Below are 55,270 nucleotides of genomic sequence, written 5' to 3' on the forward strand. Positions count from 1 at the left end.
GTGTTAGATGTAAATAAAAACGGAATACAATGATTTGCAAATAATTTTCAACCCTTATTCAATTGAATGCACTACAAAGACAATATATTTGATGTTCTAACTCATAAACTTAATTTTTTTTTTGCAAATATTATTCAACTTAGAATTTCTTGGCTGCAACACGTGCCAAAGTAGTTGGGAAAGGGCATGTTCACCACTGTGTTACATCACCTTTTCTTTTGAAAACACTCAATAAACGTTTTGGGAACTGAGGAAACTAATTGTTGAAGCTTTGAAAGTGGAATTCTTTTTTAATCTTGTTTTATGTAGAGCTTTAGTCGTTCAACAGTCCGGGGTCTTTGCTGTCAGATTTTACGCTTCATAATGAGCCACACATTTTCGATGGGAGACAGGTGTGGATTGCAGGCTGTTGTAACACGTGGCTTGGCATTGTCTTGCTGAAATAAGCAGGGGCGTCCATGATAACGTTGCTTGGATGACAACATTTGTTGCTCCGAAACCTGTATGGACCTTTCAGCATTAATGGTGCCTTCACAGATGTGTAAGTTACCCATGCCTTGGGCACTAATACACCCCCATACCATCACAGATGCTGGCTTTTGAACTTTGCGCCTATAACAATCCGAATGGTTATTTTCCTCTTTGTTTCGGAGGACACTACATCCACAGTTTCCAAGTATAATTAGAAATGTGGACTCGTCAGACCACAGAACACTTTTCCACTTTGCATCAGTCCATCTTAGATGAGCTCGGGCCCAGTGAAGCCAGCAGCGTTCCTTGGTGTTGTTGATAAATGGGTTTTGCTTTGCATAGCAGTTTTAAACTTGCACTTACAGATGTAGCGACCAACTGTAGTTACTGACATTGGTTTTATGAAGTGTTCCTGAGCCCATTTGGTATTATCCTTTACACACTGATGTCGGTTTTTGATGCAGTACCGCCTGAGGGGTCAGAAGTCCGTAATATCATGGCTTACGTGCAGTGATTTCTCCAGATTCTCTGACCCTTTTCATGATTTTACGAACCGTAGATGGTAAAATCCCTAAATTCCTTGCAATAGCTCGTTGAGAAATATTGTAAAACTGTTCGACAATTTGCTTACAAATTGATGACCCTCGCCCCATCCTTGGTTGTAAATTACTTAGCATTTCATGGAAGCTGTTTTTATACCCTATCATGGCACCCACCTGTTCCCAATTAGCCTGCACACCTGTGGGATGTTCCAAATAAGTGTTTGATGAGTATATCTCAACTTTATCAGTATTTATTGCCACATTTCCCAACTTCTTTGTTACGTGTTGCTGGCATCAAATTCTAAAGTTAATGATTATTTGCAAAAAAAAATGTTTATCAATTTGAACATCAAATATGTTGTCTTTGTAGCATATTCAACTAAATATGGGTTGAAAATTATTTGCAAATCGTTTATATTTACATCTAACACAATTTCCCAACTCATATGGAAACAGGGTTTGTAAATAATTGACAATGCGAACCAGCGGGTAAGTATTTTTAATTTAGTTTTTTATTGATTTCCTCATCCCAGTTACATGAATGACCCATCACATAATTATACAAGAGAGTGCATTTGGCACATTTGGAAAAAAAAAGTTTGCCACATTTGGTACAAAAAGGTGATTCAAATCGAAATGCAAAAACAACCTATTCCATTCCTTAAATGACAAGAACTTGTTGAAATTGTGAGATTTTTCTGCAGCATTTTCATTTCTGATGAGCTTCAGTTAATTAGGAAAAACACAAACAAAATCTACATTTCAAATTCAGGAGGGAGTGGCTTAAATCAGACAAATATATTTATCGGTTTTATCATTACTCTATACTTGTGTTAAGAATTTCCATGTAAAGTAAGACACAACAAAAAATTAAAAAAATATATTTGAAAAAACCTGTAGGGATAATCATATAACAAGCAGTTTAATAGCATAATGCTGTCAGTATGGGTGCACACCTGTTATGCACTTCAGCTATTTTTGATGGGATAACATACAATCCAGTCAGGTGTTTTCAAATAAAACTGAAGCCCAAAGCCAATAACCCAAAAACACCTTTGCGCCATCTTCAATATTTACTTCCACGGTTACACATTAACATTCAGTTAATAAAGCTCATCGTTCAGGGTAAACGGATGCCGCCGTTTTTCCACGCTCAAGACAGGAGAAAGGGCAAAAACAAACAGTGACAATTCGGGCGCTACCACAGGTCCAGCAGGTTCTTCTTGTCATGAGTCAGTGTGTCACCGTAACTATTCCAGTTCAATGGAAAACATGAATTATAAAAAACGATCAAAACGCCCTGTGAATTCCTAATACCATAAAAGAAAGTGCTCTTTGGCATCCTGAGAAGCTGGGTGTCGTAAAATGCAGTAAAATCTGAGAGCCAAGCAACCCTCACGTTGGCATCAAATGATAAAGACGCCATAAAGCCATAAATGCTTATCAAACTGTCTGGGGGAGAAATAACTGACCCAGGTTAGTTACGTGGGGCGGTATAGCTCAATTGATAGAAGCGGCCGTGCCAGCAACTTGAGGGTTCCAGGTTCGATCCCCGCTTCCGCCATCCTAGTTACTGCCGATGTGTCCTTGGGCAAGACACTTTACCCACCTGCTCCCAGTGACACCCACACTGGTTTAAATGGAACTTAGATGTTGGGTTTCACTATGTAAAGCGCCTTGAGACACTAGAGAAAAAGCGCTATATAAATATAATTATCTTCTCTTCTCTCACTACGTAAAAGGACACAACTTACATTGAATGTGTTTTGGTGTGACTTTTTGGCCTACACAGTATAACCCCTGACTCATGTCGTCATAAGCGGTTGTCGACCTAACCGAAACAGTCAATAGTCTTTGCTTACACATTTACTTGTGACTTTGGATGTTGACAGGAGGACGATACTCTAAGATTTTTTTAACCTACTGCAGTTTTTTTGTGGTTGTTATAAACGTTCTTCATTTTTGCATATTTTGGTTTGGCTTCTTCTTCCTTACCATCCAGATTATCAATGACACACTTTTATTTTGAATCACATACTTTGCACTGAACCCTGTGCATATTTTAATGGAGTCTAGCAAAGTAGTCATGTCGCTTTTATCATATAACACTGCTTAGTGATAATGATACTACAACACGTGTAAATAAACAGACTCATAGAAAAGACCCCTTTGGCTGTCACATGTCATGTTGACTTCAGGTGGGGCGAGAGTTAGTTGTCAACACAAACAGGTTTGACTGTACTGTATATGGAGAAAAGGCATTTCACTTTAAAACCAAATATCCCTTTGTGCTTCCCCTTTTTTGGTGTCGTGCAATTTGTGATGTTGGCTCCAGTGCGCTGCTTTTTTGCAACAGTACACTTGAAGTTAGTTCCGCGGAGCTCAGCTGTTAATATTCAAAGCCTGCTTGTAAGCTTCAGTCACATTATCGCAGTCTGTAATGGAGAAGGCGCTGTCGGCTATTCCGGACTCGTAGCAGCTCCACGGCCTCTGCTCTCCCAGTACACGGTCTTCTTGGATTCCCAGCAGGTCGTCGGCAGACACGCATGCTCTCATTAAGGGCCTGCCTGCTTTCTCCGTGCGTGCCGGAGGTCCGACGCGGTCTGGAAGATCCAGCTGGTCGAAAGACTCGGAGGACAGAATGCTGTCCTTGCTGATGGCCTCACCTGGCCTCATCCTGGAGCCCCGGTGCGGTAAAGAAACCGCCAGCTGATCCAAGGAGCCAAACTCCTGCAGACCCCCTGAGGAGTACTTCCCGTTCCGTTTAAGGATGCCTTTCCGATGGGTTGGCGCTGAGGGGCACGCTTTAAAGCCGGAGTCACTATTCTCAGGAGAGGAGGAGTAGTATCCTGACTCCTGCTCTGTGGGCTTCTTTAGGATACCTTTCCGAGGTTGCGTCGCAGTACAGGCTGCGCTGGCTGTGGGGGACAAACCCAAAATACTCTGATGTTCCAGTGTCGCGACCGTGGGAGCCTCGCTCGTGACTTTTTGTTTGATACTATTTCTTCTTTTCAAAATACCCTTGGAAGGCCGAGTGTCCGCGCATGCTTCTTGCGCAGGCTGGGAGACGTTGTTCTCCTTCTGCGACCTCCGCAGAGAGCGTTGGCGCACCACGTCGCCGCCGCTGCCGTGTGGGCGGAGGAGCAGGCAACGCATCTTGGAGCCGTTCTCCAGCAAAGGTCTGGACGTACGCCGCAGCCAACTGGCAACGCTGGCCAGCCCGGCCGGGTGGGACATCGACTTTGTGGACGTCGTCTCCTCCACTTTCGTCTCACCCAAGAGGGACTTCTGGTAGCCCCAGTTCAGCCACCAGTGTCCCGCTATCTCCTCCATGGTAGCTCTGCGGTCTGGGTTTACCATCAGCATCCAGCGAATGAGGCCACAAGCATCTGGTCGGGGGAAAGAGGTGTAAACACATTTAAATGCTAAGACTTAGAGACTTGGGCAGCACGTTGCAACAGTGGTTAGTGCATCTGCCTCACAATACGAAGGTCCTGAGTTCAATCCCAGGCTCGGGATCTTTCTGTGTGGAGTTTGCATGTTCTCCCCGTGACTGCGTGGTTTCTTTCCGGGTACTCCGGCTTCCTCCCACTTCCAAAGACATGCACCTGGGGATAGGTTGATTGGCAACACTAAATTGGCCCTAGTGTGTGAATGTTGTCTGTCTATCTGTGTTGGCCCTGCCATGAGGTGATGACTTGTCCAGGGTGTACACCGCCTTCCGCCTGATTGTAGCCAAGATAAGCTCCAGCTACCCCGAACGGGACAAGCGGTAGAAAATGGATGGATGGATGGACTTAGACTTCCTTTTATTGTCATTCAAATTTGAACTTTACAGTACAGATTAGAATGAGATTTTGTTGCATTAGCTCGTTGTCGTGCAGGATAAAAAAGCAGTAAGGTACGGATATAAATAGATTACTTTTCATACATTCATTCATTTACTACCGCTTGTCCCTTTCAGGGTCGCTGGAGCCCATCTCAGCTGCATTCGGTCGGAAAGGGAGGTACACCCTGGTCAAGTCGCCACCTCATCACAGGGCCAACACAGATAGACAGACAACATTCACACTCACATTCACACACTAGGGCCAATTTAGTTTTGCCAATCAACTTATCCCCAGGTGCATGTCTTTGGAGGTGGGAGGAGGCCGGAGTACCCGGAGGCAACTCACGCAGTCACAGGGAGAACATGCAAACTCCGCACAGAAAAATCCAGAGCCCGGGATTGAACTCAGGACCTTCGTATCGCGAGGCAGACGCACTAATCCCTCTTCCACCAGATAAATACCGGTAAATCGCACTTTTTCATATGCATCCACGTTTATGGATGTATGTTATATTGTCTTTATATTCCAGCGAGTTAATCCGTTTTTTGGGGGGGGAATTGAGGGGATTATTATGATGCGTTTAAGAATCTTATGGCCTGAGGGACAAAGCTGTTACAGAACCTGAAGGTTCTGCTACATAGGCTGCGGAACCTATTTCTAAAATCCAGCAGTGAAAACAGTGCTTGGTTGGTGTGGGAGGATTCTCTGCCGATTTTCTGAGCCCTGGTCAGGCAGCGGCTTTTTGCGATTTCCTAAAACATCAAAATAAAAACACACGAAATAAATTAAACACTCACCAGAAGGTTTGATTGGTTTGCGGTAGTTTCCGGTGCTGATCTGCTGGACCAGTGCCTTGTGGCTGTTTCCATCAAAGGGCATAGTGCCGTGGACCATGGTGTACAACAGCACTCCAAGGGACCACGTGTCCACCTCCGGGCCACGGTACGGGCGTCCATTTACAATCTCTGGTGACGCGTACAGTGGGCTGCCACAAAACGTCTGCAGATACTCGTCCCCGTAGTAAAGGTTGGACAGGCCAAAGTCTGCAATCTGTCAGAAAAAAGTGTTAGGATTTCATTGAGAAATGTAAATGTTTGTGGATATGACCCAATTTCTGGGACAAAAATATTTGGTGTCACATTAACTCTAAATTCCTCACAAAGTTCCCTTTGAGTTCCAAAATACCCACCATCACATTAGTGTGTTTACCTGAATTATTACACGTTTTGGTTCACACCTTTAGGGGACTGATAAGCACCAGTTCTTTAGCATGGCCACTAGTGGGACTTAGCAACTAATTTTCTATAAGTCATTGATCATTTCTCTCATGATTATAAAACTGGAGGTACAGATGCACACTTTTTTTCAATCCAAAACTGCCAACTTTCTGCTTCTGAAGACCGTTTTACATTGAGATTGACTAGAGTTTGTGCACACCTGGATGTAAGACAGATTCAAACAAAGGTGGATTTGACAAAGTGTGTCTGTAGATTTTTCCTGACAAAAGCTAGTATCTTCAACTTTTGATGAGCCGTTGCCTGGATCATGTTTTGTTTTCTTGCCCTGATGTGGGATCTGAGCCAAGAATGTCGTTGTTGCCTGTGCATCCTTTTGAAACACTTGTGATTAAGGGTTATTTCAATAAACTTTGATTGATTGATTGTTTTAGTTTAAGACTCTCTTAGTTCTGTTTCATCACCCCTGGGTTTGTGTTTCTTTGTTGCCATGGGTGATGATTATTTTCACCTGCTTCTGATTAGTGCTGGGGACGCTCACCTGCTCCCGGGCACTAATTGGGGAGCGTCCCAAACACTAATTAGAGGCAGGTGAAAATAATCATCACCCATGGCAACCAAGAAACACAACCCCAGGGGCGATGAAACATAAATAAGAGTCTTAAACTAAAACCAAAACATGATCCGGGCAATGGATCCTCACAGGCCAATGTATTGTATATTGTATATTGATGACTGATCAGTGTGGTGTATGTGTGTGACTCGCTGTTGAACATTCCACCTGGGTCAGGACTCAGGACTCCATCCTCCTCTGCTACAACCAGCTCCGAGAGCACTAGATCTCACCCGGCCTCCTCCTCCTTTCCAGACTGCTGTTTGCAGATCAGAGGTTAGTCACGCCCCCTGACCATGTTTCATTGATGGATTCCAGCCACAAAAAAGTTGCATCAACAAGTGAGAACAAGACGTAGCAGAGCTAAATGTCTCTTTGCTCACACGGCAAAATGGATTTATAGTGTGTAGATCTTTGTTCTTTATATCCTGTTTCTGTTTTTAAAGGGGAACATCATTACAATTTCAGAAGAGTTAAAAGCAATAAAAATGAGTTCCCAGTGGCTTATTTTGTTTTTCGAAGATTTTTTCAAAATTTTACCCATCATGGAATATCCCGAAAAAAAGTCTTTAAAGTGCCTGATTTTCGCTATCTGTAAATCCACCGTCGATTTTCCTGTAACGTCACATAGTGACGCCAATACAAACGAACATGGCGGATAGAACAGCAAGATATAGCGACATTAGCTCGGATTCAGACTCGTATTTCAGCGGCTTAAGCGATTCAACAGATTACGCATGTATTGAAACGGATGGTTGGAGTGTGGAGGCAGATAGCGAAAACGAAATTGAAGAAGAAACTGAAGTTATTGAGCGATTAGCTATTGAAGCTATTCCGCGATCGCCTTCTAACCAACGATTGCATCTTATGACCACTGGATCAACTTAAATCCGTCGATTGGTAAGTGTTTGGAGGGAAAGGCTGGATGCAAATATAGCTACAAATGTACATACAGCTAGCCTAAATAGCATGTTAACATCGATTGGCTGGCAGTCATGTCGTGACCAAATATGTCTGATTAGCACATAAGTCAATAACATCAACAAAACTCACCTTTGTGATTTTGTTGACTATCGTTGGAAATGCATCTGCTTTGAGTGTTGGAGGATATCCACACATTCTTGCCATTTCTGCCATGTTAGCATCGATTAGCATGCCGTGCTAATCGATGCACACTCCACGTAAAACAACTTGAATCCGTCCCTGATCGTGTTGTTACACCCTCCGACAACACACAGATGAGGCATAATGTCTCCAAAGTACGGAAAACAGTTTCAAAAAACGGAAAATAACAGAGCTGATTTGACTTGGTGTGTGTAATGTGTTTGAGAAAATGGTGGATTGCTTCCCATTGTAACGTCACGGGTGAAAGGTCGTCGCTCCGACAGCGAACAATTGAAAGGCGTTTAAATCGCCAAATTCAGCCTTTTAGAGTTCGGAAATCGGTTAAAAAAATATATGGTCTTTTTTCTGCAACATCAAGGTATATATTGACGCTTACATAGGTCTGGTAATAATGTTCCCCTTTAAGATATTTTGGTACATTTAATTGTTATTTACCTACACTGCCTGAAATGCCCTATAGTAACCTAAAAGAATACCCAACAGGTGAATGATCAACCGCAATAATTATCCCCAGTCAATTAGAATTGCGATTGAAACAGTCATCTAATCATGCTGTTGTCACGCACATCATGAAACCAAAACAACGCCTAAAAATTGACCGACATTACCCCGCATTGTAAGGACTCCAACACCATGTTCTCAGAGGGAAGTGGCCACAAAATTGTGTCGCGGTGGTCATCAGCAGGTTGCAAAATACTTAAGTGCAGGCCAAAAGTTTGGACACACCTTCTCATTCAATGCTCTTTCTTTATTTTCATGACTATTTACATTGTAGATTATCACTGAAGGCATCAAAACTATGAATGAACACACGTGGAGTTATGTACTTAACCAAAAAAAAGGTGAAACAACTGAAAACATGTTTTATATTCTAGTTTCTTCAAAATAGCCACCCTTTGCTCTGATTACTTTTTTTGCACACTCTTGGCATTCTCTGGATGAGCTCAGGTAGTTTCAGGTAGTCACCTGAAATGGTTTTCACTTCAAAGGTGTGCTCGAAGCTCATCGAGAGAATGCCAAGAGTACGCAAAGCAGTAATCAGAGCAAAGCTATTTTGAAGAAACTAGAATACAAAACATGTTTTAAGTTATTTCACCTTTTTTTTGTCAAAGTTCATAACTCCTCATTTGTTCATTCATAGTTTTAATGTGAAAATCTACAATGTAAATCAGGCCTGGGCAATTATTTTACTCGGGGGGCCAGATTTAGATAAAAAAGTGTGTCTGGGGCCCAGTATATCTATTTTTAGGAATACTAATACAAAACCTCACAATAACGATTGGAAGCTAAAAACGTTATGACAGACCGCCTTAAAAAACGGAATGAAATTTGACATTTTTTTTCTGAATGGGACACCCAGAATGTACATGAAAGTAAAGAATGAGGGACTATACAATATTAACTATGAATGATAAAACACTGAATATTGACAACATATTGTACAATCAACCGAAACACAACCAAAATGCAACAAACTTAGTGAAAAAACCCCCACCTACTATCTGAGATACATCATAATGACCATGTAAGTAATTAGATGACCATAGTAATTAATTAGATGACCATAGTTAACTAGTATATGATGCAGATTCCAACCATTGAAAGACTTAGTATAGTTGAAGACTTGCGGTCATTAGAAAACATCACAATGGCAGCTACACTTTCCATTTTAAACATGTAAAACAATTATTTGGGAATGTCCGGTGGGCCAGATTGAAAAGCTCAACGGGCCGCATGTGGCCCCCGGCCTTAACTTGCCGAGGTCTGATGTAAATAGTCATGAAAATAAAGAAAACATATTGAGTGAGAAGGTGTGTCCAAATGTTTGTCCTGTACTGTATGTAGAATAATAATAATAATAATAATGGATTAGATTTATATCGCGCTTTTCTATTGTTAGATACTCAAAGCGCTCACAGAGAAGGGAACCCATCATTCATTCACACCTAGTGGTGGTAAGCTACATATGTAGCCACAGCTGCCCTGGGGTAGACTGACGGAAGCGTGGCTGCCAGTTTGCGCCTACGGCCCCTCCGACCACCGCCAATCATTCATTCATCATTCATTCAGTGTGAGCGGCACCGGGGGCAAGGGTGAAGTGTTCTGCCCAAGGACACAGCAGCAGCGACTTTGATGTCCATAGGTGGGAAGCGAACCTGCAACCCTCAGGTTTCTGGCACGGCTGCTCTACCCACTACGCCATGCCGCCCCTCGTAGAGACTGGAAGAGTCCCAGAAAGGCATGCCTAAATGCAGTGTTTTTGCAACCACTGTGCCGCGGCACTTGGAGATACAGTCTGGTGTGCCGTGGGAGATAATGCAGTTTCACTTATTTGGGTTAAACATATTTTTTGCAATTCGGTAATTATGTGCCGTTGTTTGGAGTGTCGGTGCTGTCTAGAGCTCGGCAGAGTAGCCATCTTATACCATACCATATCAGCAGGTGGCAGCAGGTAGTTAATTGCTTTGTAGATGTCAGGAACGACAACGATTATTTGTCGTGATCACACTATGCAGACGACAGCGGGAGGCAGCATGCAGGTAACAAGGTATGTAATGCTTAAACCAAAAATAAACAAAAGGTGAATGCCCCTAAGAAAAGGCATTAATGCTTAGGGATGGGTATGCAGAACAAAACTAAAACTGAACTGGCTACAAAGTAAACAAAAACAGAATGCTGGACGACAGCAAAAACTTACAGCGTTTGGAGCAGAGACGGCGTCCACAAAGTACATCCATACATGACATGACAACAATGTCCACACAAAAAATATAGCATCAACTTAAATATTCGTGATTTCGAAAACAAAGCAGGTGTGGGGAATAGGAAGACATGAAACTGCACCAAAATAGGAGCGCAAGACAAGAACTAAAACACTACACACGGGAAAACACCAAAAGACCCCAATTAAGTCAAGGTGTGATGTGACAAGTGGTGACAGTACACCTACTTTGAGACAAGCGCTATCGTGATGCACACTTGGTTATGGTTTGAATTCATATCCAACAATTGCGACAACGACTTTTTATTGTCTACTGAGTTTGATTTTTTAATGATTTCTGCTGGTGGTGTGCTTCGGGATTTTTTCAATAAAAAAAAAAAAATGCACCTCGGCTCAAAAAAGCATGAAAAACACTGCCTTAATGTGAAAATGTATAGGATGATAAGTGGATTACACACACAAATGTTGCCGTTCCGCTTCTCGTTAGACGACAGCAAGTCCTAAAACATTGAACAGTTGGCTCTCAAATATTTAAACAAGCTCAAAATAGGTTCACCTGTAAAGGTCATGCAGTAGTTCCTTGGTTTTCGTTGGTGATCCGTTCTAAAAGGTCGAACAAAAATGTAATCTTATGAAAAATGTTCTTCATACGAAATTAAACTAATTATTTTGTTCCAGACACACAATATTAACATAAAAAATATTTTTATAGAACATTTTACCTGCAGAAAAGTATACAAAAGACATAAAATACAAAATAAATGACTAAATCAGGGGTGGACAATTAATTTTTTTTGGGGGCTGCATGAGCAACCCGAGCACTGCTGGAGGGCCACACCGACAATATTGCAATTCAATTTTGCTCAAATTATTTTTGATATACCGTAAGATAAATAATAACAATAATAATAATAATAATAATAATAATAATAATTTAATTTAACCTAACTTAACTTTATACAAAAATAGAATAGAATAGAATAAAATACAATAGAATAGACTTTATTGTCATTATATTTGCATATAACAAGATTAAAGACTCTCACTTAAGGTGCGGTTGTGGGAAAAAATATGGGGTGAAATAAATAACACAAGAGGTAATAAAGGAAAAACTAACAATTGAAATAAACAGACTACTATCCAATAAAAATAACAAGCAATCCTGTACAATATACAAAACACTATAGAAGTACAAAATACTGTACAATATACAGAACAAGGCAAGAGTACCGAAGTAATAAATAACAATCAGTGTCGGAAAGTATTGCACTCAAAGGTTAGTATTGCACAGTAGGGTATTAGGGCAGGATATTGTACAGGGGTGAATTATTATTAGATAGATAGATAGATAGTACTTTATTGATTCCTTCAGGAGAGTTCCTTCAGGAAAATTAAAATTCAAGAAAAAACTATACGTTAAAGTTCAACATAGTGACAGCTCTGGTAAAAAAGCTGTCTCTGAGCCTGTTTGTTCTGGCTCTGATGCACCTGTAGCGCCTGCCCGATGGTAGCAGGTGGAACAGGTGGAAGCCAGGGTGTGTGCTGTCTTTGGTGATGGTTTTTGCTATCTTGAGGCAACTGGAGTTGTGTAAATCCTTCAGGGAGGGCAGGGGGCAGCCGATGATTTTTTGTGCAGACTTTATGACTCTCTGAATCGCCTGTTTGTCTGCTTCAGTGCAGCTGGCGTACCACACTGTTATGCAGTACGTCAGCAGGCTCTCGACAGCCGAGCGATAGAAGGTCACCATCAGCTGCCTCTCCAGTCTGTTCTTCCTCAGCACCCTCAGGAAGTGGAGTCTCCGCTGGCCTTCCGGATGACCACAGTTGTATTTTGGGTCCAGGACAGGTCAGCAGATATGAGGGTGCCGAAGAACTTGAAGGAGCTGACTCTCTCCACCTCCTCGCTGTTGATATAGAGGGGGCGGGGTCTGCAGTGTTTTTCCTGAAGTCAAAGATGAGTTCCTTGGTTTTTGTGGTGTTCAGTGCCAGATTATTCACTGAACACCACGCTGATAGTTTCAGGACCTCATCTCTGTATGCAGACTCATCCCCCCCTGTAATGGGAACCATGCACCACCATTGTGTCATCGGCAAACTTGATTATGGTGTTCTCCGAGTGGGCTGGACTACAGTCAGGGGTGTAGAGGGAATACAGCAAAACAGACTGCTTTTGATGGTTTTATTTTTAACACGGTCTTACACAACACTTCCTGATGCTAAAATGTCAAGTTCTGTCACTTTATCCTGCATCCTCTTTAAAAGTCCAACATTTTCCCCCGTCAGATTTGAACAACCATCTGTTGTCACACCTACCAGCTTGTCCCATTTCAGTCCTATCATGTCCAATCACGCATTTACCTATGTGAACAAGATCAACATGTGGTTGTCTCTTTAATTGACTGCATGGCTGCCAGCTCCTCCGTATTTTTAAAGTCTGCAGTTATCCCATGTAAGAAGATAAGCAGCTGGGCTCTGTCACGTACATCGCAGCTCTCATCCAAAGCCAGCGAAAAACAGTCAAAGTTGGCCTTTCTGTTCTTCAGCTGAAGCTCCAAGTTTCCAGCGATGGTCTCAACCCGCCTCGTTACAGTGCGTCGAGAGAGTGACACGTTCTCAAATGCGCCCCTCTTCTCTGGGCAGAGTCCAATAAGCGCTCCTTAATAAACTCTCCGTCAGAAAATGCCTTACTTTTTCCAGCGATTTTGTGAGAAACGACGAAACTTGTCCCGACGGCTGCATATCTGGGGGTGTGAAATGTGGCAAAAAGTCTTTGTTGGGTTTGCAGTTTGACCCTCAACGCATCAGCCTCCCTTACGCACGCTTCATCACACAGATTCCGGTATTTTTCCTCCTGCTTCGTCGTTTAGTGGCGATTCAGATTATATTCTTTAAACACAGAAACATGTATACCACAACTTAAGCACACGGTTTTACCTTTCATCTCTGTAAAGAAATGCTTGGCAGTCCATGTGTTGTTGAAAACACGGCATTAGTCATCAACTTTTCTTTTATTAGCGTGAGCTGGCATCTCGGTGGTAACCGGGCATCACTTGTCGCTGTGCACCTTCACTCATAGGTTACACACAGACATACGCCCGTAAATAACACTTTTCAAAAATAAAAGCAGCACAGATGTATTGCACGCATGACACAGATGTTTTTTTTATTTTATTTTGTAATTTGTGATTGCCACTGTTTACATTCACTCACAATCGTTCACGAGCATACGTCCACATGGAAGTAATACAAATAATGCTTTTCAAAACAAAAGCAGCACCGTTGTATTGCACACTCGACATAGATACTTTTGTAAATTTATTTTTTAATGTATGATTGGCCTCATGCGGGCGCACAAAATGCCGGATGTGGCCCGTGGGCCGCAGCATGCCCAGGTCTGGACTAAATGAACATTTAGCATTACTTTTACCTTTATTGAAGGCTTGTTGGTAAATAAGGCAACCTTTTTACTTTGCAACAAGTTTTTTCTTGAATTCAGTCGTGTTTTTCCACCTTCTTTATGTAAGCACTTGCAACTTTGCCGTGACACTCGATGATTAAAAAAAACAGAGACCGAGTCACCAACACATATAATTCTTTGTTAGGGTACTCAATTACTCACAGAATAATAAGTGTGTTACACGCAGTGTGATAACTGAGATGCTGTGCGAAAACCGGGACAAAATTGTTGAAAAAAGGTTAATTGAAAATTGGTGTATACAAAAACCAAGCAGTATATCTTAGGTTTTTATTCATCCAAAGCCCAACTTAACGTGAACTAAAATGTTTCTCTTCTGCTTCTAATGTACTCATTTCTTGCTGTAAACGTACTCATTATGTTAATACGATTACATAAAAGGTGTTTGTTTGTACAAACCCCGTTTCCATATCAGTTGGGAAATTGTGTTAGATGTAAATAAAAACGGAATACAATGATTTGCAAATAATTTTCAACCCTTATTCAATTGAATGCACTACAAAGACAATATATTTGATGTTCTAACTCATAAACTTAATTTTTTTTTTGCAAATATTATTCAACTTAGAATTTCTTGGCTGCAACACGTGCCAAAGTAGTTGGGAAAGGGCATGTTCACCACTGTGTTACATCACCTTTTCTTTTGAAAACACTCAATAAACGTTTTGGGAACTGAGGAAACTAATTGTTGAAGCTTTGAAAGTGGAATTCTTTTTTAATCTTGTTTTATGTAGAGCTTTAGTCGTTCAACAGTCCGGGGTCTTTGCTGTCAGATTTTACGCTTCATAATGAGCCACACATTTTCGATGGGAGACAGGTGTGAATTGCAGGCTGTTGTAACACGTGGCTTGGCATTGTCTTGCTGAAATAAGCAGGGGCGTCCATGATAACGTTGCTTGGATGACAACATTTGTTGCTCCGAAACCTGTATGGACCTTTCAGCATTAATGGTGCCTTCACAGATGTGTAAGTTACCCATGCCTTGGGCACTAATACACCCCCATACCATCACAGATGCTGGCTTTTGAACTTTGCGCCTATAACAATCCGAATGGTTATTTTCCTCTTTGTTTCGGAGGACACTACATCCACAGTTTCCAAGTATAATTAGAAATGTGGACTCGTCAGACCACAGAACACTTTTCCACTTTGCATCAGTCCATCTTAGATGAGCTCGGGCCCAGTGAAGCCAGCAGCGTTCCTTGGTGTTGTTGATAAATGGGTTTTGCTTTGCATAGCAGTTTTAAACTTGCACTTACAGATGTAGCGACCAACTGTAGTTACTGACATTGGTTTTATGAAGTGTTCCTGAGCCCATTTGGTATTATCCTTTACACACTGATGTCGGTTTTTGATGCAGTACCGCCTGAGGGGTCAGAAGTCCGTAATATCATGGCTTACGTGCAGTGATTTCTCCAGATTCTCTGACCCTTTTCATGATTTTACGAACCGTAGATGGTAAAATCCCTAAATTCCTTGCAATAGCTCGTTGAGAAATATTGTAAAACTGTTCGACAATTTGCTTACAAATTGATGACCCTCGCCCCATCCTTGGTTGTAAATTACTTAGCATTTCATGGAAGCTGTTTTTATACCCTATCATGGCACCCACCTGTTCCCAATTAGCCTGCACACCTGTGGGATGTTCCAAATAAGTGTTTGATGAGTATATCTCAACTTTATCAGTATTTATTGCCACATTTCCCAACTTCTTTGTTACGTGTTGCTGGCATCAAATTCTAAAGTTAATGATTATTTGCAAAAAAAAATGTTTATCAATTTGAACATCAAATATGTTGTCTTTGTAGCATATTCAACTAAATATGGGTTGAAAATTATTTGCAAATCGTTTATATTTACATCTAACACAATTTCCCAACTCATATGGAAACAGGGTTTGTAAATAATTGACAATGCGAACCAGCGGGTAAGTATTTTTAATTTAGTTTTTTATTGATTTCCTCATCCCAGTTACATGAATGACCCATCACATAATTATACAAGAGAGTGCATTTGGCACATTTGGAAAAAAAAAGTTTGCCACATTTGGTACAAAAAGGTGATTCAAATCGAAATGCAAAAACAACCTATTCCATTCCTTAAATGACAAGAACTTGTTGAAATTGTGAGATTTTTCTGCAGCATTTTCATTTCTGATGAGCTTCAGTTAATTAGGAAAAACACAAACAAAATCTACATTTCAAATTCAGGAGGGAGTGGCTTAAATCAGACAAATATATTTATCGGTTTTATCATTACTCTATACTTGTGTTAAGAATTTCCATGTAAAGTAAGACACAACAAAAAATTAAAAAAATATATTTGAAAAAACCTGTAGGGATAATCATATAACAAGCAGTTTAATAGCATAATGCTGTCAGTATGGGTGCACACCTGTTATGCACTTCAGCTATTTTTGATGGGATAACATACAATCCAGTCAGGTGTTTTCAAATAAAACTGAAGCCCAAAGCCAATAACCCAAAAACACCTTTGCGCCATCTTCAATATTTACTTCCACGGTTACACATTAACATTCAGTTAATAAAGCTCATCGTTCAGGGTAAACGGATGCCGCCGTTTTTCCACGCTCAAGACAGGAGAAAGGGCAAAAACAAACAGTGACAATTCGGGCGCTACCACAGGTCCAGCAGGTTCTTCTTGTCATGAGTCAGTGTGTCACCGTAACTATTCCAGTTCAATGGAAAACATGAATTATAAAAAACGATCAAAACGCCCTGTGAATTCCTAATACCATAAAAGAAAGTGCTCTTTGGCATCCTGAGAAGCTGGGTGTCGTAAAATGCAGTAAAATCTGAGAGCCAAGCAACCCTCACGTTGGCATCAAATGATAAAGACGCCATAAAGCCATAAATGCTTATCAAACTGTCTGGGGGAGAAATAACTGACCCAGGTTAGTTACGTGGGGCGGTATAGCTCAATTGATAGAAGCGGCCGTGCCAGCAACTTGAGGGTTCCAGGTTCGATCCCCGCTTCCGCCATCCTAGTTACTGCCGATGTGTCCTTGGGCAAGACACTTTACCCACCTGCTCCCAGTGACACCCACACTGGTTTAAATGGAACTTAGATGTTGGGTTTCACTATGTAAAGCGCCTTGAGACACTAGAGAAAAAGCGCTATATAAATATAATTATCTTCTCTTCTCTCACTACGTAAAAGGACACAACTTACATTGAATGTGTTTTGGTGTGACTTTTTGGCCTACACAGTATAACCCCTGACTCATGTCGTCATAAGCGGTTGTCGACCTAACCGAAACAGTCAATAGTCTTTGCTTACACATTTACTTGTGACTTTGGATGTTGACAGGAGGACGATACTCTAAGATTTTTTTAACCTACTGCAGTTTTTTTGTGGTTGTTATAAACGTTCTTCATTTTTGCATATTTTGGTTTGGCTTCTTCTTCCTTACCATCCAGATTATCAATGACACACTTTTATTTTGAATCACATACTTTGCACTGAACCCTGTGCATATTTTAATGGAGTCTAGCAAAGTAGTCATGTCGCTTTTATCATATAACACTGCTTAGTGATAATGATACTACAACACGTGTAAATAAACAGACTCATAGAAAAGACCCCTTTGGCTGTCACATGTCATGTTGACTTCAGGTGGGGCGAGAGTTAGTTGTCAACACAAACAGGTTTGACTGTACTGTATATGGAGAAAAGGCATTTCACTTTAAAACCAAATATCCCTTTGTGCTTCCCCTTTTTTGGTGTCGTGCAATTTGTGATGTTGGCTCCAGTGCGCTGCTTTTTTGCAACAGTACACTTGAAGTTAGTTCCGCGGAGCTCAGCTGTTAATATTCAAAGCCTGCTTGTAAGCTTCAGTCACATTATCGCAGTCTGTAATGGAGAAGGCGCTGTCGGCTATTCCGGACTCGTAGCAGCTCCACGGCCTCTGCTCTCCCAGTACACGGTCTTCTTGGATTCCCAGCAGGTCGTCGGCAGACACGCATGCTCTCATTAAGGGCCTGCCTGCTTTCTCCGTGCGTGCCGGAGGTCCGACGCGGTCTGGAAGATCCAGCTGGTCGAAAGACTCGGAGGACAGAATGCTGTCCTTGCTGATGGCCTCACCTGGCCTCATCCTGGAGCCCCGGTGCGGTAAAGAAACCGCCAGCTGATCCAAGGAGCCAAACTCCTGCAGACCCCCTGAGGAGTACTTCCCGTTCCGTTTAAGGATGCCTTTCCGATGGGTTGGCGCTGAGGGGCACGCTTTAAAGCCGGAGTCACTATTCTCAGGAGAGGAGGAGTAGTATCCTGACTCCTGCTCTGTGGGCTTCTTTAGGATACCTTTCCGAGGTTGCGTCGCAGTACAGGCTGCGCTGGCTGTGGGGGACAAACCCAAAATACTCTGATGTTCCAGTGTCGCGACCGTGGGAGCCTCGCTCGTGACTTTTTGTTTGATACTATTTCTTCTTTTCAAAATACCCTTGGAAGGCCGAGTGTCCGCGCATGCTTCTTGCGCAGGCTGGGAGACGTTGTTCTCCTTCTGCGACCTCCGCAGAGAGCGTTGGCGCACCACGTCGCCGCCGCTGCCGTGTGGGCGGAGGAGCAGGCAACGCATCTTGGAGCCGTTCTCCAGCAAAGGTCTGGACGTACGCCGCAGCCAACTGGCAACGCTGGCCAGCCCGGCCGGGTGGGACATCGACTTTGTGGACGTCGTCTCCTCCACTTTCGTCTCACCCAAGAGGGACTTCTGGTAGCCCCAGTTCAGCCACCAGTGTCCCGCTATCTCCTCCATGGTAGCTCTGCGGTCTGGGTTTACCATCAGCATCCAGCGAATGAGGCCACAAGCATCTGGTCGGGGGAAAGAGGTGTAAACACATTTAAATGCTAAGACTTAGAGACTTGGGCAGCACGTTGCAACAGTGGTTAGTGCATCTGCCTCACAATACGAAGGTCCTGAGTTCAATCCCAGGCTCGGGATCTTTCTGTGTGGAGTTTGCATGTTCTCCCCGTGACTGCGTGGTTTCTTTCCGGGTACTCCGGCTTCCTCCCACTTCCAAAGACATGCACCTGGGGATAGGTTGATTGGCAACACTAAATTGGCCCTAGTGTGTGAATGTTGTCTGTCTATCTGTGTTGGCCCTGCCATGAGGTGATGACTTGTCCAGGGTGTACACCGCCTTCCGCCTGATTGTAGCCAAGATAAGCTCCAGCTACCCCGAACGGGACAAGCGGTAGAAAATGGATGGATGGATGGACTTAGACTTCCTTTTATTGTCATTCAAATTTGAACTTTACAGTACAGATTAGAATGAGATTTTGTTGCATTAGCTCGTTGTCGTGCAGGATAAAAAAGCAGTAAGGTACGGATATAAATAGATTACTTTTCATACATTCATTCATTTACTACCGCTTGTCCCTTTCAGGGTCGCTGGAGCCCATCTCAGCTGCATTCGGTCGGAAAGGGAGGTACACCCTGGTCAAGTCGCCACCTCATCACAGGGCCAACACAGATAGACAGACAACATTCACACTCACATTCACACACTAGGGCCAATTTAGTTTTGCCAATCAACTTATCCCCAGGTGCATGTCTTTGGAGGTGGGAGGAGGCCGGAGTACCCGGAGGCAACTCACGCAGTCACAGGGAGAACATGCAAACTCCGCACAGAAAAATCCAGAGCCCGGGATTGAACTCAGGACCTTCGTATCGCGAGGCAGACGCACTAATCCCTCTTCCACCAGATAAATACCGGTAAATCGCACTTTTTCATATGCATCCACGTTTATGGATGTATGTTATATTGTCTTTATATTCCAGCGAGTTAATCCGTTTTTTGGGGGGGGAATTGAGGGGATTATTATGATGCGTTTAAGAATCTTATGGCCTGAGGGACAAAGCTGTTACAGAACCTGAAGGTTCTGCTACATAGGCTGCGGAACCTATTTCTAAAATCCAGCAGTGAAAACAGTGCTTGGTTGGTGTGGGAGGATTCTCTGCCGATTTTCTGAGCCCTGGTCAGGCAGCGGCTTTTTGCGATTTCCTAAAACATCAAAATAAAAACACACGAAATAAATTAAACACTCACCAGAAGGTTTGATTGGTTTGCGGTAGTTTCCGGTGCTGATCTGCTGGACCAGTGCCTTGTGGCTGTTTCCATCAAAGGGCATAGTGCCGTGGACCATGGTGTACAACAGCACTCCAAGGGACCACGTGTCCACCTCCGGGCCACGGTACGGGCGTCCATTTACAATCTCTGGTGACGCGTACAGTGGGCTGCCACAAAACGTCTGCAGATACTCGTCCCCGTAGTAAAGGTTGGACAGGCCAAAGTCTGCAATCTGTCAGAAAAAAGTGTTAGGATTTCATTGAGAAATGTAAATGTTTGTGGATATGACCCAATTTCTGGGACAAAAATATTTGGTGTCACATTAACTCTAAATTCCTCACAAAGTTCCCTTTGAGTTCCAAAATACCCACCATCACATTAGTGTGTTTACCTGAATTATTACACGTTTTGGTTCACACCTTTAGGGGACTGATAAGCACCAGTTCTTTAGCATGGCCACTAGTGGGACTTAGCAACTAATTTTCTATAAGTCATTGATCATTTCTCTCATGATTATAAAACTGGAGGTACAGATGCACACTTTTTTTCAATCCAAAACTGCCAACTTTCTGCTTCTGAAGACCGTTTTACATTGAGATTGACTAGAGTTTGTGCACACCTGGATGTAAAACAGATTCAAACAAAGGTGGATTTGACAAAGTGTGTCTGTAGATTTTTCCTGACAAAAGCTAGTATCTTCAACTTTTGATGAGCCGTTGCCTGGATCATGTTTTGTTTTCTTGCCCTGATGTGGGATCTGAGCCAAGAATGTCGTTGTTGCCTGTGCATCCTTTTGAAACACTTGTGATTAAGGGTTATTTCAATAAACTTTGATTGATTGATTGTTTTAGTTTAAGACTCTCTTAGTTCTGTTTCATCACCCCTGGGTTTGTGTTTCTTTGTTGCCATGGGTGATGATTATTTTCACCTGCTTCTGATTAGTGCTGGGGACGCTCACCTGCTCCCGGGCACTAATTGGGGAGCGTCCCAAACACTAATTAGAGGCAGGTGAAAATAATCATCACCCATGGCAACCAAGAAACACAACCCCAGGGGCGATGAAACATAAATAAGAGTCTTAAACTAAAACCAAAACATGATCCGGGCAATGGATCCTCACAACTATGGTAAAGGGCTTGTCGTCCAACGGCATAATTTCTATGATGAAATCTTTGGCACTCTGGCTGTCTTTTTTCAACATTTTAAAAGAAGTGCCGATTGTATCAAGCCTTAGGCTTATATTTGCAGCTAGGCTTCTTTAGCAGCAGGCATATTCCCATAGGCTTGCAAAACACAGTTGTAGTGAAGCTGGCGTTTCAGGTGGCTGATATCTTTGATGTGTTCAAGCGTGATTTATGTGCCCTTCCTGGCAGAATATTTCACGCAAATAGCACACAAAAAGGTCTTCCTCTGAATCAGTGAAGAAGTCCCACACGATCAATGTTTACGATGAGCTCGGGGGAAGTTCACGACAGGCTCATTTGTGGCACAGTGTGGGTAATCGTGTCTCATTGAAGTGTTTTGTTATTGGTTATCAGAGCTATTTTTGAATGTTATAAAATGTATCGTTGTGACGTCAAGATTCTTCATATCGACCTGATAATTCATCACGCACCCTTACCTTGAGGATATTTGTATTATGTTTATGCCAGCATGTCAACCAAAGTGTTTAAGTACAATCCACAGGGGGCAACACAAAAGTCATTTAGTCATATAAAAAAAAATCTGTACAGTCATGAGATGTATGTAATCTATGTAGACTGTATAACAATGTTAGTAATTGCTGCATACCTTGACGTTGCCATTGCCATCCAGTAGAATATTCTCCAGTTTTAGATCCCGGTGCACTATTCCATTCTAGGGGAAGAAGACAGAGTTTGTATTGTTATTGTCTTTAAAACATTTTATCACTCAAATTCCACACATGCCAGTCAACATCATTTTTAAAGCAGGTTGTCTACATTACATAAAATATTAATAGTCTTCCTCCATGTCAGAACACATTCCTATCTTTCCTCCTTTGCAGTGTCAGCTATGTTTCATTATCCTTGGCTCTGCAGGGGGGCATGCCTTCTGCTAATGTTTGCTTTGCCTTAAAAAAAAAATACACAGGGGCGGAATAGCTCGGTTGGTAGAGCGTCCGTGCCAGCAACTTAAGGGTTGCAGGTTCGATCCCCGCTTCCGCCTTCCTAGTCAATGCAGTTGTGACCTTGGTCAAGACACTTTACCCACCTGCTCCCAGTGCCACCCACACTGGTTTAATTGTAACTTAGATATTGAGTTTCACTATGTAAAGCGCTTTGAGTCACTTGAGGAAAAAGCGCTATATAAATATAATTCACTTCACTTCACTGGTCATCCAGACTTTGAAAAGGAGAGGACGCTTGTAGCCAGGCGACATGCTCAGTGTTTTGCATTGTAATTTTACCATGTTAATTTTATTTATATAGCATTTATATCATGCATAATTAAAAACAAAGTGCTGTGCATCAGGTATCCGCAAAATATGAGAAAGCCTAAAAACAAACATTTCTTAAGGGAATCAATAGTTTTCAGTTTTTCATAAGTGAAAGTTGTGTCAAATGTAACAATCAATTGGATCATGGACTTTGATAGTGTCATTTTCTGGGTAATCATTACCTAGCTTACATTTAAAGCAGATCCACTGAGGCGCTTAACTGTGCGGCGCTGTGCATGTGTGCTTGTTCTCTTCCATCACGCTCTCATTAGTAGCACCGCCTGCCTCACTTCAGTGTTCATTTCCCTCCGCATTGTTCCCACAGAATCGCCCATTCCAATCAGCCCGCTGACAGTTAATAATGGCCATTATGTAACAGCGGGAGTTAAGGTGCCCTGGAAGGAACAAGAGCTGAGCAACTGGTCCGAGGGGAGCTCTATGTCATTAGTGTGCACATTGGAGGGATGAGGCAGCGCTTAGAGGGGATGTCGGGTCATTCAAGGTTAAATTTGGGTGTTTAAACGGTTTTGAATAAGACCAGGCCTTACCTGATGGCAGTAGTGCACGGCGGACACAATTTGTCTGAAGAAGTGCCTTGATTCCCGCTCAGAAATGGTTCTCCTGTCGCAGATGTAGTCATACAGGTCACCCCGGCTCGCGTACTCCATCACGATCACGATCTTGTCCTTGTTCTCAAACACTGAAAGAAACAGACAACTACTTATGGTTGTCCTTTATTGCCATCCATGTGCAGCTGCGCAATCTAACGAGATCAAACATAAGAGATGTAGGCATGGAATATTCTGTGTTCCGCTTAGCACTATATTAGGAGGTTTTCCTGCCCCCTGAAGGAGGTCATGTTCATTTAATTCTAATAACAATTTCTGTACATAGATTAATCACAACAGATGTAATGTAAAGTTACCTTTCATATAGAAGAGGTGTATACAGTACAGGCCAAAAGTTTGGACACACCTTCTCATTCAATGTGTTTTCTTTATTTTCAATGTAAATTGTCACTGAAGGCATCAAAACTATAAATGAACACATGTGGAGTTATGTACTTAACAAGAAAAGGTAAAATAACTGAAAAATAGCCACCTTTTGCTCAGATTACTTTTTTGCACACTATTGGCATTCTCTCGATGAGCTTCAAGAGGTGGTCACCTGAAATAGTTTTCACTTCACAGGTGTGCTTGAAGCTCATCCAGAGAATGCCAAGAGTGTGCAAAGCAATAATTAAAGCAAAGGGTGGCTATTTTGAAGAAATACAAATATAAAACATGTTTTCAGTTATTTCACCTTTTTTTGTTAAGTACATAACTTCACGTGTTTTTTCATAGTTTTGATGCCTTCAGTGACAATCTACAATGTAAATAGTCTTGACAATTAAGAAAATGCATCGAAAGAGAAGGTCTGTCCAAACTTTTGGCCTGTACGGTATGTTGTCCTTTTACTAAACAAAATAAGAAGCCATTCCTTATTTACGTGACGTTTCTTTTTTCACGTTTGCATGTGTACAATTCTTCACCTGCTGTCTGCATCATGTGCTGAGGAGTGATCACATTTATAAAACCACTTGTTCCTTATTTTATTTCAAACATTTCCTGAGAGTCTCATTAAAATCAAGCCAGAACTTTTTGAGCTATGACGCTAGTTAACAAACCCCCAGCTAACACACAACCTTGTGGCGGAGGTAATTTGGTAAATTGGCAGGTTTGTGTGTCTATTTTCTCATTTGTCGCTAAATTCACAGAATAAATAAACAAGTGAACACTCTTGCCAGTAGGGCTGCAACTAACTACTAGTCATTGACTATCTTAATAATAAATTGACCAATCGGATTATGAAGCATACACTTATTCAGTAGTTTTAATTCAGCCACCGGCTTCTAAATTCATCTTAAAATTTTTAGCTATGTGCTAACGAATATATATATATATATATATATATATATATATATATAAGGGCTGCAAATATTTGGTTGTCCCACGATTCGATTCAATATCGATTCTTGGGGTTGCGATTCGATCATAAATCAATTTTTTCGATTCAACGCGATTCTCAATTCAAAAACTATATTTTTCCAATTCAAAATGATTCTTTATTCATTCAGTACATAGGATTTCAGCAGGATCTACCCCAGTCTGCTGACATGCTAGCAGAGTATTAGATTTAAAAAAAAAGCTTTTATAATTGTAAAGGACAACGTTTTAAAAACTGATTGCAATAATGTAAATTTGTTTTAACTATTAAACGAACCAAAAATAAGACTTATTTTATCTTTGTGAAAACATTGGACACAGTGTGTTGTCAAGCTTATGAGATGCGATGCAAGCGTAAGCCACTGTGACACTTGTTCTTTTTTTTATTTTTAATAATGTCTAATGATAATGTCTACGAGGGATTTTTAATCACTGCTATGCTGAAATTATAACTAATATTGATACTGTTGTTGATAATATTCATTTTTGTTTCACTACTTTTGGTTTGTTCTGTGTCGTGTTTGTGTCTCAATTGTTCTGTTTATTGCAGTTCTGAGTGTTGCTGGGTCAGGTTTGGTTTTGGAATTGGATAGCATTGTTATGGTATTGCTGTGTATTGTTATGTTGGATTGATGAAAAAAATTTAAAAATTTTTAAAATTGAGAATCGATTCTGAATCGCACAACGTAAGAATCGCGATTCAAATTCGAATCGAATTTTTGCCACACTCCTAATATATATACTTTTAAAGTGCTGCTTATCAGGCTGTTACAAAATGTTTTAAAAGTATTGAAGTTTTGTCCATTTTAAAGGGGAGCTGACTTTTTTGTTCACAATCATTATTAAAGACATAAGGACGGATGGATTTGTTCTTCATTGCATTTTACATATTAAATAAACGTGAATAAGTCTGCTTATAGCGTAGCCAATGTGAGCTCCACTATTTCACCCGTAGAATCCGATAAATAGCCATTCAAATAGCGCTAACAATACTCAATTTACATTTGGTGTCTTGAATATTAACCAAGTATTAATATTATTATTATTATTATAAACGGTAACACAGACAAACTATTAAGAGCGGCACCGAGATCACTTACAGGGGTGCCTATGTTTACATCATCGAATTGTCTATTGTTTACTCGATTCCCTGCTCCCTGTAAGTTTACTGTATATCATAAATCATCCATTTCACCGGAGAAATAAATGGCTGGGAATATAATCTGACAAATTGGGATACTTTGATAGCCATTTAAGACCTGGAACTGGCATAGATGACAAGGAAAGCACTTGTACCGTCTAGAATTGACAAATTAGTCGTCAACAAATTATATTGTGTTTTTTTGTAGCTGTATTGTTGCACCCATACTTGTCAGTTATCCGTTTTTCTTTGTCTCTGTTGGTCAGGGCATGGTCAGGTAAGGATTTATACCCAAAATCTAATCATTTGTTTAAAAAAATTTCTGAAAGTTTTATCAAAACCCACCTACACTAACTTTTTGAGATAAGTTAACCAACTGACAAACCCTTGCAAATACAGTTTTGACTTTATGCTCTAATTTGAATTATATTACTTCCTGGAGCAAAAGGTTCTGAAATGTAACTGTAAAAGAGAGACTGTGTTACAGTTACATGTGTTTCTATTAGCCCAACAGATTTTAGGCGGAGAATGTTTACAACGCCCTATGAGGTGCAAGGCTCTGCGAGATACAGGCCCATGTGTGCCCCCGCACCACCTCGTTGTTGTTGTGATGCAATGTGGAGTCAGCACTTATGTAACGGAGCTTCGCTTTTCCACAAAAGACTTGCGTGACCGCGCTCTGAATCCAAACAATCAGAGACTTGAGTAAAGCGGCTGTTTACAGGTATCACATTTCACTCTGCGGTTGTCTTGCGTGTGTTTGTGTGCGAGGGACAACAACAACAACAACAACAATAACAATACTGAAAACAAACAAGATCCCTTTGTACCTTCATAGATGGTGATGATGTGTGGGTGGCACAGGGAGGACATGATCTCAATTTCCCTGCGAATGTGTACCAAGTCTTGTTCATCCTTGATCTTCTCCTTTCTGATGGACTTTATTGCAACCTTTGAAAACACAAACATGTGATATCAATACACTTACTTAAAAAAAGACCTCAAGTCATACAATTGCTAGACTAAGTGGAAATTAACGTTTAATGGTCTGTTTACAACCAATCTGTTGTTGGATGTTGATATAAACAGCTTCTAATTTTTGAGACTATTGTTTAAAGCATTTTGGAATGTGTATGTGACAATTTTTGTCGTGAGGTCGGAGGTCACTGGTGCAGGCCGCAAATTTTAACTTTTTAAAGTCAAGGCAAGTGTTTCTTTAAAGGAGAGCTCAGGAGAGCAAGTTAGAAGGGCAACAAGGCAAACATTTTCTTTCGAGGCAGGGTAATGTATGTGTGTGTGTGTGTATATGTATATATACATATACACACACATCTATATATATATATATACACACACACACACACACACACACACACACACACACACACACACACACACACACACACACACACGAAGGTCCTGAGTAGTCCTGAGTTCAATCCCGGGCTCGTGATCTTTCTGTGTGGAGTTTGCATGTTCTCCCCGTGACTGCGTGGGTTCCCTCCGGGTACTCCAGCTTCCTCCCACCTCCAAAGACATGCACCTGGGGATAGGTTGATGGCAACACTAAATTGGCCCTAGTGTGTGAATGTGAGTGTGAATGTTTTCTGTTTATCTGTGTTGGCCCTGTGATGAGGTAGCGACTTGTCCAGGGTGTACCCCGCCTTCTGCCCAAAGGCAGCTGAGATAGGCTCCAGCACCCCCGCGACCCCAAAAAGGGACGAGCGGTAGAAAATGGATGGATATATACAATTTTGAAAGATGGCCCCTGATGGCCATAAGACATAACGGCACTTTTTGTCCATATAGATAAAAATAGTGTTCATGTATAAGATCTAGGGCTGCGCATGTGCATGTGCCTGACTTTCTGTTGCCTAAATTTTTTTAACAAATGACGTTTTTTTGGTAATTAAAAAATTAGATGGTATTATTAACCGTCTGGAACTTTATCACAAATTATCAATATACCGTTTATTGTTACATCCTTAGTCCATTAACAAGTAAAATGTCAAGGGCGATCACAGCATGTTTTTGCCGCAGATGGTGGACAATTTTTAGGGCATTACGGCATTTGTGAGGCTCAACCTGGTTAAAATGCTAACGCTAAATCTGTTTGTGTTGTTGCCACACACTGACATTTAAGATTTATATATTGTTATTGGTCGGAAGAGTGAAACTGCCTTCCGGAAAGAGCTACCAGCAGTGAGAGGCTACATGGATGATTTCACCACCATACTTCAGACAGCAGCATGTACAACAAGACTGCTGAAGAGGATAGGCAAGCTTGTGGGCTGGGCAAGAATGAAGATAAACCCCCCCAAATCACGTAGTCTGTCTATCAGGAAAGGAGTCAGAAGTGAAAACACCATCTTTGTCGCAGGCGGTGAGAACATCCCATTGCTGGGAGATCAAGTTCTTCGTAGCCTGGGTCGCACCTACACAGCAAAGCTTTCTGACAGGCAGATGGGGGAGACTGTGAGGAAGCAGCTGACAGATGGCCGGGCCAAGATCAACCAAAGCCAACTCCCTGGGAAGTACAAGGTATGGTTTTACCAGTTCATTCCGTACCAAAGGGTGATGTGGCCACTGAAGATGAGCGAAATCCCCTCCTCAGGGATAAGCAAGATGGACGGGCTGGCAAACTCGTTCATCAGAAAGTGGCTGGGACTACCAAGGTGCCTCTTAATGGTAGAAATTTTGGTAGAAACTCGCTTCAACTACCACTGCGATCCAATAGCCTGGGATACAAGCAAGAGAAGGCTCGCCTGGTGCTGGAGCTAAAGGAATCCACTGACCAGCTGGTGAGAGCAGCGGGCACCCAGATAAGAACAGGAAGAAAGTGGAAAGCCCAAGAAGAGGTCGACACGGCAATCTGCAGGCAGAGGCACCGTGAAGTGGTCGGCAGAGTTCAGGAAGGCCGAGCAGGCCTTGGGAGTGGCAAGGCTCCCTTGTTCTGGTCAAAGGCTTCCAAAAAAGACCGAAGAGCCATGGTGGTGGCAGTAGTGGTAAGAACTGAGCAGGAATGCCTAAACATCAAAGCGGTGTCCCAGGGCCAGCAAGGTCATTGGACATCGTGGGAAGGTCTCACAGACAGGTCTATGTCCTGGTCTGACCTGTGGAAGATCCCCCAAGCCAGGCTCAGCTTCCTGATCAGAGCAACGTACGACACCTTGCCTTTTAGCCGAAACCTCCACCAATGGATTGGTGCCGAGGAGACCTGTCCCTTCTGCAATACCATCAATGCAAGCCTCCAGCACATTCTGTCAGGCAGCATGACAGCGTTGTCGCAAGGCCACTATAGATAGCGACACGACCAAGTCTTGAGGAAGCTGGCAGAGGTGTCAGAGACCTGCAGAAAGGAGGCGAATAGCAGACCTTCCGCTCCAGCCAGACATCCAATCCAGTTCGCGATGGCTGGAGAGGGTGCCAAACCCCCCGCCAGAGATCTACAGCGAGACTCCTCTCACCAGGAGATGAGTGGAGCATGAGGGTCGACCTGGGGAAGCAGCTCCAGTTCCCCAGGGAGATTGTCGAAACATCGCTACGGCCAGACCTGTTCTTCTGGTCAGAGGCTTGCAAGACGGTTCTTCTGGTCGGGCTCACTGTCCCATGGGAGGGAGGGTTGGAGGCTGCTTAGGAGCAGAAGCTAGCCAAGTACTCTGACCTGGCAGCAGAGTGCAGGGAGGCTGGCTGGAAAGCCGTCATCTGCCCTGTGAAAGTGGGGTGTAGGGGCTTCGTTGGTGCCTCAACTGGCTGTCTTCTCCGAGACATTGAATGCACAGGAGCGGGGCATCGGAAAGCCATGAAAGGGCTGGCGGAGGAGGCGGACAAAGGCAGCTTCTGGCTGTGGCTAAGGAGGAAGAATAAGAGCTGGGGTGCAAACACCTGCCATCGCTCCGCCACCATGAGACGTTCTGGGGTTAAAGGAGCGAAACGTTAATGAATGGTGGTCCCCAGCCGATGACCCGTTTATGCCCACAGCACACCTGTCAAAAAGCACTGGACGAGGTGCGTCAGGCAGCAATGCCCAGTAGGAATTCCATCACCTGTATCTTGATAATTTGCCTGACCCTCATGAATTTCTCATTTACTGAGGAAACGACTTTCTGACCGTTGGACACTGTAGACCAGGGGTGCCCATTACGTCGATCGCGAGCTACCAGTCGATCGCGGAGGGTGTGTCAGTCGATCACAAGCCAGGCATTAAAAAAATAAACATAAAAATGAGCAATCATCAATCTTCACCAAGACTTCACTTTCGTCAGTTGTTTGACATTCTTGGCACCAGAGGATCTTGTGAGATGATGTTGGCGGCTGCGAGCTCATTATTAAGAAAAGAATCACTGACAGGACGGAGAGAAACACTTTTTATTTCAACAAACTCTTGGGCCGTACCTGCTGTCAAAACTCTAAAGACCGACTGCACAGTTCCTGTCTTCACCATAAAAGATCTGCTTCATCCTGCCTGTGCCAACAAAATAAGAGTCTCAGAAAGCTAGCATGCACTAGCTAGCAAGCTACGGAGTTTGATTTCAATGTATTTCTCCCCCGCCCTCAGTGACTGCTCCCTTTCCTCGCTCGCCCACACATTCACTGACGTCACTCACCTGTTGTCAACACATTAAAGGGCCACACACACATATGCTACTCTCATAACAAAGTGTTTAAAAACGATTTTGCAAGTTGGACAAATGAGATGCCAAATCCAACCACTTTTATGTGGTATTGGACAGAAAGGAGGACTTTTTTTCTCCTCCATTTGAAAATGCGGACATTATCAGCACCACTGTCTGATTCCAATCAATGCAAGTCATCAGAATCAAATACACCAACTTATATTCTTGTCTTCATGAAAGAAAGGAATCTATATGTGTTAAACATGCTTGTATTATCATTAAACAACATTAACTTGTTAACAAAAATGTCTCTTTCATAAAAAAATTAATGTAAATTAAAAATATGAATGAGGTAGATCTTCTCCACTTGGTCAATTGAAAAGTAGCTCGCCTGCAGAAAAAGTGTGAGGACCCCTGCTGTAGACAAAGGTCAAGCTGACTTTATATGTAGTATTTGAAAGACTGTTTTTAAATTATATTGTTGTGTATATTTTTGCTTTGTATTTTATTCATTTACACTTGTCACTAATTAAAGTTAAAGTACTAATGATTGTCACACTAGTCCATACGTCATCAGCCTGATTTGTATAAACTACTTGAACTGTGAAATGCTGTGGAAACACAAACCACACACACTTCTACAGGAACCCTTAGTTCCATGGAATTCAAGTCCCTGAACTTTTGGTGGAAAGGGGCCTATTGTCCGACATTAAAATACCTAAAATAAGCACCAAATGAGTAGTGTTCTTTCAGGCCTTTTAAATAACAGGGCTTGTGCATCCATGTGTTGGAGCCGGGATGCCTGGCATTCCTCGCCGCGTCATCCGCTCAGCCTCAAGGTTAGGAAGCGTCATGAGGCACCAGGTGGCGTTGGGGTGTCCTTCTCATGTGCAGACCCTCCAGGCTTGCAGATGGCACACAAGCGAACAAAGTGGAGACTTGTCATATCAGTTTCCCCCCAACGAGCCTACCGTGAATCACCCGTCTGGTCTGAATGCGGCATGCGTCAGACCTCCTTTTCCTGACTTCTGCAAATTCGGGTTTCCTGCCTTTGTTTGCATTGCTGTCAGACCCGTGATGACTTCACACCCATGTGAGGTTATCAGTGTGTGTGAGCCCTTTGTCACCGGCAGTTTTTTCTACGCACTTGGCACACACAGCCTAAAAATCTTTAGGCTCCAACACAAACACACTCCAGACTGCGATTCTGCGCTGCCACCCACACGGTAGAAAAAACAACCAATGCGTGCAGTCCTCGACCTCATAAGGAGGTTTACTTTTTTGTAGCCATTATTTGTTATGAAAATTGCACATGCGTGGGATGGTCTACATTTTCTTAATTGCATGAAAATTATAAATTAGCAGGTTTACTCCAACAATATGGACAGGACAAAAAAATTGCAGGTTTTATTAAAATATTTTATTATTCATTGTAGATATTACATTAAAAAAGTGAATCCAAGTTGAAATTTTGATTTCAAGAACATTCTTTTTTTTTCCCAATTGAAAAACTGTCATACCAAAGACTATAAAAATGGGACTCATTCCTTTCCTGCTTGGCACTCAGCATCAAGGGTTGGAATTGGGGGTTAAATCACCAAAAATGATTCCTGTGCCTGGCCATTGCTACTGCTGCTCACTGTTCCCCTCATCTCCCAGGGGGTGAGGGTGATAGGTCAAATGCAAAGGATAATCTAACCACACCTAGTGTGTGTGTGTATGAGTGTGTGTGTGTGTGTGTGTGTGTGTGTGTGTGTGTGTGTGTGTGTGTGCGTGTGTGTGTGTGTGTGTGTGTGTGTGTGTGTGTGTGTGTGTGTGTGTGTGTGAAAATCATTTGTACTTTAACTTTAAATGTTATGTGACAAATGTAGCCCAGGTTGTCTGCAAACAAGGAAACCTTTACAGAATAACTTGACAGCGCCCCTGCTTGTTACAGCCAAATGGTGCACTCCATTTTGCTTCACTTGCATCAAAATGCGAGTAACGATCAATCTCCACGCAATGGACAGAAGTCTATATGATCCCATGTACCACTATTGTGTTGTTATTTTATGCATCCATTTTGTCTTTTTTCAGCTTTCATACTAATGTTTATCTCAGATAAAGTGTGCGTCTCCAGGAAGCGCAATTGTGTATTTTATCCACTTTTTATCTTAACGCAGTAACTCTGCACTTGTCCAACGTAACTGTCACGCGTTCGGCGCTCTTGTTGCGCGGAGTTTCCACTTCGTGGATGCACACACTACCAGTCAGCAGGATTGCAGGTAAGAATATGTTTTAATATAATAAAACAAAAGAACACTGGTGCAAAAAAGGAGAAAAACAAAGCGCGTGCCAATGCACGGAAAGCTAATGCTAAAAACGTAGCAGGAAACAGAAAACATTAAACGACGTGCCACACGCACGTGAAGCTAAGGCGGAACTTAGCACAAAATAATCGAGGGCAGAAGGATACAAAACGTGACGTGTTGCGAAAAGCAAGTAATGGACCGAGGACGAACTGAGGAATCAGGTGGGCTTAAATACACAAATAATAATCAACAACAGGTGTGACAGGAGCCCGTGAGGAGGAGCACAAAACGTTGCCATGGTGACTAAACAAACGGGGAAGTGCTCAAACACAAGGAATCGGCAGAGTCCAGAACTAAACATGAACAAAGACATATAAGCGGCAAAACAATAAACGATCCGCATACCGGATCGTGACACTACCCCTCCCCCGAGGGGCAGATCCCAGATGCCCCAAAAATCCCGAAGTACAAACCCCCCCCACAACTAGACAGTCCAAAAGAGAAGGGAGGGCGGAGGGAGGACCTGGTGGAGGGCTGACAAGTCCTGCATCCTTGACTCCACCAAGGACACCACAGGCAGCGGCGGCGGGTGGGACGCCGCCACCACAAAAGTCTAGGCGGGCGGGCCCGCAGAGGCCACATCCGTGGCTGACGAGGGCCAGGGCGCGTCCTGCGGGGAGGACGCCCTGGGAAGGGCCACCACCGTGGCCGGCGTGGGTGTGGAAGCACCCGCTGAGGAGGACGCCCGGGGTACGGCCACACCCCTGGAGGTGGAAGCGCCCTGCAAGGAGGACGACCTGGGCACGGCCAAACCCACATCCGATGCGGAGGGAGATGCGCCCGGCGCAGTTCCGGACCTGATGCTCGGCGTGGACCCGGGCGCCGACATCGACGTCGACTCGGGCGTCGTATTGGACGTTGACTTGGACATCGTCTTGGACTCGGGCGTCGTTTTGGAGGCCGATTTGGACGTCGACTTGGACTTGGACGTCGGCTTGGAGGCCGGCTTGGACGTCGGCTTGGAGGTCGGCTCGGAGGCCGGCTTGGAGGTCGGCTCGGAGGCCGGCTTGGACTCTGACTCGGACTCGGAGGCCGGCTTGGACTCTGACTCTGACTCGGAGGCCGGCTTGGACTCTGACTCGGACTCGGAGGCCGGCTTGGACTCTGACTCGGACTCGGAGGCCGGCTTGGACTCTGACTCGGACTCGGAGGCCGGCTTGGACTCTGACTCGGACTCGGAGGCCGGCTTGGACTCTGACTCGGACTCGGACTCGGAGGCCGGCTTGGACTCTGACTCGGACTCGGACTCGGAGGCCGGCTTGGACTCTGACTCGGACTCGGACTCGGAGGCCGGCTTGGACTCTGACTCGGACTCGGAGGCCGGCTTGGACTCTGACTCGGACTCGGAGGCCGGCTTGGACTCTGACTCGGACTCGGAGGCCGGCTTGGACTCTGACTCGGACTCGGAGGCCGGCTTGGACTCTGACTCGGACTCGGAGGCCGGCTTGGACTCTGACTCGGACTCGGAGGCCGGCTTGGACTCTGACTCGGACTCGGAGGCCGGCTTGGACTCTGACTCGGACTCGGAGGCCGGCTTGGACTCTGACTCGGACTCGGAGGCCGGCTTGGACTCTGACTCGGACTCGGAGGCCGGCTTGGACTCTGACTCGGACTCGGAGGCCGGCTTGGACTCTGACTCGGACTCGGACTCGGAGGCCGGCTTGGACTCTGACTCGGACTCGGACTCGGAGGCCGGCTTGGACTCTGACTCGGACTCGGACTCGGAGGCCGGCTTGGACTCTGACTCGGACTCGGACTCGGAGGCCGGCTTGGACTCTGACTCGGACTCGGACTCGGAGGCCGGCTTGGACTCTGACTCGGACTCGGACTCGGAGGCCGGCTTGGACTCTGACTCTGACTCGGACTCGGAGGCCGGCTTGGACTCTGACTCTGACTCGGACTCGGAGGCCGGCTTGGACTCTGACTCTGACTCGGACTCGGAGGCCGGCTTGGACTCTGACTCTGACTCGGACTCGGAGGCCGGCTTGGACTCTGACTCTGACTCGGACTCGGAGGCCGGCTTGGACTCTGACTCTGACTCGGACTCGGAGGCCGGCTTGGACTCTGACTCTGACTCGGACTCGGAGGCCGGCTTGGACTCTGACTCGGACTCGGAGGCCGGCTTGGACTCTGACTCGGACTCGGAGGCCGGCTTGGACTCTGACTCGGACTCGGAGGCCGGCTTGGACTCTGACTCGGACTCGGAGGCCGGCTTGGACTCTGACTCGGACTCGGAGGCCGGCTTGGACTCTGACTCGGACTCGGAGGCCGGCTTGGACTCTGACTCGGACTCGGAGGCCGGCTTGGACTCTGACTCGGACTCGGAGGCCGGCTTGGACTCTGACTCGGACTCGGAGGCCGGCTTGGACTCTGACTCGGACTCGGAGGCCGGCTTGGACTCTGACTCGGACTCGGAGGCCGGCTTGGACTCGGACTCGGACTCGGAGGCCGGCTTGGACTCGGACTCGGACTCGGAGGCCGGCTTGGACTCGGACTCGGACTCGGAGGCCGGCTTGGACTCGGACTCGGACTCGGAGGCCGGCTTGGACTCGGACTCGGACTCGGAGGCCGGCTTGGACTCGGACTCGGACTCGGAGGCCGGCTTGGACTCGGACTCGGACTCGGAGGCCGGCTTGGACTCGGACTCGGACTCGGAGGCCGGCTTGGACTCGGACTCGGACTCGGACTCGGAGGCCGGCTTGGACTCGGACTCGGACTCGGACTCGGAGGCCGGCTTGGACTCGGACTCGGACTCGGACTCGGAGGCCGGCTTGGACTCGGACTCGGACTCAGACTCGGAGGCCGGCTTGGACTCGGACTCGGACTCGGACTCGGAGGCCGGCTTGGACTCGGACTCGGACTCGGACTCGGAGGCCGGCTTGGACTCGGACTCGGACTCGGAGGCCGGCTTGGACTCTGACTCGGAGGCCGGCTTGGACTCTGACTCGCAGGCCGGCTTGGACTCTGACTCGGAGGCCGGCTTGGACTCTGACTCGGAGGCCGGCTTGGACTCTGACTCGGAGGCCGGCTTGGACTCTGACTAGGAGGCCGGCTTGGACTCTGACTCGGAGGCCGGCTTGCACCTGGACTTGGACTCGGAGGCCGGCTTGCACCTGGACTTGGACTCGGAGGCCGGCTTGCACCTGGACTTGGACTCGGAGGCCGGCTTGCACCTGGACTTGGACTCGGAGGCCGGCTTGCACCTGGACTTGGACTCGGAGGCCGGCTTGCACCTGGACTTGGACTCGGAGGCCGGCTTGCACCTGGACTTGGACTCGGAGGCCGGCTTGCACCTGGACTTGGACTCGGAGGCCGGCTTGCACCTGGACTTGGACTCGGAGGCCGGCTTGCACCTGGACTTGGACTCGGAGGCCGGCTTGCACCTGGACTTGGACTCGGAGGCCGGCTTGCACCTGGACTTGGACTCGGAGGCCGGCTTGCACCTGGACTTGGACTCGGAGGCCGGCTTGCACCTGGACTTGGACTCGGAGGCCGGCTTGCACCTGGACTTGGACTCGGAGGCCGGCTTGCACCTGGACTTGGACTCGGAGGCCGGCTTGCACCTGGACTTGGACTCGGAGGCCGGCTTGCACCTGGACCTTGAGGTCGAGCCCGGCGTGGTGCTGGCGTGGGAGGTTGGCGTGGTGCCGGTACTGGGATTAGCCTTAGCCGTGGACTTGGCGTTGGAGGTTGACGTGGTGCTGGCACTGGGGCAGGTGGCTTGTCTGTTGACGCGGGCGGAGCCAGCGGCAAGGCAGGCAGCAACCTCAATGGAAGGAGGTCCGCCTGTGCCACTGACACGCCATCAGCCTTGCCCCCCTCCTCAGGAAGCAGATTCCAGATGCCAGATGGAGTTGGTGGGGGGGGGTTTTGTGCGAGCTTGGAGGCAGTCGAGGGCATGGGAGGGTGGGCGCTTGGAAGCCTGGGAGCTGGCCTTGTGCGTGTGCGCCGCACGCGTCCCTCAGGCAGATTTACAGCAGGTGCCGGGGAAGAAAAGCCACATGGAAAGCACCTGGCAGTCGCTGCTGAGGGGAAAGCCCTGCACTCCTTTTGTGCACGCCCCTGCGCGGCGCCTGGCCGCCGCTGGAGTCCTCTCCTCCTGGGTGGTGTGACGTCACCGCGCGGCGTACAGCGCGCTGAGGGGAATGTCGGGGTGGCTTGAGACTGGGAGCGAAAGCGTTCCTCCGCGTCCGCTATCCTCGCCATAAATAGCTCCCAGGCCACCACTGCTTCGGCCGGGAGATCCTCTTCCGGCAGCTCAATGTCGTCCTCGCTCTCCCATGGACAAGAGTCTGCTCGGAGCTCCCAGAAGATCTCCGATTTTTCCTCATCGGAGAGGAACACCTGTTCTTGCTGGGGCTGGAGGAGTGCGAAGTGGCTTTTAGCTCGGTCCATTCTGTCACGCGTTCGGCGCACTTGTTGCGCGGAGTTTCCACTTCGTGGATGCACACACTACCAGTCAGCAGGATTGCAGGTAAGAATATGTTTTAATATAATAAAACAAAAGAACACTGGTGCAAAAAAGGAGAAAAACAAAGCGCGTGCCAATGCACGGAAAGCTAATGCTAAAAACGTAGCAGGAAACAGAAAACATTAAACGACGTGCCACACGCACGTGAAGCTAAGGCGGAACTTAGCACAAAATAATCGAGGGCAGAAGGATACAAAACGTGACGTGTAGCGAAAAACAAGTAATGGACCGAGGACGAACTGAGGAATCAGGTGGGCTTAAATACACAAATAATAATCAACAACAGGTGTGACAGGAGCCCGTGAGGAGGAGCACAAAACGTTGCCATGGTGACTAAACAAACGGGGAAGTGCTCAAACACAAGGAATCGGCAGAGTCCAGAACTAAACATGAACAAAGACATATAAGCGGCAAAACAATAAACGATCCGCATACCGGATCGTGACAGTAACAGATGCCAAATATCACATGCAACACTGGTTCTCAAATGGGGGTACGCGTACCCCTGGGGGTACTTGAAAGTATGCCAAGGGGTACTTGAGATTTTTTAAAAATATTCCAAAAATAGCAACAATTCAAAAATCCTTTATAAATATATTTATTGAATGAGATTTCAACAAAATATGAATTTAAGTTCATAAACTGTGAAAAGAAATGCAACAATGCAATTTTCAGTGTTGACAGATAGATTTTTTTGTGGACATGTTCCATAAATATTGATGTTAAAGATTTATTTTTTTGAGAAGAAATTTTATGTGTGCTAACCTGCTAAAATTACACTAACATCATGCTAGGTTGGCCTATTGACTGAAGAAAAACAAACTGGTCAAACTTACAGTTACTAGTCTGTAGCTAACTGATACTTGGCAGATTTTAAAATGTGTAACAAAGCCTGATTTTGTACAATGCTGTCCTCTGAACGAGCATGTTCAGTGGAAGGCTTAGACTCCCAAAATGCAACACGGAACGACACAGGAAGTCCTTCATATCGACAGCCATCAGACTGTATCATGCATATGTTCCTTTTTGACTGTGCTATAATGTACAATAAAGTGTATTCATATTATTCACATGTGAATAATGCTGTATAATAGACTATTTATATTATTCACATGTGAATAATGCTGTATAATAGACTGTATTTATATTATTCACATGTGAATAAGGCTGTATAATAGACAGTATTCATATTATTCACATGTGAATAATGCTATATAGACTGTATTTATATTATTCACATGTGAATAATGCTGTATAATAGACTGTATTTATATTATCCACATGTGAATAATGCTGTATAGACTGTACTTATATTATTCACATGTGAATAATGCTGTATAATAGACTGTATTTATATTATTCACATGTGAATAAGGCTGTATAATAGACAGTATTCATATTATTCACATGTGAATAATGCTATATAGACTGTATTTATATTATTCACATGTGAATAATGCTGTATAATAGACTGTATTCATATTATTCACATGTGAATAATGCTATATAGACTGTACATATATTATTCACATGTGAATAATGCTGTATAATAGACTGTATTTATATTATTCACATGTGAATAATGCTGTATAATACACTGTATTTATATTATTCACATGTAAAAAATGCCTATGTGTTTATTGTGAGTGAACTGTGGAGCTGAATTTCCCCCAGGGATCAATAAAGTACTTTCTATTCTATTCTACAGTCGGAGATGATGAACTTTTCCTAAAGGTTAGGTTCTTATAAACAGGTTCCTGGCACACACTACAGCTTTATTAAAAAGTCACTTCTGTATGTAATAGAAGACCTTTCACAGAAACTCCTGAACTGGTCTCTACATTTTTTGTTGAATTTACATAAAAACACTCTTTTCGTGTTTTATTTTTTATAAATAAATGTATTGATTATAAAACACATATGTCCTTCTCCGAAACACTTTGTAGGATCCTTACATACTATAAAAAACAACATCTTAAACTACACTTTTAATTGATTGTTTTTCCGACCACCAAAGAGCAAAGCAAAAATGCAATGTCACACAATATGGCAAGTGGTTACCTAGAATATGGTGCCAATCCAAATTAGGATTGGTGGTGCTTGACAGAGGCCATTCGCGTTCCTTAGTTGTTCTCAAATTGGGCACCGGTCCTAAACAATGTGTGGTTTAGGTCAAAATTGCTAGCATGCATGCGAGTGGAGACTGCCGTTGTGCCTGTGTCAAATTACGCCTTTGTGTCACGCTGACGTCAATTGTATTGTCAGGTAAATGGAAAACAAAACAGTGGAATGTTGTGTTTACAAGTCGGCTGAAGGCTTTTTAGCTCACAGGCCTTATCACTATTATGACAGTGGGCTCAGGAAGACGTCTAAAGAAGGGCTTTTCAGACACCAAGTCATATTCTGCAACGCATCAGGTTTGTGCAGTCTGTGTGTAAGTATTTGTAGTTGTGGGTGTGTTTGTGTACATGACTCAACATACTCAGACATGACAAACGCAGGTGGAAAGCAGGGGAAAGTACACATTCTTCTTCATCCTGACATGTACTACAATACAGAAACTTCTAAAAAAAAATAAAATTAACAAGATATCCGTTGTGGGAAGATCGATACATTGATAGTGTCGATACCAAGGGTAATTACCGCTATTAACTCGATGTCCACTCCAAGGTTTTCTCATTGTATCCCATTGGGTTGAGTTTTTTCTTGCCCTGATGTGGGATCTGAGCCGAGGATGTCGTTGTGGCTTGTGCGGCCCTTTGAGACACTTGTGATATAGGCCTCTATAAATAAACTTTGATTGATTGATTAGATTTATATTTTTTAGCCCAGTCTCTTCTGTTTTTTGAATGTGCGGTAATCAATCACCATTTTACAATAAATCCAATTTTAAACAGTAATACTAACTGTTGGAAATTTTGCCGCGGTTTACCTTTATAACGGCAATCGTTACATCCCTAGTTACAACGTTAATGTACTTATATGTTTGTCGTATTGTTTACAAACTCAGGGAATATGGTTGAGGACACATGAGGGCTGTAAGGCAAAAAAGGCTAATAATTTATTTCGTACTTTTCTTTAGTTCTTTGGCACTAAATTTAAAGGGGCAGTTTGCAACTTGCTCACAGTTACATTTTTGAAAGAAAAATATAAAACAAGATCACTATTGGCTAGTCTATGTTACTATTGATTGGTGTTTACGGCTGTCACCCACCCTGTCTCTTCAACACGAATATTATTCATTACATAATTATAAATTTGCACAATTGCCCACACCAAGATACTTGTAGGCAAAACAATATAAGTAAAAAGAAAGAGGTAGAAAACATTTTGCAATCCAGATTTAGCTACAGTAGGAGATAATGAAGAGTTTCAGTCTTAAAATGATAAATGGATTATAAGGATGTAATGGTTAACACTATAATGATAAAACGCGGTAAAATTTTAGACGGTTAGTAATACCGTTTCAAAATTTTAATTACCGAACAAACGTCATTCATTAATGCATTTTAGGCAACACTGCTTACTTCCTGAAAACTGAAGTGTCACAACCCGTTAGACAGCGACTACACGGACTGTGCTTTGAAAATATTCCCTCCTTGTAAACGAAGCCAATCACTTCGTTTAACTTAATTTCAATCGCTTCTACTTCTGTGGAGTCTCGTGAGCATTTAAGAGTGCAATGATGTTGGAGGAGAAAGATATTTGATCTTGCAGTTTCATTTTGAAGTGTTACCATGCAGCAGGCGATGTGCAGGCAATGTTGCTACAAGTTGTTTATAAAGTCTTTTGTTTGTGCACTGAGATGCTCACTCGTCCTTTATTTTAACTGCTAACATTGTCAATGTTCCAATAACATCAATACTAGCTAAAATGTTTTGTCATTTCATCAAAACTGAACGCAGGCTGAGTTCTTGGTGAGGCACAAAGATTGTGTATTAGATGTGGAAAGGTATCTCTCCTGTTTATTTTTGTTGCCCAAAGTGTTGCACTGAAGTACATGGTTGTTGGAGAAGAACAAAAGCTTGTTTATTAGGCTTTATCTTCATTATCCGAACTGTTTTGTGTTTTATAATGACATAAAAAAGTAAACACACATTTATTTTTACATTACTTGTTTTTTTCATAGCACAAAATAATTACTTTAATAACCAATCATGTGACACTGATACAGCATGTACATGTACACACATTAGTACATGTATATGTACTTACATAACTTAAAAAATACCTCTCTACGAAAGAGTAAAAATAGAGATAAAGGCATCACATAGTAAAAGAGATGACATGTTGATACTATTAATGAACAAAAAAAAATGTTTTGTCATTAAATATATAGATAATGTTTATCGAGAGCATCAGCTGAGATATGCTCCAGCACCCTGCACGACCCCGTAAAGCAGTAATCCCCAACCACCGGGCCGTGGCTCGATTGGTACCGGGCCACAGAAGAATTTTTTAATCATTTAAAAAAAAAATTATATATATATATATATATATATATATATATATATATTTTTTTTTGTATTTATTTTTTTATTAAATCAACAAAATACACTTACAATTAGTGCACCAACCCAAAAAACCTCCCTTTTTCATGACAAAAAAAATTATAAAATAAAAATTACCCCCGCTTTATTAGATATTACAAATTACATGTTGGAGTCGCAAACACCCCTCAACACTGTTTTACCAAACATACTGAATAGTCATGATTAATAATTGTGATTTCAATACTGATCAACATAATCTTAATTATTATCAAGCCCATAATCGTGCAGTCCTATATGTAAGACTAGACCCCATATATTAACACTATTTTTATCTACTGTATATGGACAAAAAGGTGCAGTTATGTCTTATGTCCATAAAGTGCCATCTGCAAAATGTTCACATTTATGTGTAATTATGTTATTTGTTTTCGGCCATATTTTTTTAGTTTATAATGCTTGTGTTGCTTTTATATGCACATTCAACTTTTTGCTTGTGGTACATTTATACATTTTACATTTTTTTATTTTATTTTTTACAAAACTTGGTTAAGAATATTACAGTATGAGTAGTTTTTGAAAGTTTTGAGCACATTTAAAATTACCGCATTAATAATGATAACCGGGATAATTTTGGTCACAATAAGAATTTTTCATACCATGATATCGCTAATGGTTTAATAAAAGCACGAATCTCTGCTTTTTTAATTCCCCAAAGTGCCTAGTAATATTTACTTTGGCATTGAAATAGCCTTTTCTCCTCTTAAAAGGGGCCTCACTCACCAACCTGCTTGAGGACAAGCTACTGAGGGAGTTTCAAGGTGGGAAAGCTTTGTGTACATTGGCAGATTTACGAGAAGCATTCACTCCTCCGCATGTTGTGATAGCAGCACATTCTTCACACCTTTACGCTCATTGGAGCACTTTGTGGAAAAAGCAGCTGCCAAAATAAAATCCACATTGGTAACCAACAGCCTAAACCAGTTGTGTGCCTTTTTAATGGGCCTCTGCACATTGTACAAATAAAATGCCATCAATCCCACGGGGTCACAGGGGTGGCTGCGGCCTATCCCCCGTTTTCATTATTATTAGATATAATGAGACCTCATCACAGGGCACACCCAAGTCTCATTATATCTAATTCGGCGACTTGTCCAGGGTGTAGACCGCCTTCCGCCCGAAGTAGCTGAGATAGGCTCCAGTAACCCCCGCGACCCTGAACGGGACAAGCGGTAGAAAATAGATGGATAAATGGATGGAGACTTGCGTGCATGATGGAGATAAAAAATAAAATGAAAAAAAGTGTTTATAGTCTAAATAGCCGGATAAACATTTAACATCCATGTTTGCAATATGCGACAAAAATCCATATTGTGATATACAGCCTCTTGCGATAACGGGATAGACGACAATATTATTCGGCATATAAATTCTATACAAGGCGTCTCATTTGACTGCTAACTTACGCAACAATGATAATGTTTTTGGACAGGTATGCTCAGAATAGTTGCTTTGTGTACTTACAGTATAATAATCTCTCTAGACCAGCGATCCCCAAACGTGGACACAATTTCTCATTCAATGTATTTTCCATATTTACATGACTATTTATATAGTAGATTGTCACTGAAGGCATCAAAACTATGAATGAACACATGTGGAGTTATGTACTGTACTTAACAAAAAAGGTGCAATAACTGAAAACATGTTTTATATTCTAGTTTCTTCAGAATAGCCACCCTTTGCTCCGATTACTGCTTTGCACACTCTTGCCATTCTCTACATGAGCTTCAAGCACACCTTTGAAGTGAAAACCATTTTAGGTGACTACCTCTTGAAGCTCATCAAGAGAATGCCAAGAGTGTGTAAAGCAGTAATGATGATGTCACGTCATCGATGGGACAATGCATTCTTAGACAATACGTCCTTGCTTGGCACTCAGCATCAAGGGTTGGAATTGGGGGTTAAATCACCAAAATGATTCCCGAGGGCAGCCACCACTGCTGCTCACTGCTCCCCTCACCGGATGGGTCAAATGCAGAGGTTAATTTCACCACAGCGAGTGTGTGTGACAATCAGTGGTACTTTAACTTTAATACGATTTGCCTGAGCGGCTAGGAGACTCCGAGAGTAACAAGCGGTAGAAAATGTATTAGAAAAGACAGATTTTAAAAAACAATAATTTAAAAAATATATTAAATTGTTTTTTCTTCTAACATGGGACTTCCCGAGGGCCGGATTTTGGATGCTGGCAGGCCGTATTCGGCCCGTGGGCCGTAGTTTGGGGACCACTGCTCTAGACTCTTATTTAGTCTACTTGTCATAGCTGGTTACTCACCTCTGTAACACCATAAAGCCACTTTGGTTAAAGTAAATAAAAAAGCATGTGCACAAACACAAAAACAGCCCCAAATATGCAACTACCAATTTGCAGTCATGTTAATGTGAGCTAGCCAAATAGCAAACATTAGCTAACAACCTCATTACGTTCTAAATGCCAGAATATGATGCTTACAACACATTGGAAAGACCTTTAACCAGTACTGTGGCTTTTTGTCTTCGGCTCTCTCTTGTTCATTGTTTAGCTATTCCTCGTCCTCCTACTTGTAAGACATGTTGTTTATTAGTCAGTATGGAAGGCCAGCGTGCATTGTGTTGATAGTTTGCTAAAGTTGTCTCTTCGACACCCATTTCCTTGGAACCTTTTTGATGTTTTTTTATCATGCATATCCTCCTTTTTTAATCTCAGCCGGTAAAAATTCCTGCATAGAAACAAGTCCTGCAAGTGTATGACGTCATGCTGTTTTTGGTAGCGGGAGTTTCCTCAAAGAACGTACACATTACATATGTCGTCTGAGGCTTCGGAGAAATAAATGCATTACACAAAAATCCAAATGTGAATGCGAATCAAACCTCACTGACGTGACCACCAACTATCTTCTTTAAAAATGTTTTAGTTTTGAACTAGATATGCTTAGACCTAGGGCTGGGTGATATATCAATCAATATACTCGATATATTGCAGGTTTGTCTCTGTGCGATATAGAATATGACTATATCATGATATTCGAGTATAGGTTCTCACGCAGTTGCTTTAAGCTGCTGGCATTACACTACAGGCTCTTCGCACTCTTTCTTGTGTCTCCTTCTCACAGACAGCAAGCGTACCTTCTTACACATGTCACATACTGTCACGTTATACGTCACATACTGTCACGTTATACATCACATACGTATACGCCCTCGTGGAGCAGCGAGGTAGCAGCATGGGTAACGTTAGCTGTGTTGCGAGTGGTAATACGAGAGAAAGAAGGTCCCAATCTGGTAATAAATGAAGGAAATATTAATTCCCCAAAAAATAGCAGGGGGTCCATCGTCTGGCGGGGGTTTGGCTTCTAGTGGGAAGATGACAAACAGACAACTGTAATTTGTCAGGTGTGGGCAAAATTGCTGCAACAAAAAGAAGCTTTACTGCTAATATATAGCATCATTTGAAAAGTCACCTGCTAGAGAATTAAGAGTGCTTACTCCGCCTGTCAACATCTCCATTCGGTGCCTCACCAGCAAAATGCCAGGGCAACCATTTCCACATCAACACCGTATGAAAAAAATAGTGAACAACATAAGGAGATAACGTCCGCAGTAATCTACCACATAGCAATTTGATTTCCTATTATGCAGCACATTTTCATTTGACAGTTAGAGGAGCCAGATGAGGTGGTTCAGGCATCTGGTCAGGATGCCACCCGAACGCCTCCCTAGGGAAGTGTTTAGGGCACATCCGACCGATAGGAGGCCACGGGGAAGACCCAGGACACGTTGGGAAAACTATGTCTCCCGGCTGGCCTGGGAACGCCTCAGGATTCCCCGGGAAGAGCTGGACGAAGTGGCTGGGGTTAGGAAAGTCTGGGCTTCCCTGCTTAGGCTGCTGCCCCCGCGACCCGGCCTCGGATAAGCTGAAGAAGATGGATGAATGGATGGCTGAAATATCTTGTGCGACATCATGCACTAAAGTGCACTTTATTTGTTTTAAAATGTAGTAGTGGCGTACTGTACAAAAAGTACACTTTAATTTTGTGTTGTTTTGATATGTCATCTTAGTGACATCATGCACAAAAGTGCACTAATAGCTTGATTTAAAATGTCTCTGGCAATCTTGCATTTTCTGTTTTGAAATGACACGAATGTTTGTACCACTGCCTAAAAATTGTTTAATAAATACAGTTTTGGTCATCCTCGCTCAAAATTAATGGGGAAATTGTCGTTTTCTCGGTCCGAATAGCTCTTTTTGTTGGAGGCTCCCATTAAAAACAATGTGAGGATGTGAGGAGCCCTTACCCTTGTGACGTCATGGTCTGCGACTTTCGGTAAAGGCAGGGCTTTTCTGTTAGTGACCAAAAGTTGCGAACTTTATCGTGGATGTTTTCTACTAAATCCTTTCCGCAAAAATAAGGCAATATCGGGAAATGATCAAGTATGACACATAGAATGGACCTGCTATCCCCGTTTAAATAAGAAAATCTCATTTCAGTAGGCGTTTGAGTTATTGTGCCGTGATTTTACCAGTCCGGCCCATTTGGGAGTAGATTTTTCTCCATGTGGCCCCCCATCTAAAATGAGTTTGACACCCCTGCCATGTCCTGTAAAAGGCAAAAAGTCGTCAGCCATTTTAGTTTTCGGATCCCATTTTTAGTTGCTTTTTGTTTGTGTGTAACTAATTTGGTAATTTTGTCTTCAGAATGTGTCAAAAAAGGCCCCCACGCCACACCTTGCACAACTTTGCAGTAAACAAACTCTGCTTCTTCCGACTTATTTTCGGTGCGGTTTACTGGAAAGGAAATAAAAAGGAGCACAGTGCTATTTTTATGAACACATCAGAATTAAGCATCACCTGAGTGCGACACTTTAAATGTTTAATTCTTACCAGTCTGCCGGACCTCTCCTTAGCTTTCTTCACTTTCCCGTACGTTCCCTTGCCGAGCGTCTCCATGAACTCGTAGCGGTGCTTCAGGTTGTGTTTGTGGTGGTGTCGCTTTACGGCTTGCTTCTTCACCTGCACCGTGCGCTCCGGAGCATCCGCTTCGGCTACAAGTGTCCCCATCGGCGGCCAGCGGTTTGACGAGAGTCGGCCAACGCCGGAGCCCTCCATCCTCCTGGCCGAACCTCACCTAGCTCCTAAACAAAAGGACAGCAGGTATTGCTGAACAACCGCGTTCCTTCCTGACTAACCGTGGGAGTCCGAACTCTAGCAGGAGCTTTTAGGACTCAAGCGTGGCAGCTGAGGGTGAAACTAAAAAGTCGGTCGGCGTGGAAGACACCTAACAGGTACACGCTGCGGGGGGCGGTGCTTATTCTCTCATGACGCTTTACAAAGGCCAGAGGCGGTCTTGGCCACGGAGGAGCGCTTGATTATCACACCGAGTCGTGCCCTAAAGTGCATGTTTGAGGTTGCCATAATACAGTACAAATCCAATACGGTACTTATTTATTTATAAATGTTTTATTTTTGTATTAAATCAACATAAAAAAAACATGATACACTTACAGTTAGTGCACCAACCCAAACACCCTCCTCCTCATTCTCACTCATTCCCACTCATTCACACAAAAGGGTATAGTTTCCTTCTTTAATTAAAGGCCTACTGAAATGAGATTTTCTTATTTAAAAGGGGATAGCAGGTCCATTCTATGTGTCATACTTGATCATTTCGCGATATTGCCATCTTTTTGCTGAAAGGATTTAGTAGAGAACATCGACAATAAAGTTCGCAACTTTTGGTCCCTAATAAAAAAGCCTTGCCTGTACCGAAGTAGCAGACGATGTGCGCATGACGTCACGGGTTGTGGAGCTCCTCACATCCTCACATTGTTTACAATCATGGCCACCAGCAGCGAGAGCGATTCGGACCGAGAAAGCGACGATTTCCCCATTAATTTGAGTGAGGATGAAAGATTTGTGGATGAGGATAGTGAGAGTGAAGGACTAGAAAAAAAGAAGAAAAAAAGATAGGGCAGTGGGAGCAATTCAGATGTTATTAGACACATTTACTGGGATAATTCTGGAAAATCCCTTATTTGCTTATTGTGTTACTAGTGTTGTAGTGAGATAATACTGAGGGGTGTAGCCACAGGTGTGTGTGGAGGAGGCAAGAGAGTCGCAGCTGCCTCTTTAACAGCTGCAGGAAGAACGACGCAAGCTACGTTCATGTCTACGGTAAGAGCCGACTCATTACCACAATTTTCTCACCAAAACCTGCCGGTTGACATGTGGTCGGGAACCATGTTCGCTTGACCACTCTGTTCCATAGTAAAGCTTCACCTTCGGGAATGTAAACAAGGAAACACCGGCTGTGTTTGTGTTGCTAAAGGCAGCCGCAATACACAGCTTCCCACCTACATCTTTCTTTTTTGACTTCTGCATTATTAATTGAACAAATTGCAAAAGATTCAGCAACACAGATGTCTAGAATACTGTGTAATTATGCGATTAAAGCAGACTACTTATAGCTGGGATCGGGCTGGAAAAAATTGTTCGCCACAACCCGAGACGTCACGCGCACGCGTCATCAGACCGACGTTTTAAACAGGATACTTAGCGCGGAATTTAAAATTGCAATTTAGTCAACTAAACCGGCCATATTGGCATGTGTTGTAATGTTAAGATTTCATCATTGATGTATAAACTATCAGACTGCGTGGTCGGAAGTAGTGGGTTTCAGTAGGCCTTTAATACTCTGGTTCCTACAATATATATCAATACATTCTGCAAGGGATACAGTCCTTGAAGCACACACTAGTGTAATAGTACTAACCGTTAATTTTACTCCATCCATCCATCTATCCATTTTGTACCGCTTATTCCCTTCGGGGTAGCAGGGGGCGCTGGAGCCTATCTCAGCTACAATCCGGCGGAAGGCGGTGTACACCCTGGACGAGTCGTCACCTCATCGCAGGGCCAACACAGATAGACAGATAACATTCACACTCACATTCACACACTAGGGCCAATTTCATCCATCCTTCCATTTCCTACCGCTTATTTCCTTCGGGGTCACGGGGGGCGCTGGAGCCTATCTCAGCTACAATCGGGCGGAAGGCGGTGTACACCCTGGACAAGTCGCCACCTCATCGCAGGGCCAACACAGATAGACAGACAACATTCACATTCACATTCACACACTAGGGCCAATTTCATCCATCCATCCATTTTCTACTGCTTATTCCCTTCGGGGGCGCTGGAGCCTATCTCAGCTACAATCCGGCGGACGGCGGGGTACACCCTGGACAAGTCGCGATCTCATCGCAGGGCCAACACAGATAGACAGACAACATTCACACTCACATTCACACACTAGGGCCAATTTTATCCATCCATCCATTTTTGTATCGCTTATTCCCTTCGGTGATGCGGGGGGCGCTGGAGCCTATCTCAGCTACAATCGGGCGGAAGGCGGGGTACACCCTGGACAAGTCACTACCTCATCCCAGGGCCAACTCAGATAGACAGACAACATTCACACTCACATTCACACACTCGGGTCAAAATAGTGTTGCCACTCAACCTATCTCCAGGTGCATGTCTCTGGAGGTGGGAGGAAGACGGAGTACCTGGAGGGAACCCACGCAGTCACGGGGAAAACATGCAAACTCCACACTGAAAGATCCAGAGCACAGAATCGAACCCAGGACCTTCGTATTGTCAGGCAGATGCACTAATTCCTGTTCCACCATTCTGCCGTTAATTTTACTCATTTCCATTAACTAGTTTCTGTGTAGCTGTTTTTATTTTATTTTAATAAATTTTTTGTTCAAGAAAATGAATTTTTTTCATTTAGCTAGTGATTCTTTATTAGTGGATCATGATTGTAGTTACATTAAAACACATGAAAAACATTTTGGGTAAAAGATCAAAATAATAAAAAGTACCAATGATAGTCACACACACCGTAGGTGTGGTGAAATTAACCTCTGCGTTTGACCCATCCCATTGATCACCTCTTGGGAGGTGAGGGGAGCAGTAAGTAGCAGTGGTGGCCCCGCCCGGGAATACATTTTGGTGATTTAACCCCCAATTCCAAACCTTGATGCTGAGTGCCAAGCAGGGAGGTAATGGGTCCCATTTTATAGTCTTTGGTATGACTCGGCCGGGGTTTGAACTCACAACCTACCGACCACAGTGCGGATACTCTCACCACAAGGCCACAAGCTTAATTACCGTATTTCCTTGAATTGCCGCCGGGGCGTTAATTGATTTAAAACCTCTTCTCACTCCTGCGCTTACCAAAGGCATGCGGTAAAAGTAAGCATGCGCTAATTATTTTAAAACCTCTTCTCACTCCGGCACTTACCAAATGTATGCAGTAAAAATTTGAGTGTGATGTAAGCTTGGACCTTAAATCCTACTGAATAGCTTTTATTCTTCTTCTCTTTATGCGATTTCAAATTACTGGTATTGAAATCAGCCTCCTTCATTTTGAAAACGATGACAGGGGAAGTGTCACTCGTGACGTCACGAGTTTGACCAGGCGTTAATACTAAGGATGCGCTAATTATTTTGGGAAGCAAGTTTGACCCGGCAGTAATTCAAGGCAGGCGCATACATACTGTATGCCAGTGGCGTCGCCAGACAGATCTCACTGGGGCACGTGCCCCAGTGCTGATCTGCAGTGCCCCAGTAAAAATTTCACCAATAAAAAAAAGCGCTTCAGAGTTTTCATAGTCTACATAACATAGACTACAGCACACATACTACTTAGTATGATAATTGATTGCTACTGTATTCACTCCACGTAACAATGAGCACATGGCTAATTAATATGGTAATTTATTCACGTGTGGATCGAGACTTCAGTTGAGAGGGAGAGAGAGAGAGAGAGAGAGAGAGAGACAGAGAGAGAGAGGATGCGAATCACTGCGTAAGGTAGGTAACGTTAGCCAACAACAATTTGTTAATTATATTATTTTGATTTGGATTTGACTCAAACTGTAACTCCTAGATGGATATCAGAAAGTTATTCGCCCGCAGCAGGGAAGAAGTAGCAGGAATGAGAGATGTAAATGAAGTCCTAGCTAGCTAGGCAACATCATTGTCTTAAGTTGATGCTAAGTTAGCTAATGTTATTCCTTGTATCAAGACAAACATATTCATTTGCTGTACGAGATGTCGGGGGAATTTCCAATGAACATGAAACATAATGTTGGTTATTGTCTGCTGGTTCTGCTCAGGACCTCTGCATCAGATGATTTGGAGTAAGCATGTGTGAGTTCAGTGCTTCTCAAATGGTTTATCTCCAGGAAGAAAAACATTTTTCAATATCAAGTCGTGAGCCAAATTTTTAAATCATTCAAGTTTATTTCACAGAAAAATAGCACAGTAGACTTGTCTTGTTAATCCGTGTGACTTTGACTAAAATAATCTTGTTTTGTCACCAGAAAAATGGCTACAGCTAAAGCATCTGGTTTTGTTTCCAGAAAAAATAGTAACATTTCTGTATTTGTTTTCAAAAAGATGGCTGAAAATATCGGGTTTTGTTGCCCCATTTATATTTTTAAAAAATATATTTCCATGTCTGTCCTGAGTCCTCCTCCAACTTGTTAGTCGGTTTGCCTTTTGCTAAAATACTCACTAATAGTCACTAGAAAAATGGCTAAAAATATCTGGTTTTGTTGCCACAATTAGATTTTTTTCTCCCTAAAATTTTTTTTTTTTTTTCATGCTCACATCTGACTGCAACTCACTGAAAATGACACACAATCCACTTTTATGTCACAACCCACCAGTTGGGAACCACTGGTCAACTGTATAACAGTTACTGTAATATTTCCATGTCTGTCCAGAGTGATTGACCACTTTGCAAAAATGAAAATGAGACGTTACAGTTTACTTCTCAGAAAAATATTCCCTGAACAGACACACAACAGTTGTTCATTTATTCTACTACTGTGGCTTCTGTGTTTTGCGTATATTTTATAGTTTTGTGTATCTGAAATAGGATTCGCCACATTGCCATAAATGGAAATTAAATAATATAAAAGAACCCAGAGATGTAGGGGTGCTTTATTTTTTGTTTTACTTTTGTAGATGTTATATTTGCAGATGATTACTGCAATATATATTTCAAAAAGATTCATTGCTCTTCATTTTTGCTTTTACCAGTAGCAGTTTAGAAGTCTGGAGTAAAAAAGTGCACAAGTAGGTCAAATGCATTAGTTAATTTCAGGTGGTTAATCAAAGATCCATAAAACATAATCTGATATGATTTCATAGTTTAAATAAGTGTTAAAAATGTTTAACACTTATTTATCATAAAAAATACATAAATAGTGCTTTTGGTATGCCCCAGTACAGTATTAGGTCTAGTGACGCCCCTGCTATATGCCCTGCGGCAATTCAAGGATATACGGTACTATGAACACGCTTATTTTTGAACAATGTTTAACATGTGTAAAAATTAGTTCTGTCAGACAGTTAAATGTTTAAATCAGATGTATCATACTTTTGAACAATCGCGGTAAATTACATAATAAACATCATGTTAGTTGGTTAGAGGTTGCAGATTTTATAAAACAGGACCAGTATCGCTAATATTGATACAATGGTCTTTACTTGGACTTTGAATGATTTTGATGATCATGTTTATACAAAAACCCAAACCAGTGATTTTGGCACGTAGTCTAAATCGTAAATAAAAACAGAATTCAATGATTTGAAAATCCTTTTCAACTTATATTCAATTGAATAGACTGCAAAGACAAGACATTTGATGTTCGACTGGAACACTTTGTTATTTTTTGCAAGTATTAGCTCATTTGGAATGTGATGCCTGCAACATGTTTCAAAAAAGCTGGCACGTGATAAAAAAGACTGAGAAAGTTGAGGAATACTCATCAAACCCTTATTTGGGTGATCCCACAGGTGAACAGGCTAATTGGGAACAGGTGGGCGCCATGATTGGGTATACAATCAGCTTCCATGAAATGCTAAGTAATTCAGAATCAAGGATGGGTCGAGGGTCACCAATTTGTCAACAATGCGTGAGCAAATTGTCCAACAGTTGAAGAACAACATTTCTCAACTAGCTATTCCAAGCAATGTAGGGATTTCACCATTTACTGTCTGTAATATCATCAAAAGGTTCAGAAAATCTGGAGAAATCACTGCACGTAAGCGATGATATTATGTACCTTCGATCCCTCAGGCGGTACTGCATCAAAAAGCGACATCAGTGTGTAAAGAATATCACCACATGGACTCGGGAGCACTTCAGAAAACCACTGTCAGTAACTACAGTTTGTTGCTACATCTGTAAGTAAGTAAAAGCCATTGGCTTCGCTGGGGCCCAAACTCAAAATTGAAGATTATTTAGTTTCAACACACTTGTTTTGGAACAATTGAACAATGTTTAATCATCTAGAAAAATGTGCGCTGGCAGGCACTTGCATTTTCTAATCAGATTAATCACACGTTTGTATTTCGATTAATTTTAATAAATGCAGTAAATTACTTGCGTGCGTAATTTAAACCAGTGTTTCCTAACCAGAAACATAGGGAAATAAATACAAAAGTACACTCATTCACTTACCATGTTACTAAAAGAAAGCTCAGTTAGAATAAAATACAATGAGTGATACATACAGTTATTACAAATACATTTAAGGCACTCACCACCGTTGACATACTTCACAAAAATGTCACAATTTCTCTGTGATAGTTTGAGTTTTGAGTTTTGAGTTTGAGTTTATTTCAAACATGCAAGCATACAACATGATACATCACAATTTCCAGTTTCTCTTTTCAACATGTTCGAAAAGGAGTAGGAAGAAGCAGAGTTTATTTAATCCTACCCCTTTTCTTTACATAACAGTTGCTAAAACTTTTGTTCACTTCCTGTTCTCAATGTATTCACAATGTATACTCCATAAGTAATAAGTAATCACAATACAAATAAATAAATAAATAAATAATTGGTGAAGTAAATTTTATTCCATACGATGAGATAAATCAGATTATTTTGAGAATGAATGGGTGATTAAAATCAGAATGTTTATCATGGTTCTTCATTTTTGTACTTTGTAAACACTTCCAGTTTGAAGAGTTGCTTGAAGTGGATCATATTAGTACATTGTTTGATTGCTTTGCTTAATCCATTTCATAATTTAATTCCACATACTGATATACTGAAGGTCTTAAGTGTTGTACGTGCATACAAATGTTTTAAATTACATTTTTCTCTAAGATTATATTTCTCTTCTTTTGTTGAGAAGAATTGTTGTATATTCTTCGGAAGCAGGTTATAGTTTGCTTTGTGCATAATCTTAGCTGTTTGCAATTCCACTATGTCGTGGAATTTCAGTATCTTTGATTCAATAAATAAAGGGTTTGTATGTTCTCTATATCCAACATTATGTATTATTCTAACTGATATTTTTTATAACACTGTTGGTGAATGAAGTGTACTTTTGTAATTATTTCCCCATATTTCTACACAGTAACTCAGATAAGGTAACACTAGTGAGCAGTAGAGAATATAAAGTGATTTTTGGTCTAAAACATATTTGGCTTTATTCATTATTGATGTATTTCTTGCTACTTGATGTTGTATATTTTTTACATGAGATTTCCAGTTCAATTTATCATCAATCATTATACCTAGAAATTTGGTTTAATTTACTATTTAAAATTCTATTCCGTCTATTTGTATTTGTGCTTGACTGTCTTTTCTACTTTTACCAAATAGCATTATTTTAGTTTTACTGAGATTCAATGATAGTCTGTTTTTGTCAAACCATTTTTTAAATTTGTTAATTTCTTCTGTTATTATTTGTATTATCCACTGTGTGTTCTCTCCTGAACAAAACGCTGTTGTATCATCCGCAAATAATACTAACTTTAAATCTGTGGTAATTTTACAAATGTCATTTATATAGAGATTGAATAATTTAGGTCCTAGTATTGATCCCTGAGGTACACCACAGGATATATTTAGCATTGTAGAAGTGTGTTCGCCTAGCTTCACGTATTGTTTCCTGTTCGTTAGATAACTTCTTATCCAATTTAAGACTAACCCTCTGATGCCATATCGTTCCAGTTTTTTTATTAAAATATTGTGATTAATTGTGTCAAATGCTTTTGTTAGATCCATAAACACTGCTACCGCACATTTTTTACTATCTATTGCATTGGTAATTTCTTCTGTGATTTCAATTAAAGCCATTGAAGTTGAAACATTAGCTCTGTATCCATATTGGTTCTCTTCGAGTATTCTATATTTATTTATGAAACTCTCTAATCTGTCAATGATTTTAGAAAATTGTGGAAGTAAAGAAACAAATCTATAATTTCTAAATAGATGTTTATCAGCAGTCTTATAAATTGGTGCAACTTTAGCAGAGGTGTGGACTCGAGTCACATGACTTGGACTCGAGTCAGACTCGAGTCATGCATTTGATGACTTTAGACTCGACTTGACAAAATGTAAAAAGACTTGCAACTCGACTTAGACTTTAACATCAATGACTTGTGACTTGACTTGGACTTGAGCCTTTTGACTTGACATGACTTGCTACTTTCCCCAAAACCCAACGATTAAAAAGTTATTCAGGAGCGCTCCATATCTTCCATTGTGTACGAGTGTTTGTCAACATGTGTGCGATGACAGC

General features: G+C 42.8%; 3 protein-coding genes across 4 annotated transcripts in view; 1 reads left to right on the forward strand and 2 right to left on the reverse strand.

Annotated features, from left to right (window-relative positions):
• Positions 1–1,507: 1,507 nt before the first annotated feature.
• Positions 1,508–7,834, reverse strand: LOC133534898 (NUAK family SNF1-like kinase 2). The gene is made up of 3 exons (XM_061874212.1): positions 7,745–7,834; positions 5,641–5,893; positions 1,508–4,402 (listed from the first exon to the last, which is right to left on the reverse strand). Exons 1-3 carry the CDS (start codon positions 7,826–7,828, stop codon positions 3,396–3,398), a joined length of 1,344 nt encoding a protein of 447 aa, XP_061730196.1. The 5' UTR covers positions 7,829–7,834; the 3' UTR covers positions 1,508–3,395.
• Positions 7,835–15,945: 8,111 nt separating this feature from the next.
• Positions 15,946–46,946, reverse strand: LOC133534899 (NUAK family SNF1-like kinase 2). The gene is made up of 6 exons (XM_061874213.1): positions 46,536–46,946; positions 26,514–26,634; positions 23,106–23,257; positions 21,891–21,956; positions 20,079–20,331; positions 15,946–18,840 (listed from the first exon to the last, which is right to left on the reverse strand). The coding sequence occupies exons 1-6, from the start codon at positions 46,758–46,760 to the stop codon at positions 17,834–17,836; spliced, it is 1,824 nt and encodes a 607-aa protein (XP_061730197.1). The 5' UTR covers positions 46,761–46,946; the 3' UTR covers positions 15,946–17,833.
• Positions 46,947–54,969: 8,023 nt separating this feature from the next.
• Positions 54,970–55,270, forward strand: part of LOC133534901 (zinc finger BED domain-containing protein 4-like) — a 6,312-nt gene continuing 6,011 nt past the window's right edge. Inside the window, exon 1 of one of the 2 annotated variants that reach the window (XM_061874216.1) lies at positions 54,970–55,270. This exon is cut by the window's right edge and continues 286 nt beyond it. Coding sequence is in view for 1 of the 2 variants with exons in the window: in XM_061874217.1 (XP_061730201.1) it covers positions 55,254–55,270 (17 nt within the window). In the remaining variant the exon portion in view is untranslated. The other variant, XM_061874217.1, reaches the window with a different exon arrangement.

Source organism: Nerophis ophidion, linkage group LG16, assembly GCF_033978795.1.
Source record: "Nerophis ophidion isolate RoL-2023_Sa linkage group LG16, RoL_Noph_v1.0, whole genome shotgun sequence".
In the NCBI taxonomy this organism is placed as follows: domain Eukaryota; kingdom Metazoa; phylum Chordata; class Actinopteri; order Syngnathiformes; family Syngnathidae; genus Nerophis; species Nerophis ophidion.

Bases quoted from the DNA above. Each gene is read 5' to 3' on its own strand.
- LOC133534898 (XM_061874212.1), bottom strand. From the start codon at position 7,828: ATGGCAGAAATGGCAAGAATGTGTGGATATCCTCCAACACTCAAAGCA. The intron at 5,894-7,744 runs GTGAGTTTTGTT...TTTTTCTGACAG, and splicing joins TAGTCAACAAAATCACAAAG to ATTGCAGACTTTGGCCTGTC. The intron at 4,403-5,640 runs GTGAGTGTTTAA...TCCCCCGACCAG, and splicing joins CAAACCAATCAAACCTTCTG to ATGCTTGTGGCCTCATTCGC.
- LOC133534899 (XM_061874213.1), bottom strand. From the start codon at position 46,760: ATGGAGGGCTCCGGCGTTGGCCGACTCTCGTCAAACCGCTGGCCGCCG. The intron at 21,957-23,105 runs GTAAGGCCTGGT...TTCTTCCCCTAG, and splicing joins CCGTGCACTACTGCCATCAG to AATGGAATAGTGCACCGGGA. The intron at 20,332-21,890 runs GTATGCAGCAAT...TTTTTCTGACAG, and splicing joins ATGGCAATGGCAACGTCAAG to ATTGCAGACTTTGGCCTGTC.